Raw genomic sequence first — 59407 nt, forward strand, 5'->3', positions numbered from 1 at the left:
CTTGGAATTATTTTACCTGTTGGAACTCGTAAGTAAATAATATTAAATGTAGTTATTGAGGCATATGTAATTGAAGATAGGATCATATTTTTTAACCCTCCCCCCCCCCCCTTTTTTTTTAAACAGGTAATTTTTTCATTATATAAAGGTAGTTATATATCACATTTTTTCAGTATTACTTAATTTAGAAATGACAAAATTGTCAGGTCCTAAATGCTATAAAACTTTGCACTTTACCTTTTCCATGAGTCACTAATGTCAGAGATGAGTTAAAATATTCATTATTTACTGTTGCGCTTCATGCATTGATGTATTACTAGATTGTTCTGACACTCGTTATGTATTGCTTGTTTTTTTAAATACCAAAAGTATTTCTTCTATACATAAAATAAAAGGAGATGTAGACATTGATTGTCATTGAGGCAACTGTCAACCAAAGTTTAAATAAAGAAGATGTAAGCATTTATAGTCATTGGTACAGCCTTCAACAATGAGAAAACAAATCATGCCCCAATGCCCCCATTGTTGGCTATAAATGGCCAACATGAAAAACATGAAACAATGCAATCCCAATTACTAATATATATTTAATAAAACAGGCATTTTCAATGGCATGAGGTCATTAAAAATGTAAGCTGTTTTTGCAATAATTCTGTAAAAATTTACAAAACACATGTATTGAAGCTAGTTTTAAGTTTTCTATGCATTTTAACTATTTGGTGCTTCTGATACAATTGTATTTATCTGCAGCATAATTAATTATCAATCAATAGTTGATGCAAATGTTATTCAAATTACTATTTACATGAACATTTTTTACTTCATGTACTATAAATAATTATATATTTCTTTCTTTCTTCCAGCTTCCTGTGTATCATGCAAAGTCAAAATCAAAGATATGGATGAGATGCCTTTCCATGTTGATCAGCATTCAGTGGTATCTATTATTGATTTTTTCCAATATTACATGTATTTTATTTTATTTTATAATCCATGTCTAAAATACTCAATAAGGATCTATGGTATGATTGTCAATGAGACAAATCTCCACCAGAGACCCAACGACTTAGAAAATAACCATGGTATATCATTGTATGGCCTTCAATAATGAACAAACCCATACCACATAGGTCAGATCTATGAAAGGCCATCAAATAACAAATGTTAATCAATTCAAACAAGAAAACTGATTTATGTTCAAACAATTAACAAAAAACCAATGATATACATATATACTTAGTACTAGTATAATACAGTAACCACTGAATTTCAGACTTCTGACTTGGGACAGGCATTGAGAATGTTTATATTGTATTTTTTTGTTTTACTTTAATAAACAAATTTAATTCCTCTATTTAATATCTGGGGTATCACATAAGCCATATGACATGCACTTAAGATTTTCATGTCAGTTATTTTCAAAACAGTAATTAAAAAAATATTTTTACAGCAGTTACACATGAAGGTCAAATGTATAAATGGGTTGTTTGTTTATAAGATTATGAAAGCAGTTTTAAACAAAAAGTTTGTTCATTGATTTAGAAGATTGTATTATTATGTATAATCCAAATGCATATATAATTAATTAAAACATTTTTGAAGATGCAGGTTACTGAAATTGAAGACAGAATACCTGTAATAGAAGATTCCATGTCTAGAATAATGCAACAGCAGGTAATAAAAAAAATGTGTGTAAAAAAAATAATTGAAAAAAACAAGACTTTTTAAAAGTTTTGAGTTATGTCCCTTTTCGACAGTATGTGTAAGCAAAAACAATTCAATATTTTATTGGAAAGAGCACAATAGAGGCGTGATCTAAATACAGACAATAATAATATGAAAACAACATATAAAAAAAATATAAATGCATGTAACAAGAAGTCATATGTAGATTCTATGGATCCAAAACAGTAATAACTAATGACAACTGGTCAAATTAAAAAATTATAAAGGTGTCATCATTTGTGTGGTAATTGTTCATCTGAACAGATTATCAATTTCATGTCATTACTACAGTTAAAAAATGATTAACTTGATATGAATTTAACAACAATGATCAATGTTAAGAAAAAAAAAGTAAAAATTTTAACTGCCTTTGTTGCAAGAGAATTATTGTTATGAATATAGTAGATTAAAATACAGAACTTTTAAAACAGTTACAATATTTTGATTACGTCACTGTGAGCAATTTGTATGTATCATATATAGGTATGGGATGATGTGGTATGAGTGCCAATGTAACACCTCTCCATCCCAATAACAATTTATAAAAGTAAACCATTATAGGTCAAGGTACAGCCTTGAACACGGTGCCTTTGCACACACCGAACAACAAGCCAGAAAAGGCCCCAAAATTACAAGTGTAAAACCATTCAAATGGGTAAACCAACTGTCTAATCTATATGAAAAATGAAAAACAAGAAACATGTATAAACTACATAAACAAACTACAACTACTGTACATCAGATTCCTGACTCAGAACAGGTGCAAATATTTGCAGTGGGATTAAACGTTTTAATGGTACCAAACCTTCTCCCTTTACTGAGACAATATTATAACATGTATTTATTCATACTTTCACATAAGAGAGACCACACAAGTTCAGAGGATTATCAATATTACCTTAGAGAAAATAAACCAAAAATTGTAAGTTTTGTTTCCTACCCAAATTTTAGGGTGATTGGATGGCCTTGATGGATAATTTTCTGGAAATTGGAAATTAATGAAGAAAATTTGATTTATTGGGCAACTTAAATAACAGGCTAATACTAAGCTATCATTTTGCTTATTTACAGATAGAAGAACACTTTTTTTCATTTTGCCTGCTTGACAAAAATACAATTGTGTTTCTGCAATGTGAATTTTTTACTTATTATGAGTAAAAGGATAACTTTATGTGGTTAGTCAGTTCCTTCCAACAACAAAATGTTGGTTGATTCACCTGACCTTGAACTCATTTCATAGGTTATTAATCAAGGTTAAAGTTATGTGATAAGGTCATAATCTTTGTATTAGAAACAATAGGTAAACTATGTGTGGTGTATATAATAATGATAAAGGGTACATGTCAGTCTGGCAAGCTACATCTTACCTTGACCTTATGTTCATGATTGGTCATCGTTAAGTTTTTGTAATTTGGTCTGGGTTTTTTTTAATACTATAAGCAGTTGGTAAACCATATTTGGTGTATGGAATGATTGTAAGGTTCTTATGTATATGTCAGGGAGGTATCAACTGAATATAACCGCAGTTTCATGGTTCAGTGGTCAATGTAAATATTTTTGTGTTTTGGTCTGATATTTTTATTGCAATAAGCAACAGGCAATAAGGGGACGACCATTTGATATTCTGGGGGGGGGGCAGGAGGATTTTGAAAATAAATAACTCAGCCTTGATAATCACAAAAATAAATGGTTTGTTCTGTGGTAGTTTGAAAATAAATAACCCGACTTGCAATGTATTGAAAATAAATAACTTAGCAGGCCTATAGCTTCTTGGGCCTTCAGCGGTATCAAAACCCTTCAAAATTTTTTTGCCTCGCTCCGCTCGGCAAAAATGTTTATCATTACTTTTGAAAAAGGCTAGATAAAACAGAACTAAATTAACTTTAATACTATGTATGTTGTATGCAATACATGTATATTGCTTGGGAATATAAATGATTCATTTCGTGAAGAAAATTATAAAATACTTAATCTAATTATACCAATTGTCTTTTATAATATACTTATTACTAAGTTTTGTGTTTCGTTAGTCCCGTCTCCTTATGTATTATCTTAGTATATTTGTATATATATTGTCCTCTTGTACATAAGTCATGCAAGTATGTGTCTGAGGTTATGAAATATATCTTGAATCTTAAAATTTCTGCAGGGGATACTGATCTTTTCTGATTAAATGGTACATAATGACTTGACTATACATGTATTATTCATAATTAACAAATATTTAAAAAAATGTATGTTTTCGACTATCATAAATATAGTTGTGAAAATGAATAATCAGTCCCTTGCTTTAATGAAAATGAAAAATCTTGCTTCAATAGTACAGAAAATGAATAATCTGTCCTCTCAGTTTACAAAAATAAATAACCGATCAAAAACAAATCCTCCTGCCCCCCCCCCCCCCCCCCCCCCCCCCAGAATATCAAATGGTCGTCCCCTAAGCTTATAGTTAAACATATATCTTAAAAGACTTTCAAAATTAAATCCTTGGTGCATAAAACAGTGTGTTTTCAAGGAATATAATTCTACTTACTTGGTTTTTTTAATAGAGATAGCACCATTGCTTATCATAAATTAAAATACGATATGCCCACTGACTTTATGCTAAATCAATATTTTTTGTTTTATTCTTCTATGCTCTTTACAAGTCCTTCATGATGTCATTGATATTGAAAGTACAGATCATGTCAACTTCTCTCAAAGTTTAGAGTCACATGTAAGTATAGTTGGTAGCTTCTCAATTTTATGTATTCATACATCATCATATATAAATATGTATGCATATATCTATTTATCATATACTTAGACTAAATAACATATGATTTTTACTGTATGATAATAGCATTTAAATAACGTAAATTTCATAAATTTTTTCGAATTGGTGCTTAATGGGGTGACATGAAAGGTTTATCACATGTTTCGATTGTTATCACATGCCTTTCCGTAATATTTTCGCATGGCATTCTGGTGATACTTGGCATATCCCGGAAAATACACCTCAATGCTACGCTTTCAGTGAAAAAGTAGCATTACAAAGTTGTGTACAAAATAATGATTTGGATACTGAAAGTTTATATTGTGTTAAATATTAAAATATTAATATTTTAAAAAAAAAAAACCAAACAAATTATTAAATAAATACATTTTTTTTAAAGTTTCAAACATAATTTTATGATGAATTTTAGACTATACATTTACATATATACTTTAATTTTAGGAATCTCCCTTCAGTAGTCAGCAAACTTATTTGCAAACAGATAGTCTCAGTAAGCTGAATGATTTTTTAAAGACCAAAGGAATTCAGCCATTAGTTTTGCCACAACATGCCTGGGGAACATATAGTCAAAAAACAAAGAATTCATTTGTAAATAAACTGTTTTCTTGTTTCACTGCCGTAACAATGTTTCCAAATGAAAGTGATGAAATTCTTCAAGAAATTCTGAAGGCTTCTGAAGTGATTGATAAGGAAACTGATGTGAATTCTGATGCTGAGTTATGTCAAGCTTTGGTTTAATCTTACAAGGTTACAGATTCCTGGCAAGTGAGAAGACAGATTCTATCAGTAATTTGTCAAAAACTAAGTTTTAAAAACACATGTGAACTTATAGATGGTTTGACAGAATACTGCTATTATACAGCTAAAAAGCATGCCAGTGTACAAGGTTGTGCATTACCACCAGCACAGGGCAACAAAAGCAGGCAGAGAATGGATCCAGCTAAGTTAGATAACTTCTTGGATTTCATCACATCGTCTCATATCATAAAGGATCTGCCTTTCGGAGAGAGAAAACTGAAGCTAGCTGATGGAAGATCAGTTGATACACCAAATGTAATCCGATGCATGGCACCAGCAGCAATTATCGACCAGTTTTAGCTGTACTGTAGTGAGAATGAAGTGACCCCATTAGGTAAGAATTACAAAAGAAGCCAAATTAAATTGTGTCAAAACTTTGAACAAAAATGCTCCTATAGATATAGGAAGATGTGGTATGAGTGCCAATGAGACAACTCTCTATCCAAACAACAATTTATAAAAGTAAACCATTATAGGTCAAGGTACGGCCTTCAACACAGAGCCTTGACTCACAACAGCAAGCCATACAGGGCCCCAAAAATTAATAATTTAGAACCATTCAAACAGGAAAACCAACGGTCTAATCTATATAAAAACAAGAAACTAGAAACATGTCTTTTATCATGTTATAAAAAAAACTGTTAAATATTACAATGTTGCAAAATATTTATTTTTAAAAACCAAATAGGGTTTGTTCCTTAAATCACTCAATGTATTTTAATAATGATTACCTGCATCGCATACATAAAGTTTCATATCAGAGGTCAGTTCCAAACAGTACATTTATCACATCCTTTACAATCATTTCAAAGAAATTAATTTTAGTGAAATTATTTTTCTATAGGTGATAGTACCATGTTCAAAATTCTTTCTGAATGTGCTGCAACAGTGAGAAAATCCTTGGAAGGTCTTGACTATTACATTGCTGAAGGCGTTAGGCTTTTCAGGACATACAGAAATTTTTAGAGGAACTGAGACGAACTGGGGATTTATCAGTAGAAGTATTCAAGCGTCATATGGATGTCCTTATATAACTGAATGTGGGTCAAATGAATCAGATGTAATCATGATAGTGCCAAAAACATAGAGATGAACAAAAAGCTGTCACAACGACAGCAAACCGGATTTAGTAACATTTATTTTCACAAGAACTATTACTGATGAATGATGAAAGTGAAAATCGTCAATATCAAATTTGACCTCCATTTTGTCATCAGTATCAACATATTAAAATTTAATAAGCTTAGATTGAAAGGTTAATGAGCTAATGCAACAACGTGAATGGAAACGTCATTTTACGATCTTTCAAGGACCAAAACTCCTGAACGGTTAAAGTCAAAATCGTCATTATTGAACTTGACCTCTATTTTGTCATCAGTATCAACATTTAAAATTAAAAAAGCTTTAGTTGAATTGTTCATGAGAAAATGCACGGATACGACTGGAAACTCCATTTTTCAATCTTTCAAGAACCATAACTCCTGAACGGTAAAAGTCAAAATCGTCATTATTGAACTTGACCTCTATTTTGTCATCAGTATCAACATTTAAAAATAAAAAAAAAGCTTTAGTTGAATTGTTCATGAGAAAATGCACGGACACGACTGGAAACTCCATTAATCAATCTTTCAAGAACCATAATTCCTGAACGGTAAAAGTCAAAATCACAATTATTGAACTTGACCTTGATTTAGTTGTCAGTAACAACATATTTAAATTTTAAAAGCTTTGGTTGAACGGTTCATGAGTTAATGCACGGACAACATATGATTGCCGGTCGCCCGCCGTACTCCCCCAAATCAAAAACCGAGTTAAAAAAGCGCGCCTCTCTGCTGAAAGCTTATTTTTGTTTTTCCTTATCTTGCTATTTTTCATCAAGTTATTATGAAATACGAAATTAAAGATGTAAAAAACACATTTTTAGAGCTAGAATACTATTGAAAAACATTCAAATGCAACACTATAAATTCTGTAACATTTGATTTAAACTAAGGACCAAATGACAGAAACAGCAAAAAAACTGTTTTGGAATGTAAATATTCTCCACCTCCAGATCCTATGATGTGTTATGAAGACTTTGCCCCTGTTGATTTTTGGGCTTCTCATAGATGCTATCACAGATTTATACACCATATGTTTTGATGGTAGGAAGGTAATCTTGTCGGGTAGAGGTGTGTTAAAATTTGCAATGTTTGTCAAAAAAACGGTACGATATGATTTCCTGGTATACGGAGGAACACCGACAACACTGGAAAATGTAAGTCGCAATCAGACTTAGAATCTACGATATCATTCTTGGACGACAAATATTGCTATTTTGATGTTTGTACTGTACTTTTGCTGTATAAAATTCTTTTTTTTTTTTTTCAACACAAGGTCCATCTGGTCAAAGTTCAAAATCTGGTTTAGTTCCAGATACATGCAGACAAACCAGTAATGTAAGAGAATTATGTGCAACAGTTAAATGCCTTCAACAAGTTCACCAACTTAAAATAGTTGATGTTCACATTAAACAGATAGCGAATATTTGGTAAGGGGTATCTCAATAGATTTACGTACTGTAAAAATAACACCTGGAAGCTAAAATTCTCTGGAAAAGATGAAAAATAACAAAGAAATATGGTTAGAGATAGATAATAATATGTTAACAATTTAAAGTTATCTTGATACATGTTCCACGAGATTCTGAAAGTGGACGAATCAAAGCGGACAAACAATCTAAAAATGCACTAAATACTAGCACTTCATCTACTAACAACATGCAAAGAAAACAACGAATCATAACGCATTCATTTGATAGGAGTAAATGCAGTGGTAATGAAGACACAACAATTTTGATGAAACTAGTAACCACGAGCCGAAGGTCTACAAATTAAAAAACGAAGAATGATATTTTCGCATTATGAAGAATTGAAGTTTTACTTCTATCTACTGCTGAATATGTCTCTAATTTAAACTCCACTGTAATAAAATCAACGGTACCAATTTTGTTGCACCAGATGCGCATTTCGACAATACATGTCTCTTCAGTGATGCTCGTGGCCAAAATATTTGAAATCCAAAGCTTATATAAAAGGTGAAGAGCTATAATCCAAAAGGTCCAAAAAGTATAGCCAAATTCGTGAAAGGAATCAGAGCTTTGCACGAGGGAGATACATTCCTTAATTTATAATAATTTTTAATATTTTGTAACAGCAAATTTTAATAACACACAAAATCCGTATTTTCATGCCAGTACCGAAGTACTAAATGTCACTTGACACTACGAATGAACAATTTCAAGATATCAATGATAAATTTGTTTCCTTGTGACACAATAAGAATGCAATCTAGTTAGGCATCAGCCTCTGAAGAGGTGTTAGCACAAACCCTTATAAAAGCGGAGATCAACTCTAATATCAAGACCTTTGTTGACAAATCTAAGAGTTCATAGGATAAAGTTAGTTTAAACATATTTATTTATAGTGGATTGGGAAACAAGTTTTGCAACTTACTGTATATAAATCCCTTTTCACTTTGCGGGTGCGAGTGCTGCCTCGTAGCGGCATTAGCCTACTCTTTTTCGAAATCTACAAGGGTGTCTTTAACGTGCAAGAGATATGGCTCTCTCGTAACACGGGTCAGCCATTTATCGTCCCCTTCCGACGGACTATCATCGTTTCCTCGAGACCATACTCGCGAATGGTGTTAAGGGAGAGCCGAAAAAAATTGAGTTCCTGAAATTTTCATCCCGAACGGGAATCGAACCAGTCGTCCGATGCACTGACAACTACACCACGGCTCTCTTAATTAATGCATTGTTCCAAGAAAGTAAAATCGATGAAGACATTTAACTTAAATATTGCTATGCAACATAAAGTTACAGAAATAAATATCGGTTTTCCACACTGGTTGGGGAGGGTTGGTAACTTCGATATTGTTTTGGTAGGGGTGTGCCATTTTTGCCTAAAAAAACTTACCCATTTTAATATAACATTCACTGAAATTCAGTACCCATAGTTATATAAATATTTAAGAACGAATGACCTATACTTAAATACAATATTTAAAATATGGCCTATGCTTTTAAAAGCACTCACTCATCATTCATAAATATACCAGCTACCCTTAACTTTTTATGTATATGAATTGACATCGTTTGGTGCACATATATTTTATCGTTATATATACGCACGGATTGTTGGATTAACTGCATGTTTAAGTGGGTGTTGGCTGATTAAGTGCATTAGTCATCCAACTATGCAGGAGTGCACCGAAATAGAACGGTGTTACTTATTTATAGTGCTTCGTAATGTGGGTTTCCACTATATTAAAGACCTTGAGGTGACACCTGGATATGCATTTATTGAAAAAATATTAAGTGCAAGTTTATTTGTTTAAGTCCGTGCAAATCTATTATATACATATATATAAATAAGAAGATGTGGAATAAGTGCCAAAGAGACAACTCTCCATCCAAGTCACAGTGTATAAAAAAGTTAACAATTATAGGGCAAAGTACGGCGTTCAACACGGAGCATTAGCTCACACCGAACAGTAAGCTATATACTTGTAATTAGATAAGAAATGATAACGGAAGCGAGTGAAAAAAATCATACGTGGTACTTATATCAACTTATCCTTGATCTAGGCAATGCATGAAATATTTGCAACTGAACATAAGCAAATAGTCTTTTAGTAAGGCTTTGAATTGACAACTGAAAAAGCCTGCAAATGTTTAAGATGAGACATACCCTGTAGCTGTAGTAAGAAGGTTGAAGAGAATTTTTCTCCAGAGTTTCACACCTTTTAATTGTGGCTCAAATTTAAGAAAAAGCTGATCCCCAAGATCGACACCGCCATGGTCTGGTTGTATTTGTGGACAACACTTGGAGCAGACACAACTCTACCTTTACTATTAACTTTTCGCACAGTTCTGAAAAGCATATTAAGTAAGACTTGTTTTTTGTATGTTAAATTGGTGATATTATAATTTTATTAGCCATGACTGTTACTTCAAGCTTGTATTTTATTGTATAGTTTATTTTGACATTGTGAAAGAAAGTATTTCATATATTCCACAATGTAAGTATTATTTTGACAACGTTGTATTTTAATTTTTTTTTATGTCAAGTAATATTTTTCGTGTTCTTTTCCGATAAGGTATTTTCATAAAAAATTATCTCGACGATATTATTTTGACATTTTCGCTAAACCGGAAAATCAAGAGTTGCCACCCCCTTTTTTTCACTTACCCTTATCCATTGTGATGGCGTTCTGTATTTCGTTTCCCTTTGTACACATTTATCTGATGGGTATAACCTGTTCTGGATTCAGCTAAGACGGACAACTTTGCTCCCCATCTATGGCCTTCTTGTTTGAAATGTATTGTTTCAAAACATGACGCCCTTTGAAACCAACTATTCTCCAGACGTGGACCCAGAGGGGGGGGTTCCGGGGTTTGGAACCCCCTTTTTTTGGGCGATCAATGCATTTGAATGGGGACATGTAATTGGACCCCCCCCCCTTTTAAAATGGCTGGATCCGCCCCTGTTCTCTCATCCACAACTATGTTTTGAGATAGTCTGAAAATCCAGTCTGAAAATCCGTAAAATATATTTACAACAAGTCTTGTCTCAATTAAAAAAAATTCATTAAAAAATAATATGTAAGATTTTAGAATTTCATAATGAACGACATAACCAGATTGTACAATTTTGATTACATTGATTTTTTTTACTCGTATCTTTCCCGAAACAAGAGGTAGCAGTGTTAAATCAATGGCAGTTAGTATGCAATGGAAAATATGATTAGGACAAAATTCGTCTCAGTTCCATCAATAAATTCATGTTTATATTTAATATGGAAACATGACCGCGTAATGGCTTGTGTATATTTCTATATTTGAGTTGACATTTACGGTGATTTACCTATAATTAAGTTCGATCAATCAAATCATCATCTTCTGTTTTCAAAAATTTATCAAAGTAATCCACCGGTGAAAAATTGACTGCAAATCCACACGGCCCAATCCGTTCCTCGAAATCACGATTAACGTCAATATCAAACGTTTCTTTGACTACCACAGAAAACCAAGGGTTAGGCTGTCTTGCAGCATTGTCTGGCATTTCAACATCAGCATCGTCAGAATATTCGTCGCTCGAAGTTACTATGTCTGTTATGTCACCGTCACTGTCTTCCATAGCTATGTCGGGAGAAAGTACAGACGATCGTTTGACATTTATGACGTCATATATACTTAACGTATTACGTCATAATGAATTCAAAACAACAATGTATATATTATATAAGAATATCAAAAGCATGAAAGACAAAAAGAATTAAAATATGATTGTTTTTATTAAAACCAATTAAACGACATATATGTCGCATCGGCATTCAACCCCCAAACGACATATTTGTCGCTTCGGCAGTCAACCCCCCAAACGACATATATGTCGCTTTTGGCACCGAAAGGGTTAAATTGTCATGAATGTGAGGAATTTACTGGAACTTTAAGATGTGATTATTGTGACTGTGTATACCCAGATAGCAAACATGTGTTGGGGCCACGTTGGCATTCTGTTGGCAACATTGTTGGGCCGACGTTGGAAAACTATGTTGGGCCACCGTCATTCTGCTCATCGGCCCTTCTATGGCCCAACATGTTGGGTCTTTGTTGGGCTAACATCAGTATGCCAACAAAGTTAACTTTTTGCCAACAATCTGCCAACAATGTTAACTGTTTGCCAACAGTCTACCAACTTAGTCTAGTTTTGAAAATATGTTGGCCCATTGTTGGTCGTTCTACAGTTGGCCAACGTCTTTAATGTTTTATTATGTTTTCTATATAATTCATTATTAGTAATCAGTCTATTATGGTCTCTACCGTATATTGTATATAGATAATATACAATCAACTGTCATATGGAGAGTGTGTAAATCCACTCGTGTCAAATGACCAGAAGAAATTAATGATCATTTTTCAAATGAAACTATATTCAAATTTTTTGTTTTTTTTTGGGCTGGTTTTAAATATTTTTTGTTTGCGCAAAAAAATATTCGAACATTAAGATAAATACATTTAGATGATTACACAGATTTGAAAATATTAGTAAAGAGAATGAATAGCACATCTTTTTGTTTGCACTTTGGAATAATATTTAAAAAATAATAAAAAAATCTTGGGTATAAAATGGGGAGATAAGTACTTAATATGTTGGCATATTGTTGGCACAATGTTGACTTATATTTCAATATTGTCATGAAATATATCCTAAGAATGAGCATTCAAATAAAGTTTGTTTAAAATTGGTTCAGTGGGTTCAGTCAGAAGATCTTACACTGAACCAATGGACGACACAAGTCGAATACCATTGGACCGACTACTTGATAAGAGTTGATAAGAAAATGATGGGCCAACATTTGGCCAACCATACAAAAATGACAGTTGATGCCAAGTTGTTGGGCTACCGAGGGGCCAACAGTGTCAAAATAACTGTTGGCTGAGTGTTGTTGGACCAACGTTGGTCTCTTGTTGTCCTGCCAACGCCAACTGTTTACCAACTGTGCCAACTAATCACCAATGTTGGCCCAACAAAGTATTGCTATCTGGGTAGCTGCAAAACACATTCGAAAACAAGAAGAGGAAGCTATAACGGGAGATGAATCAAACAAACATTTCAAATTGGACACTTTGGAACATAGTGGTAAAAGTGATGTAGGATTAACATCACTGACGAGTGGGTTCGAGAATTTAGAAGAAAACTGCGTAGAAGAAGTTTCAAATGGTATGTGCAAACTTAATTTCAACCAAGTGTTGTATTTTTATTTGTTCGTCCATAATAAACAACGTTTCACGTTTAGGGGACAACCTTTTGATATTCTGGAGGGGGTTGTTGCATTAATATATTTACAGAAAAATCTAAATAAAAAATGCTGCTATTAGAAATTTCAATTATAAATACTTGCCTCACCATAGAGCAAAAACAAAATGCATTAAATACAGGTTTATTTCCTCAAAACTGCGTGTTTTTGGCTCATAATTATAACCAGCTGTGAAGTCATATTGTTTGTGCTATTGCACCTTCAAAACAGTGTTTTTACTTGTTATTGTTTGAAAAGTTCAATGTTTCATATAAAATAAAGTGTATTGTATAATTGAAAAGTGTTTTTGATGTATAATAAGATTGTATATGCATATAGGTACTATTTGAGCTGATAAATATATGAATGGGTAATGATTTCGCTGTGAAATATATGTATAGGTAGGGATTTCACAATTATTACAAATGTATGAATGGGCGTGTTTTTAAAATCCCAGCTGCACACCTGTACCCAAAATCCCATGTTGAGACCTCCCCCCCCCCCCCCCCCCCCCCCGCGATTATGATATATTTCTATTATGAATTACAATATACGTTGAACTACAAACGTCAAAAAAAAAAGTTTGTTTCCAGTTTTTGGAGAAAAAAATAATTTGTTTTTGATTCTGAGAAAAAAAAATGTTTGTTTCACCCTCAGCTGCCACTATGTGTAATGCTAAAATTGAAAGGAAAAAATTGTTTTTGGACTTGTCGCGAAAAAAATAGATTGTTTTTCGCCTGCGTCCAGAAAAAAACACCATAGCCCCCCCCCCCCACCAGAAAATCAAATGGTTGCTGCCTTACACACTTTTGATTTTTTAACCCTGTATGCGAACCTTGCCTATATTAATTTTAAAATTGTTTGTATGCAAATTGAACGACAAATCTATGTGACGTCTAAAATGTTCTGGCGTCAGACACTGAGATCAGTGAATGTGTTTGTAAATAGTAGATGTTGTTCTGTTAAATTGTTTCTTTTAAAATTGTTATACGATGGTGGTTGATGTACCCATATTTTGACTATTTTACTTATTCTGTCTGTTTAGTTAACGCATCAATGTAAATATAACGGAATGTGATAAGACTGTCATTAAAGTGAGAGAATTAGCGCTATAAAACCAGGTTTAATCCACTATTTTCTACATTTGAAAATGCCTGTACCATATGATATTTCTTGTTCATTGGTTTTAGATGCGTTTTGTTATTTGATTTTGCCATGTGATTATGGACTTTCCGAATTGATTTTCTTTTAATTTAAAAAAAAAAAAAGAAGATGCGGTATGATTGCCAATGAGACAACTATGCTCAAAAGACCAAAATGACGCCAATACTAACAATTATAGGTCACCGTACGGCCTTCAACAATAAGCAAAGCCCATACCGCATAGTCAGCTTTAAAAGGCCCCGATAAGACAATGTAAACAAGTGAAACAAGAAAACTTACGGCCTTATTTATGTAAAACATGAACGAAAAACATTTTTTTTTTTTTTTTTTTTTAATTTTCATTTTTTTATTGGAATCTGTACATTTGTTAGTAAAAACTACGAAAAACAAATTGTTAACACATAAACAAACGACAACCACTGAATTACAGGCTCCTGACTTGGGACAGGCACATACATAAATAATATGGCGGGGTTAAACATTTTAGTGGTATCCCAACCACCCCCCTAACTTTGGTGTGGACAGTGGCATAACAGTACAACAAAAGAACGTACTATAAAAATAAGTTGAAAAAGGCTTAACTTGTCAGATGGACAAAAATACAAGTAGACGTGGCCGGGTACTTATACATCCCGACACACAAAAGACACAATACACATATCTGAGAGTACTCGCAGTTATCTGACAGCTTGATCAAAGCCACTAACAACTAATAAAAAAAATCAAGCATCTATTAAGACCAAACAATCAACCCGTACACATCCAACTTCCAATGGATTTAATGTAAAGACGTCTTGAACAGCCAGAGAAAAACATGACCTTGTGCAAAAAAAAATACTGAACTCAGAGGAAAATCAATTTGGAAAGTCCATAATCACATGGCAAAATCAAAAAACAAAACGCATCAAAAACGAATGGACAAGAACTGTCATATTCCTGACTTGGTACAGGCATTTTCAAATGTAGAAAATGGTGGATTAAACCTGGTTCTATAGCGCTAACCCTCTCACTTTAATAACAGTCTCATCAAATTCCGTTACATTTACATGATGCGTTAAATAAACAGTCACAATCAATAAAATAGTCAAAATATGGGAACATCAGTCATCATCGTATAACAATTTAACAGGACACAACAACATCTACTATCTACGAACACATGGATTGCTTTGAGTGTCTGACGTCAGAAAAATTATATACGTCACATAAATTTGTCGTTCAATGTGCATACAATAGTTATCCAAAGTACCTGGATTATAAACAATTTTAAATTTTACATAGGCAATGAGCGCAGACAGGGTTAAAAAATCAAAAGTATGTAAGAATAAATTACAGAAATCAAACTAGTCCAAAAGTTATACATAGAATTTATGAGAATCCAAAACTTTTAAAAGGAACAATTTAACAGGACACAAAAACCTATCCACGAACACATGGATCTACTTGAGTGTCCGACGTCAGAAAAATTATATACGTCACATAAATTTGTCGTTCAATGTGCATACAAACAATTTTAAAATTTACATAGGCAATGTACGCATACAGGGTTAAAAAATCAAAAGTATGTAAGAATAAATTACAGAAATAGACCGAGATTCAAACTAGTCCAAAAATTATACACAGAATATATGAGAATCCAAAACTTTTTAAAGGTAACAATTTAACAGGACACAATAACATCTACTGTCTAAGAACACATGGATTGATTTGAGTTTCTGACGTTAGGGACCTACCATTCGATTTTTATGGGGGGGGGGGGGGGCTAGGATGAAATTTGAAAAAAATAGTCAGGACAGGAGTTTTGAGTAAAAAAAAAGGCAGGATGAATATCTTGGTAAAAAAAAAGGCAGGATGGCAATTTGGGTAAAAAAAGTCAGGATAAACTAGTAAAAAAAAAGGCAGGACCGAATTGAGTAAAAAATAAAAAGGCAGGACAGAGATTACAACTAAAAAAAAAAGCAGGACATAATTTTTCATCCTAGCCCCCCCATAAAAATCAAATGGTAGCTCCCTTAGAAAAATTATATACGTCACATAAATTTGATGTTCAATGTGCATACAAACAATTTTAAAATTTTTTCATAGGCAATACCAAGTTACAGTTATCGACAGATTGTAGATCTATGAAAATGTATCTAAGTTCAGTATTTTTGTGATTTTACCTTTTAAATACATATTTAATAAATCAAATCAATTTTATTGGCGTAAAATCCAAATAATTGGTTGTCACCAAGACATGACATGATATATAAATGTACGAGTGTAAAATAAGTTCAGAATGATTTTTTTAAATGTCAGATACTTCCATGCAGAAAGGTGCAAATTTATTCAGATTTGCAGAATATATTGAATAAGCAGTAGAATTGTTTTAAAATGTTTTTTTTTTTCATGCATTGAAAATTTGGTTTATTGCAATATACAGTTCATTAAAGATCTCTTGTCCCATCAGTGCTTGTTGATGGGGCAACCTGTATTTCCACCCTGCCTTCATCAGAGATGTTTTTGTTGACCTGATAGCCTGTCTGTTGTTTGATTGTCTGTAGTTGTCTAATTTGTTGTATTTTATGTTTATTTTTTTGTATAGTATGTAGTGCGGATGATAGCTTGTGCTTTTGTTCATTATAAATATATATTTGTAATTGATAGTGTGTATGATATAATCATGAATCACATATGTAACAAATCCCTCCGATTTTTATAGCATTTATTCATTATTTTACTGTGGGGCCTGAACGACCTGATACCGTTGGATTTCAATTGAAAAGCATGTGCATGATTGAATTTATACATCGCAGGATAAAAACATAATAACATGCTCAAGTACGAAACATAAAAAAGCGATTCCTTATTCGTGTTTCTAAACCTCGCTGTCGAACAAATAAATATTGTTCTTTCTGCCAATATGAAACAGTGTAAAAACAGGTGAACATTAACTTACCTTCGTAGAATTGCTTATTTCACTACCTCTGCAGTGATTGTCAAAATTTGCCCCAACTTACAATTTGCCACAATTTTCATTGTTCCCTGTCACTGAAGCGTTTTTCTTGCTTTCTTGAAAAAATTCTTCCGTCTATGACACACAATTGAAAAAAATCCAGCTCTTTTAAGCCATCTTCAACAATGATTTGTCTTAATTCAAGTAAACAGCAATCCTCGTCAATGAATACTGCTTCGATGGGTTCACCAAACTGAATTCCATATTGATCTTTGTTTGTGTACTTGAACATTGACGTCGTATATTTAGTGACTTCAAAACGTTACTTACTGAAGATCAAATATTAATGTAAGATTCTCAATAGTTTATTTATATATGCTATGTAGATCATACCCCAAATCAATATTATAGTTATCAAACGTAAATGCATTTTAATAAAGGACGTCATTAAAACGGAGTCATTTTTATATAAAATCTCGCAAAATTATAACCAATATTTTTTGCACATCCCAATATACCCAATAATAGTAAGTAAAAATGAACGAATAATAAATATGTAACACATAAACAAATAACAACAACAGAACTACAGGCTCCTGACTTGGGACAGGCAAATACATAAATAATGTGGAGGGGGTAAACTTCTTAGCGGAATCCCAACACTCCCCTAACTTGGGACAGTGGTATAACAGTACAACATTAGAACGAACTATCAAAATCACTTGAAAAAGGTTAAACTCATCAGATAGACAAAAATACAAGTGGACGTGGCCGGGTACTTATACATCCCGACCCAAAATGACACAATGGACAGATCTGAGAGTACTCGCAGTTATCTGACAGCTATTTCAAAGCCACTAACAACTAATAAAAAATCATGCCTCTTAGACTAAACCATCAATCCATAACTAAGGTTATCTGCCTGGGATAAGAATATCCTTAGTCTTTAAAATAATTCCTATTTTTATAAATTTATAAAAAGAGTAAAATCACAAAAATACTGAACTCAGAGAAAAATAAAATCGGAAAGTCCCTAATGACATGACAAAATCAAATGACAAATTACATCAAAAACTTAAAGACTAAAACTGTCATATTCCCGACTTGGTTATTATCCTGGTACCTTTGATAACTATTGGTACAGGTATTTTTAGATGTATAAAATGGTAGATTAAGCCTGGTTAAATAGCGCTAAACCGCTTACTTTGTCGACAGTCTCATCAAATTCAGTTATATTTCCTATGATGTGTGAACTATTAAACTTACATAAATAAAATAGTCAAAATATGGGCACAACAAGTCATCAACGAGTAACAAATTTCAAAGGGACAATTTAACAGAACACAAAAACATCTACATGTATCTACAAACACTTTCATTGCTTCGCGTGTCTGACGTCAGAAGATTTTAGACGTCACACACACATATATATATATATATTTGTCGTTCAATATTGATACAAACAATTTAAAAACTTCACATGGGCAATGTAAGCATAACGTAGGACCAAAAGTCAGAGCAAAAGTCACAATTCAGTTTAGAGATTATATTTCTTTGAATAAGAAAACACTTATTTGGAAAAAAACTATCATATATGAAGCAAGTTTGTAATTAAGATTTATTAAAAAAATATCAATAACGATCAAATAATTTTATGAAAACAAAATGTCAAAATAACTGGAATTGAAATGGTTTCATCCGAACTTGATATATATATATAGAGGAAGATGTGGTGTGAGTGCCAATGAGACAACTCTCCATCCAAATCACAATTTAAAAAGTAAACCATTATAGGTTAAAGTACGGCCTTCAACACGGAGCCTTGGCTCACACCGAACAACAAGCTATAAAGGGCCCAAAAATTACTAGTGTAAAACCATTCAAACGGGAAAACCAACGGTCTAATATTATAGGAAGATGTGGTGTGAAAGCCAAAGAGACAACTCTCCATCCAAATAACAATTTAAAAAGTAAACCATTATCATGATTATAGGTTAAAGTACGGTATGATATAGTCCATAATAGAGGTAACCGGTGAGATCACGAATCACGGACGTATCACCTAATTTGCCGTATGACACGAAGCGGGATCATTAATTTTACGTTAGGATGTGTAACTGTTCATGAGTATCTCGCTTTGAATATAAGTGCATTTTTTTATTGATTGATACGCGTACTGCCTATTTTATTCTTTTTATTTTGTATGTCGTCGTCAGTCACGAAACATTTTCTGGTGGGAGTGGAGGGGGTTATATTTTTTAAAACAAAATATTTTGATTCTGATTTCGGTAAAAAAATTAATTCTGGCCAGCACAAAGAGTAGAAAACGACCGTTTAATTTGTAGGGGAAAGGGGGAGGGGCTGAAATAAAAAGGCAGGACAGGCCATAAGGAAATCATAAAAAAATAAAAAGATAGGCTCTCTTATTTTTCATTATTGCAAATTTGAAGCTTTTAAAAACAAGTAACAACTTTCATTGGATGCAGGTCTAAACTCTCCCAAACCACACATCTCGCGTTGAAATTGTGACCAGAACATGAGTTTAACATTTAACTTGCATTTAACTTGCAGGGAAAAAGGGGGGTATTTTTCTGAAATAAATAACTTGATTCCAAATTCTTAGAAACTGAACGAATAAAGAATGGCTAGAAATGGCAGAGACAAAAATAATATCTGACGAGAAAATTGGACATGTCCTTCCTTGAACATGCCCTTTCCCCAGACTGGTCTCTTAGTTCAATATTTCTGTCCCAATCTTAGATTTGCCTGATAATTTTCGCCTGGTTAATTCTTAGGGCTGAAATTAAGGGCCAAGTCATATAATAAGGTTTTAAATTTCATACCCAGTCATGTATTTGACGAGTTGAAAAATTATTAATTCTTGCGGAATGCTATATATTTATACTTTTAATATATGAATTGACCCCTCGTTTGAAAAGCTGAAAAGCGTTATAAAAAATAAACCGGAAATTTGTATTAATTCGAATCATTGTTTAAAATGAGCTCAATAACAAAAAGACGGAGATTCCTTTTGTACTTAGGGAAAAAAGAAAAAAATAGAATACCAAATACTTAACCGAAAACTTCATATAAATATACTATGTTTTCTTTCGCAGAATGACCAATGAATTATAACCAATTTAGATATAATAATATACTTTTATAATTCCAGCGTATTAAGTTCCAAATTTTTTTCGGCGTTCTATTCTGGACAAAATATACTAAATCATACCAGCAACACCGCATACTAAATGGGGGTTAGTAGACGACCCTTTGATTCTAGGATCGGAGCTGGCAGGTCACGTAAATAAATTTGTTGGTCAGGAAAATAATAGTAATAAATATGCTGGCTCCCACCTAAAATAAACTGGCTTCCAAACTCTATTATACGATATTATACGGTAAAATGATACATGTGTAATAAACAATCCTCCTTATACCCTCCTCAAAGATAGATGATCGATACCCGCTTTAACTGCGATATAAAATAATATATAGTAAAAAGACGGAGGGAAATAATATATTTGATTTTTAATTCTTAATTAAGAAAAAATCTTATCTTGGCTTATAACCACCAAAAAATAGTGTTAAATTTAAAAAAAAAATAAAAAAATTGTCGCGCCGCATATTTTTTTTCAAGTTAAATGGTCGGTTCCTACTAGTTAAAATATTTAATTTAGAACAAATATATATTCAATATCTTCTATATTTTTTTCTTTCAAACAAATGCTCCGTGGTTAATTAATAGATTGTCCCCATGATTAAATCATGCTATCATTCCACGTGACTATTAAAAGTGTAGAAGGTGATCACCACAGGTATACATTTATACGTACTGCTTCGTTTTGATCCGTACTTAGGCACTTCCGGTATATAAAATACTTAGTCTTATACAAAAATGTATATCCATCCTTATACTTGAAAGCTCGTATTGTATCGTTGTTTTCAAATAAAGGGAACTTTGTGAGGTGTCAGTGGTATTTTAGGACATTATTCGATTTTAATAAACTTAAACCAATATGAAAATCACTGCTCCTAATACGTTCGTTCGTCATTATTCGGCGGTTCGTGATCTCACCGGTTACCTCTAATAGAACAACTCCGTTATGGCCACAGGCTAACGGCGAAGTAGAGCGCCACAATCGTTCGATAATGAAGCGTGTCAAATTGCGCAAGCCGAAGGTCGCGACTGGAAGTTAGAATTGAATACATTTCTAATTATGTATCGTAGTACTCATTCTACAACAGGAGTAAGTCCGTCCGAATAACTGTTTGGTAGAAAAATCAGAACAAAGTTACCCGAGTTGATTGATTATAATATTAATATCAATTTGAAGTACGCGACCGAGACGCCGAACAAAAGGAAAACAGAAAAATATCTGCTGATAAGCGTCGTGGTGCGTGCGAGAGTGATTTTCGTGTCGACGATCAAGTTCTAGTCTGGCAAGACCGTGGAAATAAAATGTCTACACATTTTGTTCCATCCCCTTTTAAAGTGGTGGAGAAAATTTTTAATAGTATATTAGTTGAATCTGACCAAGGTGTTCAATACAGGAGAATTGTGACACATTAAAAGAAATTTATTGAGACAGAAAATCATGATTTATCTTGCTCACAATCTGATGAAAACAAAAATGTAGTTAATACAGAGTTTTCTGAAATTATTTCTAGTCACAAAGATGATTATGAGAATTTGAATGAATCTAGCGATTTTGATTAGTGTTTAAGTTCTAGTCAAGATGAAACTTGTAGTATGAAAGATAGACCAGTCAGATTGAAAAGGTTACCGTCAAAGTTTGACGATTTTGTTTTGAAATAATATGTGTACCATTATGAACAAGTTATATGATTTATGTTATAAAGGTATTGTTAACAAATGTTTTTTTGTTGACATATTATTGACAATGTTGTTTATTTGAATTTTTATGTTAAAACGATATTGACATAGGGTAGTTCAATTTTTATTTGAAGTTTTTTTTTGTAAAAAAAATTATGTCAAGATGTTTTCAAATCTAAAAAAAAAAAGGAAGAGATGTAGTGTTTGCTATGTATGTTTTAGTATATCAGTATACTAAGAGAGATAACTCTGTTATGTGTTGGAGCAATGTATGTGAACTGCTTGTCTCCCGTTGTGCTGTTATATATACGATATCCTGAGTTCCGGTTACGTAATAAATGGTGTACCTTCAATGGTGTTTGTTTGTATGCTAACATCATGTTCAATCCGAATGTGCTAGCCACAAACAGTAGAAACAATTGCATAAACTTAGAGATATATATAAAATTATGTTACAAAAAGAAAAAAATTTAAGATCTTTCTCGCATATATTCAAACAATTGTCCACAAAAACTTTTCGCCCTGTGACTTTCTGTCCGTTTACCTGTTAGCATACAGGGTTAAAAAATATAAAGTGAAAGTATGTAAGAATTAATCAGAAATGAACCCGAGATTTAAAATAGTCAAGAAGATCTATACAATTTTTAAAAATCCACAAATAGTTCATTCTTCTACGCGATTGAATAATTCACGTTTGTGGTTCAATGTATTTTTAATTCATAATAGAAATATATCTTAATGACATATTTAAGAACAATAACATAATGTCAGGATCTTTTAAAGTACAGAATCATGTTATAAGAACCAAGGAAACACAATAAGTTGCAATATACAAAACATACCAACACAATTAAAAGAGAATACAAACACATTGACGGGATGTGTAAATACCGAGCCACGTTAATCCAACAGTAAAATATAATGAACAATACAGAAAAGACAAATAAATAAACAATATAACACGTTTACAAGATGATAAACAACATCAGTATGCAAAATCTATACATCATTTTCATGTTAAAGTGAGTACATGAAACGTTGTTTTTTTTATGATAATTTCTCTCTTATTATAAGTAACAGGATACATGCATATATGACCATACTAGTACGTGTTACTATATTTGGTGTTTGCACTAATGTACCTTGCAAGGTCCTCATGCCTGTCAAACAGTATTCACTTGTCAATGGGGTTTTCCTTGTTTGAACTGATTCATAAAATTGAGAATGGACATATATATTATAATGAATTGGTGAACTTTATTTGCTTTATAGAATTAACGTTTTGTACGGCTTATCTGTCATTTTGTTTGCCTTGCCAATTCCATCTGAACTTCACCTTATAATCAATTATTATGATTCATTGTCCCCTAGTAATTTGATGTTCAGTGGTTTTGTTTCGTTTCAGTGGTTCATAAGTGTTTCTCTTTTTTTTTTTTTATACAAGAACAAACAATTTTTTTTTGCGACTTAGTATTGGAGTCATATCATTGTCATCCGGTGACATAAGGTTTTAGCATCATTACTTTTGTTTAATTTATGACTTTCTATTGCGCTCTCTCTTTAAAATCCTCTATCCGCATGCACCCGATTACTCCTGCCATTCAGGAAAATTATTCAGGAGGAGTTAGGACCTTTTTTTTTGGGATTGACCCTTTCGGGATCCGAGTTATCCTTTTTCGTATATCTGGATGTCAAGATTTAAATTTATTCAAATTCGGGACCTAGGGTTTTCGTGTTTTTAAGAACCCTCCTACCCCGCCCCCACATCGTTAAGTGATTACAATCATATTTATCTTCATTATATTGTAATAAAGTTTATAGTCAATGGGAACATTGAAAATCTACATAGGAGAACTACTAACATCAGTCAAGCATATTGTTCTGAAGAAAAATATTTGAAACTTTTCATACTAGATTTGATGTTTTACGCCCAGTTATTCAAAAGCAGAATAAATGTAAAAAGATAAATGGACGGAAGGACGGACGGATGCACATTCAACTTTGCACTTTTCATTAGTTGATTAGTGATACATACCTGGTATTAGAAATGGCTGTTTTATGTCCAGTGGCAAATCAAATGCCTTCGTAGAAGGTCGTACGGTGACAAATGGTTGTTAATGTGTGTGTGTCATGTGGTCTCTTTTGTAGAGTAACTGTTTAATTTTTTTAAATCTGATTGCAATATATGAGTGTAAACCATGATTTATAGAATTTGTACTATATATACAGACATGCGCTATTGGCCGTTCTAATTTACAAAGTAACTGTACACAAGAGGATATGTCACTAGAGCCTGACACTTTAATCTAAATCGAGTTTTACCAGTCTTTAATCTTATTCCTTGTGACGCGGAGAAGCAGCAAATAACAATATTAAAGTGTAGTTCGATCCGGCCAGGAGTCTGTATTCAAACTGAGCTAAATGTGTTCGTCCATGCATTATTTTTTTTTTCCTTTCACTAACAAATACAAAACTGATGAATTATTCACAAACACAAGACAATGATATATCAATTCAAGAGATGTATTATCTAAATATCTAATGCTGCTTTTGTGTTGACATCATACACCTGTGGACCACGTTTTCCATGTACGTGCGTTTCACTGGTCTCGATTTGATAACTTGTCCGCATTCACATCGTATAAACAAATGGCTTGCATACCCCATATTTTTTTCTTCAGATGTGATGTTTATCAGAGCCTCCTTGCATTGTCAACAAAAAAGCTGCTTGGCTACATAAAATAGATCTGTAATTCTTCTTCCTTTTTTCCATGACTCTTCATCAACTGTGAACGTTTATGTGTTCGCTAGTCTTATAACATGCTCTGGCGTTTTTTGCTTCGACTGTTTCCCTTTTTCTCTCTCTTTCTCTTTGTGGCTAAGAAAGTGCCCGCAGTTTACCATGTTTAATGGCAACTCCTGCAACCTGATCCCATTACAGTAACGTCATGGTATTCAAATGGGAAGGAGAAGTTTATTAAGGAAAATTACACGCATGACGTTGCGTCGAAATTAACGATTTTGGGAATTTGTACGTTGAACGGCGCGCCGAAAGTATGTTTTTTTTGGAATTTGAACTTAGAACATCTTTATTTGAGACTGTATTGGATGCCCTTTACTCTGCATGGAAAGATTTCAGGGATAATTGAATTCAAATAAAAGAAATTTAGCTTGTAAAGCATATCTTTCCATAAAGCTTCATCAATTGATAATCTTTCATCGGAAATTTCCTTTGTTGTCCATATATACAGCAACGTCTACCCATGGTACTTCATACACTGCCATTTGTCCTTGAACTTGGAACATTAAATAATGATTTACTTTTAATTTCAATTTCCCATTCCCTTATTCAAAGCAGAATTTAAAATCATGTGCACATTGCTGAGGCTGCTTCTTCCTGTTAGGTGTTTCATCCTTGTCTGAACCATACGGGCACTTAATTTCAACTATACCACAACCACAAACTTGACAAGATTCAAAAGAATCAATACTGGCTCCAAGATATGGATAATTAGGATTCACAAGTAGACCTTTATTTTCCACTGTAACATTTTTACAAGTTTTCAGTTGATTAATTTGATATTGTTTAACTAAACGCGCGTCTGGCGTTTAAATTATAATCCTGGTACTTTTGATAACTATTAAATGCTACCCTCTCTTAATTTTGAACGACCCCATTCCAAACTCAACTTTTAAATTCTGCTGTGACACATCATAATTTAGAATACGGCGAATTGAACAGTCTGGTTTGTCAGATATTCATTTGCAAACATCTTCAAATACAGAGGCAGTTACTAATTTTGATCTGGCATTTCTCAAATAATATTGATGTGTTGGCCTCTTGTTGAAAATTCTAACTGTTTTGATGTATCCATGGTGATGAACATATCATTTAAAAATGTTGAGAATAAGTTTTTACAAGTTTCAGACTTTAAATCAATTATATCACGGTACCCAACATGAGGATTGTATGTATCTCAAAATTTATCAATTGGATATTCTGTCCTTAAGGTTTTATACAAATCACATGTGGGATAAATATCCTGTAGTAAATCTAATATTTCACTTAAGAACTCGTTTTCATCATTGTCACAAGAACTTGGTTTTTTATATGCTCCAGGATATGGTTTTACTTTATCAGTTTTATCTTTATCGGTTGTTGACTCTTTTTGGACTTTTTTCTTGCTATAGGTCTGGGACGATCTCACTGACAAACATCATTGGTACATGAATTTTTTTGTTTTCTATTTCGTGCTATACTTTTTTGCGAGTTTAAGATATTGTCATTCGAGGTTCGCTACTGGTGCAGTAAAGTTTCCTACCTTCCAACCCGATTTGATGTATGTTTCTTATGTTATTTTTGTTTATTGTAAATAATGCGTGTAAAAATGTGTGTTTATTTTTGTAAATAATTTACGTCCGATTGAAGTTATGAATTAGAACATAAATAACATTTCTCTAACTTTTGTGCTATTTTCACATTTCCTGACCGGTGTGAGAATTTTTTTTCCTCACTTGTGAAAAATCTGTTCTCGACACCTAGTTTGGTCAATATTTCTGCCGGGACTAATTTTTTCGACCTTTGCATGAAATATTTGGTGCACCGTGTTTGGAGGCACTTCCAGGAACAAAACAATTTACTTTCGAACTTTTCGGACTTAGCCTGCTTTAAACTCGTAAAACTCCCTGGTTACATGTAAACAAAATCGCGATCGCATCGTCTGCTAAATAATTAAATAATAAAAAGATGTCTCTGAACGAAGTTCTAGAAAGGGGAAAAAGAGTTAGACTTCTCTCGGGTGAAGAGGGTGTTATACTAGCTGAAATTAAAAACTTTGGGTTCCCGTTATGAGAAATCAAACTACATGATGGGAAAATTATTACTGAAGCCAGATACAGATTTGATGTTCTAATTGATCCTCGTGAGGTGCCAAAAGAACCAGTAATTGCTTCCTCCCCACCTGCAGCAACGTTTGTAACTTTTTCAATCTCAAATGTATGATTCTGATGATTCTGACCTGCAGACAGTTACAGTCCTACCAGATCTCCCCCTCCTCAAACAAACAATAAAAATTACTTAGCAAACTTTTCATATCAGCAAGAAAAAGTGACTGAGAAAACTATGAACCAGCAACATTAAAAGGCCAGTTTTGCAGCTTCAACCGATTCCTTAAGCGCCATGATTATGGACATGATCTCACCAAAAGTATAGAGTTTTGCAAAACTAGAGATGCACTTACAGCCAAACAGGTAGACTTGAAAAAAATGGGTAGAGAAATGGAGCTGGCAAGGCAGATGTGTTAACTGATGCAGATATTGATGCCTTGTTCAGCAGTGGACAGCTGGGATTATCAAATCCAACTGCATTACTCCATACAGTTTGGTTTTGTTATACCGTTTACTTAGGGCTTCGTGGTGTTACAGAGTCCTATCATAATGAGGTGGGGAGATGTAAAACTTTCACAAAAATAATGAATATATACAAATGAATGAAAGAAATACAAAATCCAGGACAAGAACAGATGTGAAAAATAAAAGGGAAATACCTCAGAGGGCTTGGGCTAATCGACTGACCAGACAAGATGTCCTGTTGAGGCCTACAAGTTATACAAATCAAAGCGTCCTGTAAATTTCCCCAAACCTGAGGATCCATTTTACATCCAAGAGAATACAAACCAAAATAAGTCCAGAAGATGGTACAAAAGTCAGATAGTGGGAGTAAATAAGCTGGGCAAGTTTATGAAGATAACGGCAGAAAAATCAGGAACAAAATAAGCAATACTTGTACTCAAATACAAGGTGTTAATTTCCTGTTACAAAACTTTGAATTGTTTGAAAAACTAAGGATTTTTTTATCCCAGGAATAGATTATATGACGACTCTCGAGACAGACAGACTTGAATTTTTCATTAATGAGAAAATTCAACTGTCGAGTGTGTAGAATTTTTTTTTTTCTGATGCTTGTAGAAAAGTTGACAAGAAATTCATTTTCAGATTCTAATCTTGGACCTACATTAAATGTGGAAACACTGGATGAAATGCAATTTTTGTAGTTTATAGAAAATGAAATTTGCTGAATTAAACCTTGTAAATAAGAGTGGTCCGCATCAATAAAACAGTTCCAAATCCCTCCTATAAAGTCTAGTTAACAAAAATAGTTCTTTCATCCTACATGTAAATGTATCTGCACCCTCAAAAATGGCTTTTTATTTTTTTGTTTATCTTAAGTGGATATCTTAATTTTTCAAGAAAGTTCTAATGACTGAGAGTGAAGAAATTTATTTTGTATTACCTCAACACATCAATTAAGCTCTTTTTCTTTATTTCCAAGTTTGTTGGCAATTACATTTTTGTTTTGATAATGACAAAGTACAAGACATAGCTGATAACTGACCAAAAAAGTGCTTTTCTACAAAAAAATAGGTGTGGTTAAGCGCTAAAAAAAAGGTTAAAGCTAAGGTTCAGGATATTGTACCAAATTACTAGTCCTAACATGTGACATTATTTAATAATGAGTTATCAAAAGTTTTCAAGTATGGGCCCAAGTCTTGATCGAACTAAAATTTACAACCAAATTAAAAACTTAGATAACTTTTAATTAACTATGTATAGTAACACAAACAAACAAAATGGGAATTTAAAATTTTCAAATCTTGTAATTGGCCATCAGTTAATTAACCTTGCCCAGGATTCGAACCTAGATCACTCATCGATAGAAACTACAGTTGTACTAAGAATTAAAATAATTCCAATTACATTAGGGACAACATCAACAGAACGATGTAGGATACAAAACTTAAATCAAATAGTTTGGGGGGGGGGGGGGGGGGGGGGTAAAATTTTACAAGTTTTGTATATCTAAAATTTATTTTTATATATATCCTATATCCCTATTGGTAAATCAATTTTTTCCAAATTAAATTAAGAGGAAGGGTGAGGGGGTCAGTGAAGAAACTATGTGAATTAAGTTTTTTATCCTATATTGAACTTCTGATGTCGTCCCTTAGTGATTATGTATTTCACTAGTGAGGAGAACACTTTTTTTCGAAATAGGTTGGTTGATGTATAATGTAAACTAAATTTTTGTTTTTAAGTTATAACTGACAATTTTGAAATACATTTTCTCTTTTAATCCCTCAGTATATAAGTATAACTTTACCAATAACTCATAAAAGTAAACAGATATGGAGTTAATGTCTACATCAAACAAAATCCAAATTAATACATAGAAATTCAAAACACAGAAAATTATTATCATTTAAAAACAACACTTTTGTTGTTGGTCTTTACAATAAAGTCTCAATGGGCACTTCGACAATGAGCAATTAGAATCAAACTAAACAGGATCAAAGGCTCGGTCTTAAATTTCCATAATTTAACTACCTCGATTGAAGAACTCGAATAATTCATTCATATTGAGGTAAGAATCTATATTTCTCTATTACATGTAATAATTTCTACAACCGTTCAAAATTTACTGAGAAATAAGTAAAAATTTACGTCAAAACTACGTTCAAATTAAAAAAAAGAGAACTTAAAAACTCAGATATTTATTAATGTTAGTGGACATGATTACCTGTTACCTCGGCTGAACGTCTCTTTTTTTTTCTTTGTCCCGTACCAAGTCAGGAATATGGCCATTGTTATATTATAGTTCGTTTCTGTGTATGTTATATTTTAACGTAGAGTTTCTTTTGGGTCGTTTGTTTCCTCTTATATTTCAGTGTGAATTCACATTATTATAAAAGAGGGACGAAAGACACCAAAGGGACAGTCAAACTCGTAAATCTAAAACAAACTGACAACGCCATGGCTAAAAATGAAAAAGACAAACAGAAAAACAATAGTACACATGACACAACATAGAAAACTAAAGAATAAACAACACGAACCCCACCAAAAACTAGGGGTGATCTCAGGTGCTCCGGAAGGGTAAGCAGATCCTGCTCCACATGCGGCACCCGTCGTGTTGCTTATGTGATTAAAAATCCGGTAAATAGTCTAATTCGGTAGGTCAAATTCATGAAAGGGAAGGGGATTGTAGTTACGACGTAAGGAACATATCCGATATCATTTGTGAAACGGTTATTCCATAACGGTCAACCAACTCGTGGTGGCGTCCGTAAAATTTACGAAGGGATGATTTCAACTTCACCATTTGGAACTCTTGGTTTAATAGCTTCCTTGTGAGCAGTAACCCTCTATCAAGAAAATCATGATAGGAAATGCAAGCACGGGAATATCGTATCAATTGGGAGATATATAACCCGTATGCAGGTGCTGCTGGAATGTTGCTACTTAGAAATGGAAAGTTCACAATTGGAAAGCTGAAATCATCTCTTTTGTCGTAAAGTTTTGTCTTCAACCGACCCTCATTGTCAATTTCTAGATGTAAGTCAAGATATGAAGCCGACTTAACTGTATCTGTAGTATCCTTTATCTCCAATTCGATGGGATAGATGTGATCCACATAGTCACCAAATTTTGAATTGTTTAGTGAAAGAACGTCATCTATATAGCGGAAAGTAGTGTTAAAGGATATTGCTAACTTCTTATCGTTCTTCCTAAGAAGTTTCTGCATGAAGTCAGCCTCATAATAATAAAGAAACAAGTCAGCAAGTAGAGGGGCACAGTTTTTTCCCATTGGGATGCCGACAGTCTGTTGAAAAACACGTCCTCCGAACGTAACAAATATGTTGTCAATCAAGAAATCAAGCATCTTGATAATATCGGTTTCAGAGAATTTTTTGTTTGAATCAGAATGGTTCTTTACAAAGTATGATTTATCCCTCCCTAAGACAAGATACTTGTATCTGCGTTGGCCATTCTTTTTTATGAAGCAAAGTAATACCAACTCTTTTAATTTGTCTTTTAGTTTGGAATGTGGAATACTTGTGTAAAGAGTAGAAAAGTCAAATGTTTTAATACTGTTACAAGATGAAAGAGAGTTAGATTGTATGTACTCTAAAAGATCTTTGGAATTTTTAAGTATCCACATCTGATTCACGCCACCTCAAGAATAGGCAGTTTTACAATAACTTTGAATCCCGTCTTTGATTGCTGATAAAATGGATGTTAATAATTTAGAAAGGGGTTTCGTGGAGCACTTGGAAGACCCAGCAATATACCGGTGTTTGTAAGGACACTTATGTAGTTTAGGTATCCAATACAGTGATGGAAGATCCAGTTCTTCATCTGTGGTTGAAATACCAAAGGAACAAAGAACAGACCTATGATTATCCAGGATTTCCTCTTTGGTAAGTGTCGTGAGGGTATATGTTGGGTTTCCAAGTGAATTGTCTATACCTAATTCGTTTATCAAGCAATTAATGTAATGACTTTTACAGATAAAAACGATGTTATTTGGGGCTTTGTCTGCGGGGACAACAACATATTCATCATGGAGGTCAGAAAGGTGTTTAGCAACATTTGGATCTTTGAAGATTGACGTAGCCTGGGCATTGATGGACCCATTCAATTTCTTAATTCTGATTTGTATTAACGACCTCCCTGCCTTAATCCATTCGGATAGAGTGTCTACGTCTTCCTTCTCGCGCTTAGCCCATTGCCTGGCATAATCCTCGACTGAATCCATCAAAATTTTAAAGTTGTGTTTCCAATTGATGGATTTAGGCTCACGATATTTCGGACCTTTCAATAACACGTTTCGTAGAGAAGTGTTATTAACACTGTTAAGGTCACCGGTAATAACGTGGCCAGCAGGATTATATGTGAATTGGGAACTAGCACAAGTGCAATCAGGAGGTTTAGACTTGAAGTCGTCAATATCGAGATCCTGCAAAACGCGTTTGTAATTGAAAATTTTAGTTGCAATAGGTTTGGTATAGGTATAAGAAATTATTGGTACAGACTGGTCTTTGAAATAAGGAGGTATTTTCGATTGAACTAATTTATGATGAAGGATATTGCCTAGGTTGACGCCATCGAGACCTTTGTTGGCAAAGGAAAGATTTAGAAAAGATCTTTTCTCTTTTTCATCTTTTCCAATGCGAACTGGCTTGAAAAGTCTGTGACTAGCAATATCCGAAATTATAGCTTGTAGTTTGTATTGGTTTGAATGAGGGTTTGTTACAGTGGATTCCAAACATAAATTGAACAGAGAATGAAGTTTTGAAAGGGGTAATGAATAAAGTTTCGTGCGAATGTGATGAATACCTAACGGTTTTTGTATGCATGGCAGCAAGTCATTAATAGAGACATCATGCAGAGAGGGTGATGTATAATGACAATGGCCATGACTACGTCTACGTCGAGCAGTCGAGTTGAAAATATTCATCACATTCACCGAGTATAAGACGGCGTGACGGTACTTATATATTTTAATTTAATGTATTTAGTTTTGATGTTATATTTGTTATTCTCATCGAATTTCGTCTAATGCTTAGCTCGTTTCTGTGTGTGTTATATTTTAATATTGCGTCGTTGTTATTTTTCATTTAATGCGTTTCCCTCAGTTTTAGTTTGTATGACGAAAAGAATATGTGTATCCATAATACTAAAATAACGAGGTCCAATTTGTCAGCCGTCATGGGAAAAAACGGCAAATCAAAGAATTCAACTTATATATAGCTAATATAGGACAACGGTGTTGATTTAAAATTTACACCTCTACAGACCCTTTTGTCTTCCACACAATTAATATTGCCAATGATTAACAAGTTCCGGGTCTAATCTGATACCGATACCGGTAGTATAGTCGTTACCTATTATCTTATATGCACGTTCCGCATCTGACAGGCGCACAACCAAAAGGTGTATTTAGGATTTTGCTATATACAAATCACTGTCAAATTGTTCCTTCTTGTAGTATTTAAATAACTTTTCAAGACTTTATAAGATATTTAGTTTTGATGTTATATTTGTTATTCTCATCGAATTTTGCTTAGTTCGTTTCTGTGTGTGTTATATTTTAATGTTTTGTCGTTGTTCTCTTTTATTTAATGCATTCCCTCAGTTTTAGTTTTTAACCCGGATTTTTTTCTATCGATTTATGAGTTACAGCTGTAAGTTACTGTTGCCTTTATTTCGGACATGACATGTTGACTTCATGAATTTTTGTTTAGTATTAATTGCAACTAGATAATGTTAAAGACCAATGCATCTGTCTACCAAGAAAACTAAGATTTAATGTGTATTTGATTGCATGATGAGTTTTAATTGTATCGATGTATGACGAAAAAGAATATGTGTATCCATAATACTAAAATAACGAGGTCCAATTTGTCAGCCGTCATGGGAAAAAACGGCAAATCATAGAATATAACTTATATATAGCTAATATAGGACAACGGTGTTGATTTAAAAATTACACCTCTCCAGACCCTTATGTCTTCCACATAATTAATATTGCATATAATCAACTAGTTACGGGTCGAATCCGATACCGGTAGTATAGTCACCTGTTACCTTTTATCTTATCTGCACGTTCGGCATCTGACAGGCTCACTACCAAAAGGTGTATTTAGGATTTTGCTATATACACGGGTCATAATCACATGGTTGACACTACTTAATTCAATCACTGTCAAATTGTTCCTTCTTGTAGTATTTTAATAACTTTTTAAGACTTTATAAGATAACAATACGAATACTAAAATCTGGACATAAAATAAGGCGTATAGGTACAGTTTCCAATTTGTTAGCGGGCATAACGTGTAACAGCGAATCAAAATAATTCACTTTATTTATGACTAATATATGATAATGCTGTTGATGAACAAATACTCCATTCCAGGACCTATTTTTTCTAAATATTTATTATTATCAATAATTGATAAGTTCCAGGTCGGGTTCAAGCAGAAAGATTTGAAAGCAGACAAAAATGTGTATCGTATAATCGGCATGACTTTATCAGATGACAATATCAATACTTAAGTAAGGCTTACGCAATGTTTTATACTTTCAGTCACGAAGCCGCGGGTGTGTTCTAGTAATAAGTATGGATATTTAAATAATACAAGCTTGTATCATGGAAGATCGCAGTAAACATCGTTAAATTGTTCAATAAGGGATGGTATAAATTTATCAATCGATTTAACCGATATACGACTGTCTATAACAATATTAAATGAAGATGACGCCGCTGCCATAACCTTCAACTGTTTCTTATAGTACGATCAAGTCCAATTACAAATATTTCAACTTGACTTTTGAAGTTTACAATTATTTTACGATCTTTGAAAGATAAATCAGTTTTATAATTTAAAAAAACAACCAAAATCTTTTTAGCAGACAAACGTGAACCCTTCGTTCCATCGTCGAGTATTGTGTCAGCTCTTTTTATCAAAGCTGTTATATTTGTTCTCTAGTCACTACTTTGAAAATAAGAAGACATTCGTCTTCGTAAATTTATAAGTTCACACTCATCATTGTATTACGTTAACAAAGCAATCTGCGTATTTACTGGACCGAGTTGTATTCTTGGACCGGTCAAAATTTTAATTATTAATGAAGGCACTTTGATGGTCAAGTCCGAGTGTTTTCATCCATTTGAAGTATCCACAGAAAGTAAAACATCTGTCTCTTCAGACTTCTTGCAAACTCCAAAACATTAACATAATACCGAGTTAGAACCATAACATACATGAATCAATAATAAATGTTTTGCTTGATGTAGATATGTTTTTAATTACGTTTATTTTTTCAATATGTCTCCTGGTTATCAGAGAAATAAAGTAATAAGTGTAAATATATCCATGTGTTAGGGCATAGACAAAAAAAAACGACATAAAATTGACAAATAGAGTTAAAATTGTGAAACACTCACGATAATATAAGGTTTGACATAAACTTGGGAAAAAAGCATGAAAGTTTTGAACCTTCCCAGGCCCAAATTCAGATTTCAGTCTTATTTTATTAGCTTTTAAATATCAATATAGTTTTAATATACTTTAATAACATCAACAGTACCAATTGTATTACACCAGCTACGAAGTTTTTATTGATGTTTGAGACAAAAATGTTATAAATAAAACAAAATCAAATTAAAAAGCTGGTTACACAGTATTGCCAAATAGAGGAAAATAAAAATACCAAACTTCAATGTAGGTTCATTTAGTGTCCATACATTACAATTTATTTCGTTTCGTTGGTTGATTAAGTTGAACGTATGGCAATATTTGAGTTTTTGCAGGTTCATTGACTTCATCTTTTTATAATAAACCTGAGTATTTTTGTTAATAAATTTTTAATTTTTCATGTACCGTAGTTTTAATATAAAAAAAGAAGATGTGGTATGATTGCGAATGAGACAACTGTCCACAAGAGACCAAAATGACATAGTAATTAACAACTATATGTCACCGTACGGCCTTCAACAATGAGGAAAGTCCATACTGCATAGTCCGCTATAAAAGGCCCCGAAATGACAATATAAAAAAATTCAAACGAGAAAATTACCACATTATTGATATTCATGTCAACACCGAAGTGTTGACTACTGGACCGGTGCATACACTCGGAGACGAAACGTCCACAAACAGTGGCATCAACCCAGTGGTGTAAATAGTTATCAAAGGTACCAAGATTATAATTTAGTACGCCAGACGCGCGTTTCGTCTACATACGACTCATCAGTGACGCCCATAAAAAAGAATTATAACAAACCTGTTTGACAGTTATGATCTGTGTAGCCGTTTGGACAACAACATTTGTAGTTAGTGCCATTATTTTAAACACACGTGCCTTGACTCCGACATGGCTGTGTATTTCGTTCACATGGATTGGACAATACATCAAAAATGTTCTATTTAAGAATTATTTATCAAAACACACAATCGATCTAGGAAATGCGATACAAACACCAGTAAGCAATAAGTTATATATAGAAGTTACGTATTACCATATTCAACACACTTCTAACAGTATCATGACCACGTTAACTATAATACTATTGTAAAACGGTTTATAATAACTATGCAATAAGAAATGCCTGTACCAATTTAGGAATATGGCACTTGTTTTTCAATGTGTTTGATGTGTTTGAACTCTTGATGGGCTACCTGATTAGGGACTTTCCGATTTGAATTTGCATTTGACTTCGGTTTTATGTTATTTTACTTTCTGTTACTACCAAGTATTCATTTATGCCAGCTTACATAATTTGTCATACACAAAAGTTCAGCTTGAATTTTGTATTTGATTCTATTTATTGTAGATATTTACCAGTACAAGTTTTAAATGTTATGTCACTGTACCCTTGACCAACCAAGTCAGCATAACTGAACACCATAAAAACGTAGCTCTGATTTGTTGCTATTTTATTGAGTTGGTTCCTTTCTACTACGCCCACTGTGTACACAATTACTCCAAGCTGATGAAGTAAACTTCCGCCGTCCTGGAGACTATTAGATCGACCGTCAGTAAAACACATCAAAATGTTCAATGAGGAGGCACGGGCTCCATTAACAGTTTGAAATATACTATTCCTTGCGAAAGCCAAAGCCATTTCAAAATCTTGCCCGTAAATATAACCATAGTTTATTTTGTCCACGGTGGATTTTATTTTTGATTTTAGTGTCGCCTACACTTTGTGATTCGTCAATCAGAAATCCTATATCTGCTGGTTGAAGAAAAAATATACTGTTATAAACAAGCGTAGAAAAGTAGGGTCATTTTTGTAAATAAATTTAGAAACAATGCTAATGCCGGGTATAGATTTAAGCTTGAGACGCTGCATGCAATTGGTTAAAAAATGTAACTGATGGAGATTGTTCCTAAACTATTTATTTTTTATCTGGATAAAAGTTTTCCCATTAGTGAAATGTTAAGGGATTTAAATGTTTGGATTTTCTCTCTCTGCTGAACGGCAGATGTTAAAACTGCGACACGCTAATACTCATAATCATCAACCTCCAAATCAGACATAAAATATCCGCTTATATACATGTATCAGCCAATTAAATATTGACGATGATGTTCCGTTAATTATAAACACACATTATTGTACGCGCAGTTTCATTTTCCGAATATTTTTTTTTATGTATTATGCCGTATATATATACACGGTGCGGCATAAAGTTTTGCTCATGTCGATCGTCCTTACATATCTCTAACGCTAGCGCTTATGGAGGAGAAAACGAAATGCATTTTATACTGACTGACTTTAAAAACGCAACACTCACTTTGTGGACTTTTTTTACCAAATCATGTTTGATCCTAATATAACTACTATTCATGCTTATCATACTTCTTTCTCTTTCGAAAAAATCAACATCTGACTTACCTATGGTTATTAAACATACCGAATTATTGATAAACTAGTATCAAGAATTTCAGAAAACGAATTTTCGAACTAATAAAAGATGTTTTTCATTTTTTTCTTCTTCTTTGTGAAACAGTTCTTTCAATCCCTGGCCACACTTAAATCAGTTAAAGTACATCTCCATATTTCCAAAACTGAGGAATAAAAAAATTAATCAACCCATTAGAATACTGCAAACAGGAAAACGTGAACATGCTGCAACCAGACAATTTGACGTCAGAAACTCGTCTAACTGTCCTTCCGACAATGATACCGGTAGAAGGGATTTGTTGAAGACCAGATCAACATGTAGTGAAAATGCAACGCCAATAGAATTTGATCACGCAACGTCATTTGCGAGATAGAAATACGGCCGCAACGTCAACTGCTATTCAAATTGTTGAATGCTATTTTGAACAGATTTATGACATTAATGTTTCTCATTAACTGAACTGCCAAAGAATCGACAGCAGAAAAAAATTTAAAGCCTAAAAGTTTCAACCGCATACTAAGTAATTGCAAAAACCCATTGCAATAGGTGGAACAACGGCAAAATCAGATGGTGAAAAAACAGAACCCAAAAACGTGCCGAACAGAATTGTTAGACCTTTCTGATAATCATTTTGGCGTTTGTTACAGGCAGTTCTTGCTTTTGACGGTGACACGTTCATTTGTAAGGGGAAAACCAGGGTTTCAGTGTTTACCACAATATTTGAACGTTGAAAATGACGTAATCAATTCAACTTTCGAACTGACAATTTTTTTCTTAACATTAGAGGAATGAAAGAACTTAATTTTCATAAGTTTGTTTACAAAAAAAATAATGTTTGAAAATGGATATTAAAAAGAATAATCTAGTGTTGCGTTTCTAAAGTCGGTCAGTATATTTTATACTCTATTTGTTGACTGGGGTAAGGAGCATGGTCATCCCGTAGTCTCCTCTGACCGGCAAAAAGTCAACAAAGGGGTGCACAAATTCGTGGTCACGCTCTTTGTTCTGAATTTAGACGCTAAATCCAATGTTTTTTTTGTAGATAGATTGCAACGGTAAATTATCCATGCAACCACTCATTAAAAAGGGCGAAGGTTACCTTTAGCGAGCATAACTTTCTGTCCCTATTCATTTTTTTTAGGTTTTTTTTTTTTATGTTCACAATTTCCTGCTCTTCATGCTAGACAATCCCCCACCGCCGAAACTAAGTTGTAATAAAATTTGTTTTCATATTTAACAGTCATGATATGTTTGCCACTATTGTCAACCATACGCTTAGCTATCAAATACTTTGAAGGTTTACATGGACAATTGTTTTTTGCAGTTAAAGATAATTCTATTAAAAATCGCAGATATACAACGATAACTCTTATGGAGTGTTGTCTTATTGACAATCAAACCACACCTAATATCTATTAGGAATAATACAGTACTGTAATTGAACATTTGAAGAAATAATTTATTTTTAGAAATAAATGCGTTAAAAGTTATAGTGAGATATTTGATATACTTAGGTCGACAGTCATGTGTTAGCTAAGTATATTGTCGTTAAAGAAATATATAAGGAATAATTATAAATGTTTTTAAAATCTAAAACATTATCTTACCTTCATTTTTTTTTAAACGATATTATTCAAATTTCAGGTTATTTGAACGTATTAGAAAAAAGGAAATAACATATGATTGGTTATTATTTTCATAACAATGCATAATTCTGCAGTTGGTGTTATAAATCTTCACTCAAGAAACTATTTCAGGTGCATGCATACATTGGTACAATATTGATAGGTGTAGTTTATTCTTGACAATGTCCTCCCTTCAAAAAGAAAACAAAGGGAAAAATACAAATGCGACAATTTGTCAAAGCATCGATATGAATTAATAGTTCATGGTTGGCAGTAAGATTGCGGATTCCAACCTTAGATATCTTGAATAGTTTTTCTTTTGAACCTTGAAATATTCAATATTATTAGCATAATTGTGAAATACCGATTCAACAAAAAGACATTTAAATCAATATTGTTAAGTGTTTATTCAAGCTTTTAAAGTAGTTTAAATGTCTTTATCTAAGTTATGAAGTACTATCAGCAAACCATGTTAACGTCCTGTATTCCCTAATTTATACCTAAAGTGACAATAAAATGTGAATGTCAGTTCCAAAGCAGGTAAGCTGGTGTTTGTTTAACTTTTTATTTTACTTGTTCGTCTCGAATCTCATTGACAAACTGTTCGTGTTCTCAACCATGCGTTTATATGCATTAAGCAGTTAAAACCTATTATAGCTACACATAATTAAATCAATTTTCAATTGAAAATTAAATGTATTCAACTTAAGGTAAAGGTCAAATATGTCAAGAACCTGACAACAGAAAAATCCAATGATAGACATGAGGTCAACTATAACAAAAGATATCCACTTTATCATGTATATGTCAATTTTTTTTCACTTTTTTTTTTCAAATTTTTCCTAAAAATATTGAATATGCAAATTTGCTAAATATACATTTAATATTTTTTGTAATAGCTTTATATATACTTTTCTATTTTTGAACTCTTTCTTGAACAGATAATATTTATTTATTTACTTTCAATTTTACATATTTAAAAAAAATACAGTATAACTATCTATATCTTTAAATTAAATGGTAGAAAACGAATCCTTAAATTGAATTGAATAAGGTATGTGTAAGTATGTTATGGTCGAAACCATGTAAGTTTCCTTTGCGACACAATTTGACTTAAACATGTTAGATACACTATATAAAGACGAAAGACCTTTGATCAAAATGATTCGATTATTATTTAAATTCAAAATACGAAAAGAAAACCTATAAACTTGTTGTCACTGTAAGTTCTTTCGCTGTTTTAGCTTACCTAGCAAAAAAGGGCCAATTGAGCTGTTCTCATCACTTGGGGTCCGTCGTCATCATTGTCCGTTAACTTTTACTAAAATCTTCTTCTCAGAAACTACTATGCCAAATGAAACTAAACTTGGGCTAAACCATCCTTAGGGTATCTTGTTTTAACAAATGTGTCCGATGACCTCGCCCATGAACCAAGATGGCCGCCATGGCTAAAAATAGAACATGGGGTTTTAAGTTTTAAGCTTATAGCTCTGAAACAAAGGCATTAAGAGCAAATCTGACATGGGGGGGGGGGGAAATGTTCATCAGGTCAAGAACTATCTTCCCGGAAATATTTAGACGCATCGGACAACCCATTTTTGAGTTGCTGCCCCTTAATTGGTAATTTTAAGGAAATTTTGCCGTTTTTGGTTAATATCTTGAATATTATAAAATGTTAACAGCAAAACTCTTAAGCAAAGTTAGATCTACAAATAAGTTACCATGACCAAAATGACCAATTAATCCGGAAAGAGTTATTGCTCTTTAAAAGTAAACTTTTCACAATTTTTTGGTAAATTTTTACAAAAGTCTTTTCCTCTTAAACTACTGGGCCAAATTAGACCAAACTTGGCTGAAATTATCCTTAGGATGTATTATTAAAAAAATGTATCTGACGTATCAATCAAGATGGCTGCCAAGCCTAAAAAAAGGAATATGGGGGTAAAATGCCTTTTTTTGGGCTTTTAGCTCTCAAACTAAATCATTGAGAGTAAATCTGACGGAGTAAAAATTTTCAACTGGTCAATATCGATATACCCTGAAATTGTCAGACGCATCAGACAACCCGTTTTTCTGTTATTGCCATCCTAATTGGTAATTTTAAGGAAATTTTGAACTTTTTGGTTATTATCTTGAATATTATCATGAACCTACTAGATAGAGATAAACTGTAAACAGCGAAATTGTTAAACAAAATTAGATATACGAATAAGTAAGCATGACCCGTTAAAGAGTTATTTCCCTTCAAAGTAAACTTTTTACTTTTTAATTTTTCGTTAAGGAGCAGGTTCAGTAAGACCCCTTTTTGGCCCCAAATTATAGCAGTTTTACAGTTCTGTAAAATGTTAAGTTATTTTTTGAAAGTAAAATGCTTCTGCTACATAAATATGGGCTGTTTTCGACAATACAATACACATATATCGGGTACTAGCATCATTAACTCATGCTCAATTACTAAAATCTTCACAATTTTAGCATTTTAGTGAAATTTTTGACGGTTTCCGATTTTAATGAAAGTGTCCGCATTTGTGTTCATTCTTAATATTGAAATGTAAGTTGTATTTGATGATAATATATAACATATACATAAAGGTTGAGGATAAACACGGATGCGGCCACTTTCATTTTTGACAAAAACAATCTGAAAAGTGACAATTTTTGGCATATTTGATAGATTTTTTTATATTTAAGCTTGAATCGGAGCGTTTTTAATGACTAAATCAGTAAAAATCTTTCTCATAAACTAATTGAATCAACTGAAATAGACACTTAAGAGTTTAAAAAGTGTCCAAAATCTTTCGTCAGATGAACTTGAAATTTGAGGCCATAATCGGCCCTTACCGGACCTACTCCTTTTTGTAATCTTTTACAAAAATCTTCTCTTAAACCACTGAGACAAATTTAACCAAACTTGGCCGCAATCATCATTAAGGTATTTTGTTGAAAAATATGTCCGATAACCCTGCATATCAACCAATATGGCTAGCATTGCTAAACATAGCCTGTCTAGATGAAACATGTTTTATATATGACTTTCAAGAAGCTGCGCTTAACAGCTGAAATAACATCTTCTCACATTCAAACAAACAATGACTGTTCAACCGAAGTAAAAATTTAGACAGCCTCTCGCTAGAACAGATCCTATCAGCTCCAATGGTTACGTTTTGTTATTGTTCTTATATAGCATGTACCATTCTTTTTACAGATTTTAATGACTTTGTGTGCAGTGCTTTAAATGGATACGCGTATCATTGTATTTGCCTTGTGTTTTCTACCAGGCGCTTTGACAACTAAAGGTATTTAAATCATATTGCTTCTTGAACTGTTTTACTTTTATGCACTTTCCATCTAGTTAATTTTTTATGAACAGATATATAGACAAACAGTGCTTCTGGCGTATGTTTTGGGTGTTCTTTAGTTGATTTGTACTGAATAACTGTCACCTTATGTTGACACTTTAGTGGCTTGTGTATTTTTATCTTTCTATATTCTAAACATTCAAAATTAATTTTTCAACATCCTGATTTGCCAACAATTAAAGTTGTTTTGTTGTTGTATACTATAACATTTTTTCGGCTGTGATTGGCTGATTAGTTTTTTGTTGTTGGGTCTTGCATACCGTGTAATTTCTGTTGACAGAGAGATATGTCTAGCGTTCATGTGTTTTCTGTATGTGAAATTAATACGCCAATACTTTTACATGTTCAGTTTGAAAAACATAAATAGTCACCCAACTTGTACTGAAAATAAGGAGCCATTCCAAATATCATCGACCTTTCATAACTGGTACTCATAGTCTGATTTGATAAGGTCATTTTGATTTCATCTTATAGACTAAAAACTTCTTCATTAACTAATTTTTAGTGTTTCTGTGAACAGTAGTATTTACTGCAGTAAATTCACTTCTGTAAAAACTCTTCACTTGCAGTAAAAGAAGGATGAAAGATACCAGAGGGACAGTCAAACTCATAAATCGAAAATAAACTAACTACGCCATGGCTAAAAATGAAAAAGACAAACAGACAAACAATAGTACACATGACACAACAAATAAAACTAAAGAATAATAGTTATCAAAAGTACCAGGATTATAATTTTATACGCCAGACGCGCGTTTCGTCTACTTAAGACTCAACAACACGAACCCCACCAAAAACTTGAGGTGATCTCAGGTACTCCGGAAGGGTAAGCAGATCCTGTTGCACCTGTCGTGTTGCTCATGTTATAACGAATCCGGTAAATAGTCTAATTCGGTAGGTCACATTCATGAAAGGGAAGGGGATTGTAGTTACGACGAAAGGAACATATCCGATATATGAAAGTCACGGTGTATAAGCCAAATTTTTGTGATTTATATGAAAAGCTATATGACCTTAATACAAAATTACCACACAATTTATCATGTACACTAAGCAAAATATCAAAATCAGTATACCATGACTGAATGCAAGCCAAGTGATCTAAATGGAGATGCTTTGTGTGACAAGGCTTATGCAATTTAATACGATATATCCTGTACTTACCACTACTGATCCCCTTAAAATATACTTAATCTTAAAACCAAATTATATATGTCATCGCCCCCACCAAAAAACAACTTACCTTATCCGAAATGACAGGCTACGAAAACACCTAATTTGTATGGTGTTCGTGTTGCTTAGTCATCAGTTGAATATATAATAGTTGTGTTTTGTTTGCTATTGAATGTATGTAGGTTGAGGTTCGGTTTTTTTTGGCCCTTGAATTGTCATTTCATATTTTTGGCTATCACAAATCCTTCTGTTATATCTGGCCTTCTTTTTCCACACAAAACTGTTCCTTATAATATCATGTTTCTGTTTTTAAGATATGTTATAAAGATGCTCAATATAACGAAGGTATCGTTTTCTTTATTTGATTATTAAGATTTTTTTTATCTTGTAGTGACTGATGGTAACTGGAGTGCTTGGACAAATGTAACCCCATGTTCTACCACATGTGGAGATGGATACGTCATTAGAAATCGTACTTGTGATAACCCTCCTCCTGATAATGGTGGACAAAATTGTTCAGGTCAATCTACAGATAAAATACCTTGTGACGAGGGGGGTTGTCCAAGTATCGATGGTAACTGGGGACTATGGGGAAATTTAAGTGCATGTTCTAAAACCTGTGGTGATGGCACAGTGACTAGAAATCGGTCATGTGACAGTCCTGCGCCAGAAAACGGAGGTTTATTATGTCATGGTTCAAACACAGATAGTGTAACCTGCAACGAAGGAGCATGTCCAGCAGTAAATGGTAGCTGGGGAGCATGGTTAAATTATAGTGATTGTTCTGTGAGTTGCGGCGGGGGGATACAGATCCGTCAGCGACATTGTGACAGCCCTTATCCAAAATACGGTGGACTCATTTGTGAAGGCACTTCTGTCGAATCCCACGTTTGTAATGACGATGATTGTCCAGGTGAGTTTCAAAACATAATGTGACAATTTTTCTTGGGGTTATTTTCCAAAATTATTACCAGTGTTTCATGTATCATTTCTTTATAAGAAATATAAATATTTTCCTTTTTTGTAAACAATAATAATACAAAAAAAAATATTATTAATTGTACAGTTACAAATAATGTACTTTGGAAAATCTTCTATTTTATTATACATTTTTTTCATCAGGTATGGACAATAGAGGAAAAGAGTTTATTCTAGGATTTATGCCGAACTTAAATGGTGCAAAAATCCAACTATTCATAACAACAGCCAAAGATAAAGATGTGTATGTAAACATATCAACACCACTGTACAATCCGCTTTTTTTCCAAACCGTTATAAGTCGAAAAGGAACAGTTGAAAATGTTGATATATTAGACACTTCTATTATTGGTTCTTCTGGGTTTATAGAAAACAAAGGAATTCATATTTCCGCAAATGATGATATAATAGTGTATGCAATCAACAAAGCCACGTATTCTACTGATGCTTATCTTGCTTTACCAACAGACGCACTAGGTCAGGAATACTACGTTGTGGCATGGTCTTTGGAGTCATCGTTTATGATTATTGGAACATGTGATACAACAACAATCAACATAAAATTAGGAAAGCAAAGTCCTTCAATACTTGTTAATGGAATAAGATATAGCTTTGGATCAACTTTTGATTTTCAGCTTAACAAATACCAGACCATAACAGCAACATCATTGAGTCATGGTGATTTTACAGGAACACATATATATGCAGATAAGCCGGTAACAGTTCTTGGGGGAAGTCGTTGTGCAAGTGTTGGTGCAGGTGCGTGCGATCATTTAGTACAACAGATGCTACCAATAGATAAATGGGGAAAAGACTTCGTTACAATAGGCATGCCTGATTGCAATTCTCCTGACACATACAGAATAGTTGCTAGCCAACACAATACTATTGTTAATATATCCGGTGAAGTCCCTATAAGGTTAGCTGAATCTGGAGATTTTTATACATTTAATTTGGACGATCAGATATCAAAAGTAGTTTCATCTGACAAAACTATTGCTGTCGCTTTATTTGCAAATGGTGGATGTAACGGATACATGGGAGATCCCACAATGGTTCTAATTCCTCCTATTCAACAATTTTCTTCTGACTACACCTTTTCTACGATATCAGTCAACGGTAGAGACTTGACCAATTCCCTAGCAATTGTTATCGCAGAGAACTATATAACCGGACTACTTCTGGACGGTCAACAACTACCTTCAACTAATTGGTACACAGTTGAAGGACGAAATGATATAAAATATACAGAGTTCAGAATTTCAAGCGGTGCCCATTCTATTCACCATTTGGATAAATCTGTTACATTTCTAGCCATATCAACTGGAGTAGAAAATTCAAACTCTTATGGGTATCCTGCTGGATTCAACTTCAAATCTATGATAACGGTAACACCATTAGATAATTTTACATATATTTTACAAAAGTGTAAACGCATTAACTCAAATATATCATAACATACAAAACGTTATTGTAATTAAAGATAATTAAATAACAGAAAGACATGAAATCTGCATGAAAGTTAAATTATTTTTAAGCGCACAATCAATACTTTTTATAAACTTTGCTAAAGCTATCATGTAGTTTAAAACTAATGTGTTTTAAATAATTTGAATTACTTGTGCTTTGTCTTTTCCCACATTACTAAACGACACAAATGTGTATAAAACATTTAAATAGGCATCAGATCAAAGTCATTAACATACATCTTTAATTTAGGAATTCTTTTTACAGATTGGTCCAGGCAACATATATGTTTTCCGCTGTTATTTTACTACAAATCAATGATTCAAACACATTGTTGCCAATGAGTATTATGACGTACGACCCAGATAAATTCGAATTAAAAATTTATTGTCATTGAATTTGATAAGTGTCATTTTGTGTCATTTAAATATTTTACAATGATGGGTTTTAATGTAATTTTTTCCGTGATATCTTAATATTCACTTAAGGAGAACATTATATTTATATAAAGAAAAATTATTATGATTAATTTAAAGGAAATAATATTGGCATTTTGTATTTTTTGTATATTCTTTCCGACAAACATACGTTTTAAATGTTCCAAGAAAATAAAAAAATCTTCCAAGTAATAACAAAGACAACCTTGGGTGGTAAACATAATCTCTCTCTCTCTCTCTTTCTCTCTTTCGCAAGATTATAACATGATCTTTACACGTTACCATTTGACAACAGAAATAGTTTCAGGTAGCGCTTACAATAAATATACTTTCCACTTTCATGGTGAAATTTGTTGCATTTTTTATTCCGATCCATCAACAACTTGTCGACGTTTCATTATGTCTGTATAAAGCATTACCAACTAATAACAATTAAACAAATACACAAATAAATTTACAATATCTAAGCTATTGGTTACAAGTGATATAAATATATTGAAAACACTGTTGACAATGAGTTACAATACAATTGATTTTTTGCAGAACTGCAGTAATGACAATGCAGTTACATCGACAAAGAATGGTGGTCAACATGGTCAAGTTTGTGATCTTGGATTAGGTAATATTTATTTATAAGTCTGTTTATCCTGTTTGGTGACTTATTCTTTTATCAAGTTTTACAATTACTGGGATTCTTGATATCTACGGATGGGGATACTTCTTGTGTAGATCTTGCAAATGTTGCAATCATTTTGGATTTTCTTATCCCAGGCATAGATTACCTTAGCCGTATTTGGCACAACTTTTTCGAAATTTCGATCCTCAATGCTCTTCACCTTTCTATTTGTTTGGCTTTATAAATATTTTGATATGAGCGTCACTGATGAGTCTTATGTAGTCAAAACGCACGTCTGGCGTACTAAATTATAATCCTGGTACCTTTGGTAACTATTTACTGCAGTATTGTTCCCAATTTGTGTAAACCTAAATATTGTAATGTAGTATTGAACGGAAAGATATGAAATTGAATTGAAGTATATTGGGAATCCCTAGGAACCTGGTAAAAGACACATCATCGAATTTTATTTCTAAATACATTGTATTGTAAAGCGTCTCTTAAGAATCGTCAGTAGATGTATCACACGGCGTTCTGAATACATTGACCGATGTTTTAACTCTTGTCATTTAATTTTCTGCGAATTGAAACATTTTATAGATTTGTTTTATTCAACTTACATATGAATAATCTGCGATATCTATGTGCAAGGAATATGCAATTTTTAAGTGAACGGATATTGTGTGTTTTTCACTAAATTATAAATGAATATAGACATGTTAAAGCTATGATAATTCATATTGTGTTCTTTTGTGAATTTAGATCCCTGTAAAGACATTAATTGTTTGAACAACGGAACATGTGTACCCATTGGTTGGACTGGTTATAAATGTAGTTGTCCAGACCACTTTTCGGGACAAATCTGTGAGATAGGTATCGTAAAGTTACAATTCAAACATATTTATAATAAGAGATTAAATGGCGTATGAAACTTTTTCCTAGTACATTTATGAAAAAAATAATAATAAAGATTGTAAAACGAACTTATTTGGTACTTTGAGCTCATACTACATGTGTAAATTTATTGATTGAGTTTACCTGCATAAGAAATTCAATTTAAAATAGAAGAAATAATTAGTAACCGATATTAGTATAAATATACATAGCAATAAAACACATTTGCGAAACTTGATTGAACGTAATAATAAAGCGAATACGTATTTGCAAACCTCTTATGTCAACAATTATAACTTGTGATTAAAATCTATACTCAGTTCAGTTGCAAATAAATAGAACATATATGAACTTTAAATCAAAAGACTTACATGCAACCCACATCATTGAATTTAGCGATTCAAGATCTCGAATACATGTTGAAATGAGAAGAGAAACAGACACGTCATAGAGGTCAGCCAATTTGTGAGGGTGACAAGAAAAACTGGCACCCCAAATTTGATATGGCTTAATAAGAAAATCAAGGAAGGCATGCTAGATTCAAATGTAAAAATAGTTTGTTTTAAAGAACTAGCTTAATCTTTCTAGAAACTAAAAAAAAATATGTATAAATTGGTCGCAAATAAATAATAACATTGTCCTTAAGGTTTGCAATTGTAAATAGTATTTTACAATGCGCCATGGTACATCATTTATAATTAACAGATATCCATCCAATTGTAGATTTATGTACACCATTTCCCAGTGATGTCGTTTTTGTTGTCGATAGTTCCAGAAGTATGGGGAAGGAATTTTTTGAAATACAAAAGCAATATTTAATAAATTTAACAAAATCCTGGATAATTGACGATAACCATTTTCAGATTGCAATTATATCCTTTTCAAACATTGCAAACGTTGAATACAATTTTGAATCTCTTAGAAATTTAACAGATCTACCAACAATCATTTCAAATATTAAATATCAAGGCCACGTATCTCAGCTGCATTTAGGTATTGAAGAAGCTGGGAATTTACTGAAAACGAGAGATCGCAAGGTTTATTATACTAAAGTTAAAAAGAACCTCATAGTAATAGCCGATGGACTCACGTCAACACCACAAGACTTAAAAGCAGTAGATATAGATGATGTAAAAACTCATGTGGTGGCTTTAGGAGAGGATGTGTCGCATTATTACCTAAGTAAAATTACAAAACAGATGGCAGACGTTTACCCTCCTATCAGTGATCGACTGTGGAATCGGATGCTTCTAGATCTCATACACCCTGTTTGCAATGGTAAGATATTTCGTCAATGTTGATTATATCTGAACCATATTTTTGTTAAAAAAAAAGCAGGACAAACTTCCAGAATGGACCTGTAAGGAATTACTTTACATCTTAAATCCTAACAAAGTTTTATCTGCGTTAATGAAATGAAAAGTCACATGACATAGTTATGACTAAATGAACTATTTTCAATTGCATGTTAAACTAATCAACTGATTAACCGCTAAATCAGCGGACATGCCTTATCAAATAATATAAAAGCTATATTTAATTGGTGTTGTGATTCAAGAAGTGTATACTCTACCACTGCATAAAGTGTAATACGTTATCTCCATTTGAGACAGTTTAATTAATAGCTGAAAACACGAGGCTTTTCGAGCATTTTAGATATATATATCATTTAAGGAGGCTCCTGGGTACAAAAATTTATGCAAAAAATTAAACCTTTATTTTTTCATTACAAATTTTATTTATTACACTATTAGTTGTTACTTTATAATATGGTACAAAAACCAACCCACAAAAATGATTTGGTTTGGCCCCAGATGACTTAAAACTTGAAAAAGCTCCAAATTATCTCCCTTTGGTGCGAACATGCCATTTTTTGGCCTTAAATTTGAAATTTCTTTTTTAACTCATCGGTGACCTATATTTTTTATTATTGTTTTCAAATAAGCTGTACATAAACTAAATTATTGTAAAATTTAAGCGATTTCTTATATTAGGTTATTTTTTTATTTCGATATTTCCTCTTTTTTTCCTATTAGTTCAACAGAAAAAAAGGACATTAACAAAAATGTATGCTTTTTCCAGAGGCAGATTTTAGCTTAATGGTGACCCCATTTTTTTATTTCATTTTTTTTTAAGTATATGATAAAGTTCATTTATGAAAAAATATAGCGAAATCCTATATTAGAAAAAAAAAATCATTTATACCCAGGAGCCCCCTTAACTGGCAAGACTTATCTTTACACACAAAATACAGTGGAGGACTATGTGTCTGATTTTGTTGAGACGACATCTAAAGAAAGGTAATCCTTCCGTTTCTAAGACCAACAAACAGTTCTGCTCTGTATATCTGGCATATTGAATTATTAGGCTGGTACCTTAGATAACTATTTGGACTAAAACAAAATGCATTTGTTACTTTAAAAGTTACTTTAAATTGAATTAAAACAAAATCTGAAATGAATGAAACAAATGATGTTATTACGTTAGATAAAAACATGTCAATGATTTATTTTATAAGATTTTAATAAAACGAAGGCAACTTTCCTGAGAATAATATAGTATATTATGATAAATATGGAGAGTAAATCAACAGTTAAACCATAAGGTTATTCGTGTTTTGAGGAAATAATTTTAGTTTGAACTTGACGCTTCTTCTGATTGGCTGACAGTGTTTTTTTTATCATCTCATATACATACTTTTGGTATTTAAAGATGACGAAATTCTCGTTTTTGTCGAGCCTGCAACTTTTGTTGCAGAAAGCTCGACATAGGGATAGTGATCCGTCGGCGGCGGCGGTGTTGGCTCACTTCTTAAAAGGTTTATATTTTAAAAGGTGAAAGACCTGAATGCTTCATACTTTGTATATAGATGCCTCATGATACGAAGTTTCCGTCAGTCACATGTCCAATGTCCTTGACCTCATTTTCATGGTTTAGTGACTACTTGAAAAAAAAGTTCAGAATTTTTGTAATGTTGAATTCTCTCTTATTATAAGTAATAGGATAACTATATTTGGTATGTGTGTACCTTGCAAGGTCCTTATGCCCATCAGACAGTTTTCACTTGACCTCGACCTCATTTCATGGATTAGTGAACAAGGTTAAGTTTTGGTGGTCAAGTCCATATCTCAGATACTATAAGCAATAGGGGTAGTATATTTGGTGTATTGAAGGACTGTAAGTTGTACATGTCCAACTGATATGTGTCACCTGACCTTGAACTCATTTTCATGGTTTGGTGGTTATAGTTAAGTTTTTGTGTTTTGGTCTGTTTTTCTCATACTTTATGCAGTAGGTCTACTATATGTTTTGTATTGAATGATTGTAAGGTGTACATGTCTAGCGGGTAGATGTCATATGACTTTGACCTCATTTTCATGGTTCAGTGGTCAAAGTTATTTTTTTTAAAGTTTTGGTCTTTTTATCTAATATTATATGCCAAAGGTCAACTATATTTGGTGTACTGAAATATTTTATGATCGAAATGTCAATCCCGCAGGTTTTTTTGACAATGACCTCAATTTCACGGTTCATTGCACAGTGTTAAGTTTTTCTTTTTTGGTCTATTTTTCTTAAACTTTAAGTAATAGGTCAACTATATTTGTTGTACGGAAGCATTGTTAACTGTACATGTCTGCCTGGCATGGTTCATCTGACCTTGACCTAATTTTCATGGTTCATTAGCCTTTGTTTAGCTATCATGGTTAATGTTAAGTTAATGTGACAGTTGTAATAAAGTTTTATATTTAGGACTATCAACAAAATATCAATGATTAGTATAGAAGGCGAGACATTTCAGTGTGTGCACTCTTGTTTGCATATTTACTCTGTCCTTTTCGGCTAATGTATAATATTTATTTTATATGTATTTCAGTTTGTCACGAATCTAATGAAACAGACGTGTTCATTGTAGTAGATGTTTCTCGGGATATGGATACTACAGACTTAAATACTGTGATCCCTTCACTTATGATCAAACTGCTGAATATGATTGGCTTAGAGAATGCTGATCTCCGATTATCTTTGATAAACTTCGCCGACAAAGTTGATGTCAGATTTACAAACCAGACATATTCCAATGACACAAAATCCCATACAATACAGAGAATGTCTTATTTTCCCCGCGAAATGACTAAAGTCTCAAATTTTAGTGACATACTTGGTCATGTGGTCAATTTATCGAACGATACAGACAATGGAGCGAGACTTTCTGCTAAAAAGATAATTCTATTTATTTCAGAATTCAAGTGTTATATTGATGAAAAATCAAAAGAAAATATTAGAAAACTAATGAATGATTCCTATGAGATCTTTACAATAGGTCTGAATTCAGAGGAAGATTCTTTTCAGAATATGTTGGACATTTCATCTTCATCCTTTCATGTCGGGACAGTTGGTGACATGTTTGCCAACCAGATTGACACTTTCATTGAAGCTTTTGTTAATCAACTATCATATGTCAAATGCACTGTCAATTAATCATTGGTAATTGTCAGGAACTCGTGTTGTGCCAATACGACTCATTTAAGTTGGGAATAATGCAAATGCTAAATTTTTATTATACTGAACATCAATACTGATATTAGAAGTTTGTCATAAATACTTAAAAAGAGAAAATAGATGTAGTAATGTTTAATGAATAGTGTTATGCGAATGCAAAAACATGTATTGTCATTGTACCATATTTAGATAGCAAACCCAATTTCTCCCATTTAGCTTTTAAAATATTTGAAAAAAATCTGTAATTTATAATTATTTAAAAAAAATATCCAATTAATCATAGAATGTAAACACCCGATCGATGTCAAGATATAAATACACAATGTATGTATATTGATGGCTTAACGACTTTTTTCTTGTTGTGTTAGAAATGAAGATTTGTATATTGAAGAATGATGTTTTGATTCTTATTCGTTTTAACGTATACTGCAAACCAATTATGTTTTGCAAGCGATTTATGTTCGCGACTTTCGCTAGTAGAACAATATCGATAACATAACTATTTGCAAATGTGTAAAACTTTACTACATCAATTCGCAAAATTAAATCTCAATGGAATGGGCAAGAAATGACTGAACGTGACATAAAGTGTCCACCAAAATAAATTGGCTCGCAGTAACTAGATAGTGCAGTTACACGTTTAGTAGCATTTATGAATGGAATTGAACACATAGCTGGGATAGAAATCGAGAACATATAGTACATGGAGCAAAATGCATGTACAAATCGTGTTTGCAATACAAGCTCCTTGGCATGACCCAAACAGGTAAGAATACAGATGACTCACGGTGAAGAAACTCATATTCATTAATGCACAAAAGAGTAGAATATTTAGAAATTGAAAAAGAACAACAACATGATCCATGCCGATAAATGATAAGGCATATGTGCTCTGTCAGTATAGTTCTCAAAAGGTTATTGCTGAACAAAAAACCTATAATTTAATCCAACATATCTGTTGGTGATGCTTTTTTCTGATATCATCTGCGAAACATTAAATGAAAGAACTGGTACTATTTATAACTTTGCGATTTTGATGTTCTATTCTGTTTGATCAGGGCTACTTATTATGTCATGTTTATTTTATCCGATACCCAACTGAAGGCTTTATGAACGTATAGTTTATAACAATACTTCGATTTCATAAAATATTTGAACCTTAAAATATAAATCTTTATACCCGTCTTTATTTGCACGAGTTAAATCGAGATTTAAACAATAAATCATTATTGTAAAGTGTGTTTACACGCATGGAAAGTGGTTTAAATATCATTAGTTGTAACACAATGCATTATAAACCAATACTATTGAACTTCCTGTATACATAAATTACCCAGGAATTATACCTTCATTAGTCATTAAATTTTAATACGGTTCCATAGCAGGTAAGTTGCTGTAAGTTTACGATATTTCAAACCGCCATTCTAACGCGGAATAGACATTAACTTTTTGTATACAAAAAAAAAAAAAAAAGATTTTGGGGTAGGGACTAATAAGGATCAATAAGACAACAATCAAACATCATAAACGTCCAATGATTCATAAACATGTCTTAATGTTATAAAAAATAACGTAAGCTTTAAAACCAAGTATCAAAATATAGGTGCAAGCCAACACAAATAATGTTTAACTTGTGTAAAGCATTTAAATACATGTATATTTATAAATTGCAGTTTTGATCCAATTTAGACTCGTTTATATTTTTTCGTTTGGGCTTGTATCATATTTTAACTCCTGTTTATATGATCCGTTCATCCTAGATTAAAACTGACGTGGAAAGGTAACACATGGCCAACGGAAGCTATATTACGGTAGGGCCCAGGTTATCTTGTGGTCTAGCGGGAAGGCTGCAGTGCAGGCGATTTGTCGTCACGATATCACAGTAGCATGGGTTCAAATCCCGGCGAGGGAAGAACCAAAAATTTGCGAAAGCAAATTTTCAGATCTAACATTGTTGGGTATGTTTAGACGAGTTGTATATATACATTATGTACACAGCCATGTATCACAATCATTGATGGCGATCCGATGGATAAATATGTTGTAGAGTTGTCACTTACTCAGACGTTCTTATGAATATAATTATTTTCTGTGACTGTATCTTACATGAATTTGTAGGATCCTTTACCATAGATAATTAAGCTGATCTGTAACAATAACATCTCCATGCCTTATATATCATGTACTGCAGTACGCCGCTAGATTAATACTGACGTGGAAAGGTAACACATGGCCACTAAAAGCTTTACTTTTGTGAAGCCCAGGTGGTCGTGTGGTCTGGCGGGACGGCTGCAGTGCAGGCGATTTGGTGTCACGATATAACAGTAGCATGGGTTCAAATCCCGGCGAGGGAAGAACCAAAAATTTGCGAAAGCAAATTTATAGATCTTACATTGTTGGGTTGATGTTTAGACGATAATGTTAGATCAGTAAATATATATATATATATCATGTATATATGTGTACGATATTTCCCCTCCGGTTTATATGATATGTTCATCATATATTGACTCTTTAAATTCAAGAGTCTATCGAAAAATGAGGGTGCTTTTTATATGGCCTTTCAAATGCCGTTTCGAGTCTAGCATCACTGAAGAGACATATATTGTCGAAATCCGGATCTTGTGTTCTAAAAAAAATATTGACATCGTAACATCGTGGCCACAAAGCAAATTTTGTTTTTCTGTTTAATATTAAATTGATATTAAGATCCGTTTTGTTACATCTTGTGATCAATTTTATTTGGCAATCGCTAATGGCAGTCAGCAGGGTTAAAGAACATCAGTTGTTCGACCAGTTGGTCAAAAGCGTTTTGTTTAAATATACTTGTTCACTTTTTTGGTCTTTTGGAAAATATTATTAGTACTTTTTTAAGACCCTTCTACAACGAATTTGTTTTACATGAACACGTATTGAAATATCGGTTTTTATCAATCGCAATCTTAGGTTTGAACGTAGTTTTCAATTTTGACTCGTTTATATTTTTCGTTTGGGCTTGTATCATATTTTCCCTCCGGTTTATATATCCGTTCATCCTATATTGACTCTTTAAATTCAAGGGTCTATCTAAACATTAGGGTACTTTTTATGTGTCCTTCCAAATACCGTTTCGATCCCTAACATCACTGAAGAGACATTTATTATCGAAATCCGAATCTGGTGTACTAAAAAAATATTGACACCGTATGTTTGTGGCATATCATCGTGGCCACAAGTTAATATTTGTTTTCTGTTTAGTATTAAATTTATATTAAGATCCATTGTGTTACATCTTGTGATCAATTTTATTTGGCAATCGCCGAAAGCAGTCAGTAAGGTTAAAGAACATCAGTTGTTCGACCTGTTAGTCAAAAGCGTTTTGTTTTTGTATACTTTTTCACTTCTTTGGTGTTTTCGAAAATGTTGTTTGTGCTGTTTTTAGACCCTTCTACAAAGAAATTTGTTTTACATGCACACGTATAAATAATGTCGGTTTTTATCCAACGCAATCAAAGGTTTGAACGTAGTTTTCAAGTTAGACTCGCATATATATAAATGTATATTTTTATTGTTCATGTATATAGTTCTTATCAATGTCAGTTTTATCCACGAGTCAAGGTCCTTATATCCACATTGGAATGTGAAACAACTCAACAAGTATTTGAATAACGGAATTAACAGTTTTCAAACGATTTTTGGGATCAAAACTTTCAGATCAGTGGAAACTCCGAGGAAAACTCGTTAGTGCTGTCTATATGTAACGTCATGGTATAAATGTATAAACGTCGTTGTATTTAACCATTATATTTACGTGTTTTCCCCTTCATAAACACAATGCATTCAATAATATATACGATCACGAAAATACCCTCGGAGACTACCAGTCTATCAGCAGAGCAATCGACCCAGTGGTAATAACATCAATAGTACCAATTTGGCTGCACCAGATTTGGCAGTCCCTCATATTTTGTTTTTATACCTTAATTACCAAAATATATAATACATAAGTAAATATAAAAAAGCAAAAGAAGATGTTGTCCCATTCTTTACAATTTACGAAATATTCGAAACAACTCTTTCAGTGCAGGTCTTTAGTTAGTATGTGGCAAAGCGAAATTCCTATATGTATCCAACATATTATTGATGCGGGGGCAGTACACAATTTCTGTCCGTTATCCTGTGCAGCACATTCAGAACTTTCTGTTATTATTTTGTAATAGTTTCACGTACTGGATGTGCATGTAATAACTGACAATGGACAGCAAGCTGCAATAATCAAACATGCTAAGTCAGGAGGTTCAATTTTTTTTTATTCATGTATAAAGATATAGGAATATTTGGTTTGAGTGTCAATCAAATTACTCTCAATTCAAGTGACCATTTGTAAATGTAAACCATTATAGGTCCAATCCTGCCCTCAACACGGACCCTTGTCTTATACTGAACATCAAGCTATAAATGACTCAAATGTTTACGCTGAATCCTCCCTTGACCTGTCATTGTGATATTGTAACACAAAAACAACAAAAAACACTTTGAGTCATACAAGTGAGAGGTTCAGCTTGCTATAAAACCAGAGTTAACCTACCATTATCTATATAAGAAAATGCATGTACTCAGTCAGAAATATAATAGTAGTTGTCCAGTCGTTTGAAGTGTTTGTTTCTGCTGATTTTGCAAATTACTTAAGGGCCTTCCGTTTTGAAAATGTTCATCGGAGTTCAGTATGTTTGTAATTTTACTTTCGGTGGTGGTTTTACCCATCGAATTGGCACGCAGCAAAACAAAAGTTACAATTAAAGAAATATGATACAGCCACATTTACTGCCTAACGAAACAATTGTGTAGCTGATTGTTAATCACTTATGCCTGTTTATATCCGGAGCAATTCTTCGTATACTTAGTCAGCGTATTTTTCGGAGCATCACGACGGTTGTCAAATCGTGAGATCTACATGTTTGCTTTTTACCAATAAAACACAATGCATTAAAATTATCAGCAGCGCGTTTTTATAGTATTGGACATTGTTTGTTTACTCGTAAAAGGATTATTAAGATCATTACTCATTGAAAATATTGTTCGACTCGATTTTATCTTCTTACACACAATTTGTCTTGTTATGTTTTAGAATAAAGCAGACCAGCAAATAAGAGATAAAATGATACCCGTTTTGGTTCTTCTACCACTTCTTCTATCAAGAAACGAGGCCGCTGAAGGTACACACATTTAATTTATTTTCCTTAGCATGCAATCTGGTCTACAACATATAGATAAAACAATATACCGCACAAATTTACAGATTTATATATGTACATAAGTACATTTAACACTTATTAAAGGGTATATACTGGAATGTATAGCTGATATGCCCTTTCATTTTATTCAAGTTCAAGATATTGGAATGTGCGGCATATTGTCGTCATTTATTTCCTTGGAACCTGTCAGAGCTTACCTTTTTTTTTAATTTTGTACTACCACTACCTATTTTTTTGCCTACCTCAGAATGCAATACATAATGGAAGTGGTCCTAAGTAATGTCTCTTTGACATGGAACAAAGAGATCATATCCACCAGCCAGTACGAAAACATATTAAGTTTATCTGTGAATACTGTATATCTTCCCGAAAGAGGCGTGGTTTGAGAAACAGAAGTATTTACTAAGTACAAGCTACAATGTACATATAAAATTGGACCTGGAGAGTTGTCTTAAATATTTGTTTAACAGTGCTGTAAACAGAACCAAAACAATTGAAATTGACAAAAAAATGAACCGCAAAGAACATGAAGAAGCCAAAATCGAAAGTCAATATCTAGCAAAATAAACTCATCATTGGTACCAGGTTTGAACTTTGGCATCATTGTCCAACACACAAAAAATTTGACCAGTAGTCACTAAAAGCATTTGATGGAGTAAAGAATTAACTATGTATCAATATAAAAAAATATGAACAATGGATGCCAGGCTTATTGTTCCTAAGTCATTTAAGATAAAACAAAAACAAAATATACACACTTAAAACCGAATACGCTTGCATTTAAAATGCACCTTTTGTTTAATTTATATGTATATATGTTACAGGCATTTTCTAAATTGAGGCATTTTGTTAAATGACTGAATTTCAGGCATTTTCTAAAATGCCTAAAGTTGACAGGCATTTTACAAAATGCCTAAAATGCATTTTGTAAAATGCCTGAAATTTTTAATGAAAATTTCACAAATTGCCTGGTCTGTTTTAGGCAAATTGTGTAAATACGAAATACATTAAATAGATGATAGAAATCTATTGTAAAGCTACAAAAAAGTGTTCAGTAAAATAAAGTTAAGATTATTCTTTAAAAAATGTAACCTGCAGGTTAAGTTTTCATGTTTTACTAGTTTTAATGTCTATAATTAAAAACTCCATAGAGCAACAACTATGAGTTTGAACTAACTCTGTAGTTCATTAATGATCTTCTTTCATTATGGAAGAAGGGCATTTTGTTCTTACACCTGAACAAAGATTTACAAACCAACTAATTGAAAATATTGATTCTTATCAGAAAAATGTTATATGGAACAGAGTGCGATCAATCTTAGTCGTAATTTTTTTGTAAAACTACTCATGAATTGCTCATCTTGCAAAATATTGAAAATAAAAATATGAAGCACTCAAGTAATATTTTAACAATTGGTCAAGTAAAAACAAGGAGATAATCACATTAAAAATGCGTTAACAACTTCTTTTACCATAAAGTTGTCTCATAGACCTATTGAATATGCATGACATATTTGCCACTGGCAATTTAGCATGCACCAATTCATTGAACTGGAAATTAAAGATGGAATACAAGGTGGACTTTACACCAGGAATCAGTCTGAAAAAAAAGAGGGACGAAAGATACCAAAGGGACAGTCAAACTCGACGAAAGATACCAAAGGGACTGTCTAGTTATTGCTATTCAATCTGCAATTATGATAATGAAATATCATTTAGAAAAAAAATCAGTAAGGTTTCTTTGCATGATGGTCAGGGTTACACAAAAAGTGGCTGTCGTGCTAGTGGTA

General features: G+C 32.8%; 1 protein-coding gene across 1 annotated transcript; it reads left to right on the plus strand.

Moving 5' to 3' along the window:
- The first annotated feature begins 12863 nt into the window (after window positions 1-12863).
- Window positions 12864-47009, plus strand: LOC134717893 (IgGFc-binding protein-like). The gene is made up of 4 exons (XM_063580391.1): window positions 12864-13068; window positions 43883-44404; window positions 44614-45857; window positions 46917-47009. The coding sequence occupies exons 1-4, from the start codon at window positions 12864-12866 to the stop codon at window positions 47007-47009; spliced, it is 2064 nt and encodes a 687-aa protein (XP_063436461.1).
- Window positions 47010-59407: the final 12398 nt, after the last annotated feature.

This window comes from Mytilus trossulus, chromosome 5 (assembly GCF_036588685.1).
Source record: "Mytilus trossulus isolate FHL-02 chromosome 5, PNRI_Mtr1.1.1.hap1, whole genome shotgun sequence".
In the NCBI taxonomy this organism is placed as follows: Eukaryota; Metazoa; Mollusca; class Bivalvia; order Mytilida; family Mytilidae; genus Mytilus; species Mytilus trossulus.

Bases quoted from the DNA above. Each gene is read 5' to 3' on its own strand.
- LOC134717893 (XM_063580391.1), top strand. From the start codon at position 12,864: ATGTTGGCCCAACAAAGTATTGCTATCTGGGTAGCTGCAAAACACATT. The intron at 13,069-43,882 runs GTATGTGCAAAC...TTTATCTTGTAG, and splicing joins CGTAGAAGAAGTTTCAAATG to TGACTGATGGTAACTGGAGT. The intron at 45,858-46,916 runs GTAACACCATTA...GATTTTTTGCAG, and splicing joins ACTTCAAATCTATGATAACG to AACTGCAGTAATGACAATGC.